Source organism: Aristolochia californica, unplaced genomic scaffold (genome assembly GCF_029961685.1).
Source record: "Aristolochia californica isolate CCGP_79_NKW_82.1479 unplaced genomic scaffold, dmAriCali1.0.hap1 SCAF_4, whole genome shotgun sequence".
NCBI classification, from domain to species: Eukaryota; Viridiplantae; Streptophyta; class Magnoliopsida; order Piperales; family Aristolochiaceae; genus Aristolochia; species Aristolochia californica.
In genome coordinates this window covers 35069926-35142014 of record NW_027182103.1, presented here as the reverse complement: position 1 = coordinate 35142014, position 72089 = coordinate 35069926, and the positions used below count along the sequence as shown (strand labels likewise).

The 72089-nt window shown below is 38.8% G+C and overlaps 2 protein-coding genes and 2 pseudogenes across 2 annotated transcripts; 2 read left to right on the top strand and 2 right to left on the bottom strand.

Moving 5' to 3' along the window:
* Positions 1-16522: 16522 nt before the first annotated feature.
* LOC137963282 (uncharacterized) lies at positions 16523-19272 on the bottom strand. Its single transcript, XM_068810428.1, has 4 exons — positions 18828-19272; positions 18191-18672; positions 17411-17497; positions 16523-16570 (listed from the first exon to the last, which is right to left on the bottom strand). The coding sequence occupies exons 1-4, from the start codon at positions 19270-19272 to the stop codon at positions 16523-16525; spliced, it is 1062 nt and encodes a 353-aa protein (XP_068666529.1).
* A 4895-nt stretch (positions 19273-24167) lies between these two features.
* On the top strand, positions 24168-27830 carry LOC137963281 (pectin acetylesterase 12-like; annotated as a pseudogene).
* Positions 27831-40472: 12642 nt separating this feature from the next.
* Positions 40473-40892, top strand: LOC137963280 (uncharacterized). The gene has a single exon (XM_068810427.1). It carries the CDS (start codon positions 40473-40475, stop codon positions 40890-40892), a length of 420 nt encoding a protein of 139 aa, XP_068666528.1.
* A 7309-nt stretch (positions 40893-48201) lies between these two features.
* LOC137963279 (aspartate carbamoyltransferase, chloroplastic-like) lies at positions 48202-49969 on the bottom strand (annotated as a pseudogene).
* Between the last annotated feature and the right edge of the window lie 22120 nt (positions 49970-72089).

Genomic DNA, 72089 nt, shown 5'->3' with positions numbered 1-72089 from the left:
GATATTGCAGACGGGCTCAAGGCCCAAAGATCAAGGAGAAGGCCCATAGGCCCACATACTTTGATGGTAGGATGGTAAATAAAGGGTCATCTCATAGAGATGGCATTGATGTAATTAAGTTAAAGTTCTTGGGTTAAAACCCTAAACCCTAAACCCTAAGTTCAAGGGTATTATTGTAATATATTAGTTTTATTAATCTATAAATAGAGCTTCAAGGGGAGGGTTATAATCAATTCCATAACCCTTCTTCCTCCTATTTTCTCCCAATGCATTTCTTTCCCTTTTTCTCCATGAGTTAAATTCATGGAATCCTAAAAATCAACAATTAGCAAGTACCTTGATGACGAAAATGTGTTCCATGAAATTTATAGGCACCAAAGGTGTGCGTGAGCACATCGTGCAGATGTGAGACATTACTGCTAGACTGAAATTGTTGGAGATTGAGATGTCCAAGTCATTTATGGTTTACTTCATGCTTTACTTGCTCTCGTCTGAATACGGACCGTTCAAGATCTCTTACAACACACATAGGGAGAAATGATCAATTAATAAACTTCTGACCATGTGTGTACGAAAGGAAGGGAGGCTGAATCAAGAGGGGATTGAAAGTGCAAATTTGACGACTCGTGGCAAGAAACCATTTAAGAAAAAGAAGAGAAAATCCACTCTTAATTAAGTTAATAATGGAGATATCAAATGTTTCTTTTGTAAGAAGAAAGGACATAAAACGAAGACTTGTCCCAAATTCAAACATTGGCTTGAAAAGAAAGGTAATCTCATCTCTTTAGTATATTTTGAATCTAATATGGTTAATATTACTTATAACACTTGGTAGATTGATTCTAGTAATATAATCCATGTTGCTAACACCATGCATGGCTTCTTAAACCAACAAAAACCGACGAAAAGTTAAATTTCCAATTATTCAGGAAACAAGATAGGTTCATATGTGGGGGCAGTTGAGACTTATAGACTTGTCCTTAATTCTGGTTTTGTTTTAGACTTTGAAAATACCTTTTATATTCCATCCTTTGCAAGAAACCTTATTTGAGTTTCTAGACTTTTATCTTGTTGTTTCAGTTTCAATTTCCTTACTAATTTCCTTCATTTGTATAGAGACAATATTCTTGTTGGAAAAAAGTACTTTGGATGATGGTTATTTAAACTTCTTTTAAATTCTACCCTTACTTGTAGTCTTGTAATTTTGTATGGTACAAATGTTGGCATTAAACATGGTGTTATAATTGAGAAACCCTATATGTTGTGGCATAGGAGATTATGTAATATTTCCATTGTTAGAATTAAGAGATTAGTAAATGAAGGAGTCATTGAGGCTCTTGACTTTAGTGATTTTGGTACTTGTGTGGATTGTATTAAAAGAAAGCCCATCAAAACTCCGAAGTTAAGCACGCTTGGGCGAGAGTTGTACTAGGATGGGTGACCTCTTGGGAAGTCCTCGTGTTGCACCCCTTTTTGCCCGTTGTTCCTCTGCCACCAGCTAATTTCTCCCTAGTAATGTTGCGATTAGGGGCGGCAAAACATATTTGCATGTATAGTTTGTTTTCTTTTTTAACGGTTCAAAATATTCGGGAAGAAGAGAAGAGGGGGAAAAAGTATGATTTTGTTTTATTTTCCTTTATTAATGCAGTTATGTTGAGTTTCGACACGGACAGTAAATGTTTTATTCTTTAATCGAACGACATAGAGCTCCTTTTTAATATTTTATATCTCGATTTTTGCTTAAGATTTTAATTTTTTTTTTTTTTTTTTGGCGGGAATGTGGAATAGACCTACAGAACACGGGTGGAGAGGGAATCCAGGGAAGGGATTGGTAGGATGGAGAGGGTAACACAAACGGGTGCGATCAATAAAATTGGGCACTTTGATAAATGTGGGAGAAAGAAAAAATTATGAGTAAGATAGGCAAGCTAAAATATCCTGCAATGTTAGTTAATGTAATAAAAATCAGTTTACCTATTCTCTTTCTCGATTGACCTCACCCATCAGCTCAGAAAATAGCTTTCAAACATGAAGAAGATTGAATTTTGAGCATAAATGATGCTAATGCTGATAGATTTCAGATCACCTTTATGCTCACTCTAGGAAAACAACACACAAAGTGATTGACTTCAATTCTAATAGTTTTTTGCAAGATGACCAAATGAGCTGCTCTAAAGATAAAATATAATTATCTAAATCTACTTATAACGGGGGGGGGGGGGGGGGGGGGGGGGGGGGGGGGGGGGGGGTGGGGTGTTTGTCAGCTTGTAGTTGGAGTTGAACTTCAGCCGCATTATTCAGTTCATCTCCTGACGTTAGTCGGTGGAATACCAGAGTTCAAGTCTTCTAGATGACTAAGATGATTCCAAAAATCATCTCTATGGTTTAAGTCATGGAATCTGGTTTCTGCCCGTTTTTTCCAATCATGATCAACCAAACGCCGGGGTTAGAACCCTCGTCGATTTTCCCCCTTTCTCCCACACCCACTCTCTCAGTCTCTTCATTTTTTATTTTTTCGCCCTCTCTCCCGCGCCCTCTATCTCATCTCCCTACGGCCCCCCATCTCTCTACTCCCTCTCTCTTCTCTTCCATCTCTCTCCAGTCTCCGTCTCTCTGCGGCTTCGCAATCCCCTATCCATTATATGTGACGGGGCATCCTTTAGCGGTGAAGGTGTAAACCTAGTACTTTGGGATATTTGTTTCTATTTATTTTCTTGTTTCCTGTGAAAAGAACCATAATCATCCTTGCTCTAGACCAATTCCTACATATATTTATTTCCTCTTTTCTATTTAGGCTGTTGGGCTTGTCTTTCGTGGGCAGCGAATTTGGTTGGCTGCCATGGAAGCTCTGATGTCAAAGGGGATGCGCTATGCTAAGGAGGTTTGGTCTTTCATCTAATGATTTTATCACTTCTTTTCTATAAGGACTTTAACTCAAAATCTTGGGGTTTTTGGTGATTTTATCTTGTTGGTGCATTCTAGGCTCTTCTTTCTCGTTGTTTTGCTGGAGGTTTATCATCCATAATGCATTGTGATGACTTCAAAGAACTCTTTCCAAAATCAATAAAAGTCAAGTGTCTTGTTGTTGCCGGGATGTTCATTGATGCATATGACTTGATTTTTTTTGCTCTTTTTTCTTGTATTATTGTCATCATGAGTGAAATCAAAGGGTCATGGATCATGCTTTGTTCTAAAGGTTTTTATCTTGATCAAATACTAGGCAAGCATGAAATTATGCCAAGGCTATTGATTCTGTTCTTGCTTCTTGCTAACTGCAAATATTGCAGGATCATCTTAAATGAGCACAACAAATGAGAATTGATATGCATAGACTCTTTCTTGCCATCCTTTTGTACATCGCATAAGGATCCAACTTCTGTAAATTCATCCTTCTTTTTTATTCTCTCTTTTACTCTAAAAAAAACATATAAACTAGAGATTGATGTATGTGGTTCCAACTTTGTTGCAGTGTTTCTTCCCTGAAAATTTTGTGGCTAATATTAAGACCCCACTTTTTCTTTTGAATGCTGCATATGATGTTTGGCAGGTAAACTTTTGTAGATTCTGAATGATCCTTTACTGAATATGTCTGCTTATGTTTTAAATTGTTTCTTATTCATTTTTTTTTATGTTTTTTTCGGGTACATGCTAGTTTGTGTCCACCATCAGTTGATCCGCATGGTGAATGGCATGCTTGCAAGTTAAATTATGAAAGGTGCACACGAAGTTTGCTAATGGCGAGGTGACCTGCTATTCGGGTCGACCGCCCAAGTGACTTACCTTTTTCCCGCCAAAAATATTTTCAAAATGTATTATATGTGCCAGTTTAGATGTCCCTCGCCCCCTCAAATAGTGTGAAACAATGGTAATTGTTCATTGAAAATTTTTACAACAATGAACTCTTATACAAACTACAATGGTAATTGTTCATTGAAAATTTTCAAAAGATTCTCATTTTAGCCTAAGTGAACTCCGTTCTCCACTCAATGTAGGGGTATTGTTCAAGGGCACTACATTTGGGTTTCATTTTTTGTAGCGACTACTTTGCTTCAAAGTGAGATAGCAGTAAATTGATAGCCATCCCCTACAGCTTGAATGCATGCATGCCAATCACCTGCATACAAGCCTTGCCCTTGGGGCTCACCCACGCACCTCACCTACATCCACACCCATGCTTGGGGCAAGGGTTGCGTCGGGATTAATTAAATAACCCATTTAATGTAATACATAACTATTTTGATCATAGATAATACCAATTAATTAATGACATTATGTATTTACTAATCAATTAATTACTAATTAAGTAAGAAATAATTAAATACCCGACGATTTGTGCTAATTAATCGGCCAAGTGACCTATTTAATGTAATAACAAATCAATTATTTAATAGAACAAGTAGTAATAACTTACTTATTTGATTAATTAAACACATGTTAGTGATATAGTTAACTAATTAATTGATTCAATTAATTTATTCAGTAGGATTAATGGAGTCGATGCGAAGAACCAGAATGACATACTAATCGATGGTAGCTAATACTAGTTAATTAATTGGTAATTAATGCATTTATTAATTAAATAATTACTTGATTATTTGTGTTAATTAAAAAACTAATTGATTTATTTAATGTAATATCTAATCAATTATTTAATCAAATAGGTAGTAATTAGTTAATCATCTAATTAAGTGAACATATTCTTATTATTTAACTAACTAATTAAATTTTTTTTATTTTCCTTATTTTCCCTTTTGTATTTTAAATTTTATTATTTTTGTAGTTTTCCTTTAATCTTTTCTTCTTTAGTTTTTTACATTTGCCCATGTCAACAAAGCTTGTCCAAATGGCGCCACATCAGCATGTCCATTAAGGAAAGAGGAAAGAGAATGGGGAAATGAGGAATTTTAGGTTTTAAAGGATGGGCTGACATGGTGCTATATGGACAAGCTTTACTAACGTGGGAAGTTGATCGATCCTATGAGGATTCCAAAGGCCGAAATCTGATAATTTGGGAAATAAGTTTAAAAAGTCATTATTCAGATAAATCAAAATTTTAAATCCAATATTGGAGTACAATTCCTTGAAATATAAAAAATATAATAATAATTTTCCACAAAATCCTTCTTATTACACAAGTTGCTAATTGGGTTTAATTAGAATGGACAACAACAAAATCCTTTAATAAGTTTTGCGAGAAAATTTTACTTTTGTGCAATGGTACCCCACCTATAAAGTAATATTTAATTAATCTATCTAATAATTACAAAAAAATTTAAAGCAACAACAATTCAAAGTAATATTTAATGAATTTCTTCATTTGAATGTTGAAGATTAAAATATAATTTTAGTTATTAAGATTTATATTTCAATTGCATAGTTCTAAACTTTTTTCAAGCGTTCCTTTTACTTTTCTCCATAGCACAACGAGGTGCTTCTATAGATAACAAAATTCAAAATATTGGCGCTAGTACTACATCATGACTGAAAAACTATCAATTGTTAAATCTTCAGTGAGCGAAATATCAAGGAAGGAAAGTAGAACTCCATGTTTAGCAAGTATTACGTAAAAGGAAACTCTAGGGAAACCAGGATTCCAAATCAGACTAGAACAAGTAGCCTCTTCGGTTTATATATAAGTGAGGTAGGACTTGCTCTCTTCTGCCTTGTGGCATTGCCGGATCATACCATCTTCCTTCAGTCCACGTCTTCCACTCTTTTTGTTAGATCTTGCTTTGTTTTTGCATCTTGGGGATCGACCTACTACTCTAATATTGTTTTAATGGAGGTCAGCTTGCCTGAAGACATCTCACTTGAAATTCTTTCACATCTACCCAAGAAATCAAGGCTCAAGTGTGAAGCTATTTTAAGGAAATGGCAGAATTTGATTAAGAAAGTTAGCTTCTTTCACTGGCAAATCTATTGACTTCGGTTTTGTCTATCTCAAATACTACAACTATGGCTTCATATGCGAATGTATGTTCAACCACTTAGACAACAAAGGAGCACTCACGCTCCAAGACTCCCTTGTCTTCCCTTCGCATCACAACATCAAGAATATGGGTTCATGCAATGGCGTCATCTTCTAGTTCAAGAAAATCCACACCAATCTCAAGCTCAGTGACTATCTCTACAATCCCATTACTAAGCATCTCATGACTCTTCCTCCACTCCCTCCTTTCAGAATAGCCCATGACCCCTTTGATAGTTGTTTCCCTTTTTTGGGTTTAACCCATTATTAGGTAGTTTCCCTTAGATGTAAGGATACTGGGCAATTACAACTTCTTCCTGTTTTGATGGGAAAAAAGGGATTAAGGATTGTACGTTAAATGGGATTTGGTCTAGAAATAAGCCTGAGTTTTCTCCATCAACGACACTTTGGATAAACTCGATGTTTCTTTGCAAATTCCTAGAATTTTATCTAGCATGACTGGAGGTATGCATCTTGCGCTTTTCTTTTTAAGAATTTTATATTGCTTTAAAATTTTGGTTAAATCAGACTAGAATCTCTCATCTTGATTACAATTCCATTATTTTTTTTTGTAAAATATTATCTATGTTTTTATTTTGCAGTAAAAAAAATTATGTGTCATTTTCGAGGTTAGAAGGACATAGACTTACGATGAGGCATTGTGAGCCCCGTGCATCTTCGATCACCATTGGTGGCATGTGCGAGTATCATGACGTTGTGTGTCTGGTGGATCTCAAAAACGCTGGTGCTCCCCAACTAATAGTGTCCAAGAGAGGCAACAATGTTTCCAAACAATGTCCCCGACAACACAGGATGACTGCATTGGAAGCCAGAGTAGGTTGCGCTCAGGGCGCAGGAGGTGCTAGGACTTAGTGGGAACCGATGCGCCCATGGGAAGAAAATGCCCACAGCCAGCCGTCAGTCGTCATTCGGGTTTGCAGAGGGGAGTCAAACGACGGGGCTCGCTATGTGCGCTGACGTTAAACCATCGACGTGTTGTGAGCATTTTCTTCCCGACTCCATGGTTGACCCATTCTCACTTCTAGTCGCCTGGAGACCGGTGATGCGCACAACTGATTCTCAGTCGAGAGACGTTGCTTCGGTGGGTGGCATTGAGCACCAGACAGTGCATCGTGTAGGAATACTTTAAATAGAATTTCAAAACCATTTATGAAATTCATAAACCAAAATTGTACCCCCTGACATGGTGTCAACTTCCGACGAATAGAGCATCTTCGGCTAACAGAATGTCTCATCAATCATAGAGGCTCATCGATGGCAATATTCAGGCATACCTCTGCTAGACCAGACCCCCTTTTATAGGCACCTCTCCATCAAAGGAGACCACCAAATGATGGAAAACCAAAAGGTCGTAATCGGCGATCACCATCAATGGAAAATCGTCCAATGGATGGGTCACTTAAGTGATGGATCATGAACCGTCTTACAGTCTCCCACTTGACCCATACATCTACTAAATATGTATCATTGATACATCTTCATGAATTCCATAGATATAATATCCTTTACTCAAAAAAAGAAGATTAAATTACATGAATCGTGGTGGTAAGTCCTTTAGAGCAAGTATTACCTTCCACGTATTACAATGCAACTATCTCCTTTGAATAAGAACCTTATGTGGCACATTTCTTTATGAATGAACTTGCATAATGCTCATTCGGGATCATCTTATATTGTCATTCTCTAAACTTTATGTATACAACCAAATAATAGAAGAGACAAATGAAGTTAATGGGGTTTTTCATTGACAAAATTGCAATACAAACAGAATGGGAATCTCAATTACATAAATTACTTAATAGAACTGAGTCCCATATGTTCAACATGTCCCTTATAAATAGCAGGTGGTAGACCTTTTGTGAACGGATCAGGGATCATTAATTTGGTACTGATGTGTCCCACAATCACCTTGTTTGCTTTGACATGTTCTCGAATAGCTAAAAACTTTATGTCAATATGTTTACTACGACTTCCGCTCTTATTGTTCTTGGCCAAAAACACTACTGCGGAATTCTAGCAATAAATCCTAAATGGCTTAGAAATGGTGTTAACAATTTTAAGCCCTGAAATAAAACTCCTCAACCATATAGCCTTGATGACGCTTCAAAACATGCTACAAACTCTGCTTCAGTGGTAGAAGTAGCAATCAAAGATTGTTTTGCACTTCTCCAAGAAATGGCCCCTCCAGGTAATAAGAAGACGTATCTCGATGTTGACTTTCTCGAATCAAGGTAGCTAGTAAAATCAGAGTCAGAATATCCACTCACTTCCAGATGATCAGATCGTCTGTAAATAAGCTTGTAGTGTTTTAATCCCCTGAAGGTATCGCGAGACTTTCTTTGCTACTTTCCAATAGTCCAAATCGGGATTACTTTGATATATGCCCAACATTCCCTTTGCATATGCTATGTCAGGTCGTGTGCAAACCTGAGCATACATTAAACTCCCAACTGGTGAAGCATAGGGAATATTTTTCATTTTTTCCCTCTCTAAATTATTTCGTGGACCTTGTTCCAAACTTAATTTGTCACATTTCACAATAAGTACAACACCAGATAAGCAATTATTCATACGATATCTCTCTAGAATTATGTTGATATAGGCTTCTTGAGACAATCCTAATGTCCCTTGGGATCTGTCTCTGTCAATCTTTATGCCTATGACATAAGCAGCTTCGCCCATATCCTTCATATAAAATTTCAACAAGAAATCGATTGACCTCATGAAGTAATCCTAAATCACTTGAAGTAAGTAAAATATCACCTACATATAGGACTAAGAAAATTATTTTGCTCCCACTGACCTTTTGGTATATACATTGATCCATGATATTCTTCGTAAATCCAAATGTAGAAATAACATCATGAAATTTTAAATACCACTAACGGAGGCTTGTTTTAGTCCATATATAGATTTCTTAAGTCTACAAAGCAAGTGATCATTCCCCTCTAAAATGAAACCTTCAGGTTGTTTCATGTAAACCTCTTCTTCAAGGTCTCCATTTAGGAAAACCGTTTTCACATCCATTTGATGTAACTCCATATCAAAATGAGCTACTAATGCCAAAATTATCTGAAATAAATCCTTCTTTGAAACAGGAGAGAAGGTTTCGTGATAATTAATTCCTTCTTGTTGAGTAAATCCTTTGGCTACTAATCTTGCCTTATATCGTTCAATATTGCCTAAAAAGTTTTTTTTATTTTTGAAAACCCATTTACAGCCAATGGCCTCCCCCCCTTTAGGCAATTCAACAAGATCTCAGACTTGATTATTAGCCATTGAATCCAACTCTTCCTTCATGGCATCATTCCATAATGTGGATTTTTTTCCACTCATGGCTTGTGAAAACGTAATAGGATCATCTTCAGAACAAATGTCCATGTTAGGTTCTTGAAACTACACCTCATAATCTGAAGAGATTGCAGGTTTCGTAACTTGTGAAGATCTTCTTAATGGCACTTCAACAATTTCAGGTTGAGAATGTTGAGTAACCTGATCTATAGAAGTATCCTCATGATGAGATGGTTCTTCAACTAATGGTTGTACTTGAATAATCGAATCCTTATGATTTTTATGTACAACAACCAATCTATCCGAAGTTGTAGAAGCAGGTGGAGTATTTGTATGCTCCTCAAAAACTAAGTTTCGAGGTTGGCTACTACCACTAATCTCATCATTCTCAAGGAACCTTACATTCTTAGATTCGACAATTCTTGTCGAACGAGATGGACAATAAAATATGTATCCCTTAGACTTTTTCGTATAGCCAATGAAATGTCCACTGACTATTCTAAAGTTTAACTTTGTCTCATGTGGATTGCAAAGTCGAACTTCGACTAGACAGTCCCAAACATGTACTTGCCTTAAACTAGGTTTCTAACCTTTCCATAACTCGAATGACGTTTTATGAACCACCTTGGTTGGAACCCTATTGAGTACATAGACTGCAGTTTTGAGAGCTTCACTGCACAAAGACAATGGGAGACCAGAGTTACCAATCATATTCCTCACTATGATCATTAATGTTCGGTTTCTTCTTTCAGCCACACCATTTTGAGACGGTGAGCCTGGCATTGTGTATTGTGGCACAATACCTTGTTCCTCAAGAAACCTTGCAAAAGGACCAGGCAATTGTCCTCTTATAGTGTACTTTCCATAATATTCACCACCTCTATCTGATCTCACATTTTTTATTTGCTTACTTAATTGTTTCTCTACTTTTGCTTTATAGACCTTAAAAGCATCTAGTGCTTCACTTCTATCATCAAGCAGATAGAGATACATATATTGTGTATGGTCATCAATAAAGGTAATGAAATACTACTCACCATTGAAACATGCATCATAAGGACCTGAAATATCAATGTGTATGATTTCTAAAACATCAGAAGTCCTCTTGGCACCTTTCATATACTTGTTGGTTTGTTTTCCTTTAATGCAATCCAGACATGTACTAAAATCAATAAAATCAAGAGCCTCAAGTATTCCATCATCAACTAATCTTTTAATTCTATCAAAGGAGATATGACCTAATCTCCAATGCCACAACATGAAGGATTTCTCATTTATAACACTTCTCTTAATTACAACATTAATATCATGCACAGTAGTAAGACTGCAATCAAATGTAGGGTTTAAAAGAAGTTTGAACAATCCTTCTTCCAAAATGCCATTTCCAATAAGAAAATGGTCTTTATACAATTGAAGGGAATTTCCATGGAAATTAAAACTGAATCCAAAGGGTAAAAGTTTGGAAACCAAGATAAGGTTTCTAGAAAAAGATGGAACATAAAATGCCCTTTCAAGGTCTAAGACAAAACCAGTATGTAGGACAGTTTGAAAGTTCCAACTGCCTCTACATGTGAACCCATCTTGTTTCCTGAATAGATGGAGCATTCACTTGGCGTCGGTTTTCGTTGGTTCAAGAAACCCTGCATGGTGTTGGCAACATGGATTGTAGTACCAGAATCAATCCACCAAGTATTATAAGAAGCATGAGTCATATCAGATTCAAAACACACTAAGGAACACATTTGGGTTATCGGGGTGCTTGCTAATGCCTTATCGGAATTCTCAAACTGTTCCTGGATAGCTTGAAGATATCCTTGGCTTTGGCACATTCAGGAATAGATTCACGAATACTCTTCCCAATATGAGACTTAATCAACATCAAACTCAATTGATTGGATTACTTCCAATGTTCAAATGATGTTTTCTTAATTTGGGTACTAGACTCCGTGGGTTTTGGTGGTTCATCCACTCTAAGTGCCAAGTCAAGATCCATGCACCCTAATAACAGCAGAATTTTCTCCTTTCACTCAATATAATTTTCTCCATTGAGGGGAACACTAGAAGAATCAAAGGTTGGGATAGATAAAGTTTGAAGAGCTGCAAAAAGTAGCTAACAAGCTTACCAAACATTTAATAAAGCCAAAATTTTAATATTTACCTATATAAATAATCCAAACAAATAAATCAGCGTGTCATTATAATCTTTCCTGTGGGCTTAGATTATAACACATATGCGATTTATGTCTCTTTATGATGGGATCTAGAAATTTGTTTGTAAAGGAATATTCAAGGCCAGTGGGCAACTAGAATTTTTTTTAAATATTTATTTCCCATCCTAATTAATCACATAAATATAACATTTACCCTGTGGGATTAAATTATTATATGTTGGTGATTAGTCACAATTTTTTTATGTCATTAACTTTATGTGACTAAACTTAATGTCACTTGACATTTGCATAATTAAGAATGTTGTGGCAATTACTCTATTATTCAAATGTATACCTAAATATGACATAAAAAATAATTGACTAAATTGAATATCAATCAATAATCCGTCTGATTCAACCCAAACGACTAGATAAAATCGGAGTCAACTCGTCCAACTGGTTGCATCTAGACCGATCATGCGCAATCGGTACGAGTCGACTTAGCCGAGTCAACTCGTTATTTAAATGAAATTGTTTTACCTATGTTTCAATTTTTTTTATTTACGTACGTTAGTGGTCGTCTTCACACGCAGAGATGATGCTAAGCGTCCACGAAAGCCCTCTTCCAGACGTCGCCTCCCATCAGACTTCGGCCGCCGTCATCCGACGGCGACGCTGGCAGAAGTACAACGCCAAGCGAGACGCCGGTTGGCTCCACAACACTGGCGCTCGCAGAGTACGCAAAGAGCTCCTCTCCACGGAAATGATTCCATATCAGAGTGAGAGCTCTGATACCACATGTAGAATGCTTTAAATAGAATTTCGAAACCATATATGAAATTCATAAACCAAAATCATCCCTCCTGACATGGTGTCAACTTCCAACGAACAGAGCTTCTCCGCTATCTTCTCCAGTGAACAGAATGTCTCGTCTATCACGGAGGCTCGTCGATGGAAACGTTCATGCATACCTCTACAAGACCATACCCCCTTTTATAGGCTCCTCTCCATCAAAGGAGACCACCAAACGACGGGAAATTGTAAGGTCATAACCGGTGACTACCGTCAGTGGAAAATAGTATGACGGATGTGTCACTTAAGTGACGGATCGTGAATTGTCTAGGTGATGATTTGTGAACCATCTTACACATTGAACCGCAGTCGAGAGGAGCAGTCACATAGCACTAAGAGAGAGAGAGACGTCATAATGTAAGCCAGTACACACCGATGTGTAGCGCTCGTCGGATGCACATTGCCGATGATGGCACCTGAGGTAGGAGACAGCGGTGCGGGGATGGTGAGTAGAGTCCTGATCGGATGAGACGATTGGACAAGACGCCTGGTAGTGAGCAGCCGAGAGTGGCGCGACCGAACAGAGCGGAGACCGGTGTAGTGTGCGCTGGCGTTTCGAGCTCTCGTTGGAGGGCAGCCAAAGCCAGGAGCACGACTTCATGCTCTCTGGCTATCCCGCACCACTGTACGAGCAAGAGCACCAAACGTGCTCACAGCCCATCCAACCCCAGTGTTATCATTGGATACACTTAATTCATATATAAATAACAGGAAAAATGGAATATTTTAGTTTTCATTCTTTTTCATTTTAGTGCATATGCATTAAATAATTGGATATGCATATATGAATGTTTAATATGTATTAATTTTTATATGTGAAAATTTTATTTAGGTTTTATGCACACTTAATCTTCTATGCATATTATGATTGACCTAAATATAAGAAATTAATAATTGGCATAAATTTTAATCAATTATTTTGATGTCATATTTTTGTTTACATTTGAATAATTAAGTAATAACCACAACATTCTTAATTATGAAAAATGTCTAGTGACATTAAGTTTAGTCACATAAAGTTAATGACATCAAATTTTGTGATTAACCATGAAAAGTTAATAATTTAACCTCACGTGGTAATTTTTATATTTAAGTGATTAATTAGAATTGGATAGGAAAATTTGAAACAAATTTTTAGTCGCCCACAGGCCTAGAAAATTTCTTTAGAGATAAATTTATGAAGCCATCATAAAGCGATATAAATCATTTGTGTTATAATCTAAGCCTAATCACATGTTGATTAATTTGTTTGAATTTATTTACATGGGTAAATATTCAGTTTTTGGATCCATTGCATGTTTTAGTAAACATTGTTGTTTATTTTGCAGTTCTTCAAATTTTATTTGTTCCAAATTTTTATTTCTCCAATATTATTCCTCTGAATGGTAATAATTATGATGATTGGAAGGAGAAAATCGTCCTTGCATGGAGTGCAGTGTCATGTGGTGGAGCCTAATTAATGCCTTACGCTAAGTTGGTTGTGGATCGACCTTCGCGGTATGGTCGACATGGGGGTTGGAAGGGGGGTGGAGACCCCATTCGATCCACGATATATTGACTGTTGTTTCATTAAGAGCAGTTTAAGAATTTCATTCTTGTAATGCGGTTTCCCTAGTTTTCTCTTTAAATTGGGGATTTTCCGCTAAAAGGGCGATTTCTCTTTGTAAGTTATTTCATCTTCATAGTGGATTATTGCAATGGCGGAAGACAGGACGTAGTCTCACCTTGAGGCGAACCTGTATAAACCTTGTTGTGAATTTTCATGCTTGTTTTTGTCCTTCTTCCACATTTCTTATTATTGCTTTCATTAGTTTGAAATTAGGGCGTACAATTCCTAACATATGGTACCTTGATTTGGCATTTCGAGTGGATGAACCTCCTTGGCCCATGGAATCAAGTACCCAAGTTGAAAAAATATCATTTGATCTCTGGGAGCGATTAGATCGCTATCGCTTAAGTTTTATGTTTTTCAAGTCTCACATTGGAAAAAGTATCCATGGATCCATCCTTGATTTTGCCAAAGCAAAAGAATATCTTAAAACTATCAAGATCAATTTGAGACTTCAGATAAAACATTGGTGTTGGAAGACAGGGCCCAAGCCCACACGTCCAATGAAGACTCACATATCCAAGTGTACTAGAAGATGGGCCCAAGCCCATAAGATCATAGAAAATCCAAGCATCTATGATATATTGAAGACGGGTTCAAGGCCCATAGATCAAGGAGAAGGCCCATAGGCCCTGATGACAAGATGGTAAATAATGGGTCATCTCATAGAGATGGCATTGATATAATTAAGTTAAAGTTTTAGGTTTAAATCCCTAAACCCTAAACCCTAAGTTCAGGGGTATTATTATAATATAATAGTTTTATTAATATATAAATAGAGCTTTAGGGGGAGGGTTGTAATCAATTCCATAACCCTTCTTCCTCCTATTTTCTCCCAATGGGTTTTTTTCCCTTTTTCTCCATGAGCTAAATTCATAGAGTCCTGAAAATCAACATGGTATCATAGCTTTGATTTTTAAGACTCAGTATGGTTTTTTCAAGATTCAGAAATAGAGTATTTTTCTTTTCTCATAATGTTATTTTTAGTTAGTGAAATTCGTGGTTTATTTTAATGGTATGTTTTTTCTTTCTTCAGTTTATTTGTCTGCTAGAATAGGGAATTTTACCAAAATACCGGTTTGAAATAACTTATTTATGAAAATAACGAAGACCTCAAATTATTTACAAAACTACCGAACTTTGACCGGTCTACTGTATATGTGGACAGTCAAAGGCGACACGTAAGCTTTGACTGCTTACGCGTCGCCCCGTCATCAAATCAGTACTATAGATGAACATAGAGGTTGGCATGTCGTTATTATTGACACGTCATCTGCCACGTCATTACATGATAAAATTTTGAATAAATTTAAAAAAATAAAAATTCAAATACATTTTTTATAACCTTATATCTAAAATAAAAAATTATTAAAATTTTAATAAACAATTAAAAAATAACTCTTACTTATTTAACACCATTTAATATCAATTAAAATATTTATTAATTAAAAAAATTATCGTTATACTTTTTATTACTTTATATTTTTAAAAATAAAATAAAATAAGTAAAATATTAGATTTAAAATATTTATAAAGAAAAAATAATCTTACTCTTAAGTCTTACCCACATATTATCGATTTAAAATATTTTAAATTTAAAAAATATACAAAAAGGTATTTTAGAGTTTATAAATACAATTTATTTGTATACTTTTTATCACCTTATTTAAAAATAATAATATATACAAATTTAAATATTTATAAATATAAAAAATTACCTCTTACCCATTTATTATGGATTTAAAATATTTATAAACTAAAAAATATACAAAAAAATTATTTTAGAGTTTAAAAATACAATTTATTTGTATACTTTTATCACTTATTTAAAAAATAATAATATTTAGAAATTTAAAATATTTATAAATAGAAAAGATCTAGCTCTTACCCATTTATTATGGATTTAAAATATTTATAAATTTAAAAAATCTTACTCTTAAGTTTTACCCATATATTATCGATTTAAAATATTTATAAACTAAAAAAATATAAAAAAATATTTTAGAGTTTAAAAATAAAATTTATTTCTATAATTTTATCACCTTAATATTTTTTTTAAATTTAAAATATTTATAAATAGAAAAATCTAACTCTTATTACTTTGGATTTAAAATATTTAAAAATAAAAAACATACAAAAAATATATTTTAGAGTTTAAAAATAAAATTAATTTGTATACTTGTTATGACCTTATTTTATTAATAATAAATTATTAAAAAGTACATTAGTTAATTTAAAATCTTACAACACCTTTTATTATTAATTTAAAATATATATTAACTAAAAAAATATGAATATTTAAAAATATGATTGAAACATTGAAGCAAAAAATGTTAAATTGTGGTCAAGTTACAAGAGAAAGTAAATATTATACAATGACATCAAAGAGATCGTTAATGGGAGCCATGGCGTCCCGACATATTTGACATAGCTTCAAAAGATTGAAATTACATTTCTTGAACCAAGTTATAATAGCACACCCAATTTTTCTAACAACCTTCATAGAGGACGAACCAAATAGGCTCAAGCTGTAAAGCAAACCCAACATAAAATTTATTTAGCAAGATAAAATTATGCATTCAACAAGTTTAAAAGTTATCTCAAGTCTCAACAGCCAAAGGTACTCCTACCTCATTCATCATCATAATGCTCCTTTTCCTCATCATCAGAGTCATCCTTCTGCCAAGTAGTTTCATCAATAAGAGAAAAATTAAAATCTCCCTATAACTCTCATCTGATATCATTGCATGACTCCGTTCATAATCTACAAAGCCATTCTAGTCTGTCTCCGAGTCTATCCACCCATTACCAATCTGCACACAGTTTTCAATCTTTTTTTCTTAATTTGAAAGCTCTAAATATGATCAATGGAAAGTCGTATATTAATAAATAATTTTAAAAAATATCAAAGAATATTAAAATTCTCTTTCCACTCTTTTGTCTGATTATAACAAAGGGCCTTGCTTGAAATTTCTTCATTTAGATAAACGTATCGGTCTTTGTCGGAACAACGCTTCCTTCTCTGTTCTGAAAAAGGAAAAGCACATTGAGGCATGAAAGTGAGGGACGATGAAACTAGCGCGACTTCCATTACAAAAAAAGTTAAAGAGTTAGAGAGAGTACTCACCTTTTACAGTGTTATCGCAATGAAACTCATCGGCTCTAGTTCTGATGTTTAACCATTTTCTTAAGAGTTTTCGTCCATGATGACTGAAAAGGATCAAATTCAAGGGAACATACTTATATTTCCTACCAAACAAACAAAGTTGTGGAGTTTCTGAAATTCATTAAACTGAAAACACAAAGACAATTAATTACCTTCTGGTATCCACTTTGATTTGTTCTCATTTTTAACACTCAAAAAACACTAGCCAACATTTCCTGAAACAAGGCAAACCTTTCAAGCATTAAGACCACATTTCTTTACAAGCATTTCAAGAAGCAGTTTGACCTGATTTGAAATGACATTGGATGTAACTGTTTAGAAGTGAATTATCTCAAAAGTTGACAAGTTCTTACCTGCTGGACAAGTTCTACAAACAAATCCAGAGGACCCATCCAAGATTTTGATTGATTATTTCTAGATGGAGAGATCAAATCTTGAACCTACATGAAACGAGGAAAAATAAACCTTAATGCATTCAACTAAGTACTCTATATATTGAAATGAAACAAAAAAATACAAAGGAAACGATAGAATTATTACCAATCTTTACACGAATGGTGAATCATCAAGAAACTCAACCACTGACGTGCCCTCATCTTCAAACAAGGGTTACTAAATGGGCACTAACCACAACTTCCACTAAGAATGGCTATAAAATATAAAATTTTAACATGATTGATTAATACATATAAAATACCAAAATATAAACGGTAGTTATCAATAGTAATACTTAAATTTTATGAGTAATGAAAATGGAGTGTTTATCGGGGGGGGGGGGGGGGGGGGGGGGGGGTTCGACATTTTCTAGAATTATGCCCCGATTGTTTACATGTACCACAAAAATAGGTACCACGTTCTCCTTTATCCATTTCTGTATGTATACAAACTGAAAGTGGACGACCTGGTTGCTTCCTGGCAATTGGTGGAACAACTCGAACACCCGTATTAGGCCAATAGAGATTATCTTTATGAGGATAGAATCCAATTGCATATGTTCCTCTATATGTCTCTGTTGTATACCAACAACCACACAATTGATTGAAATCATAATTGATTTTTGCACACATTGCAATGGCATGGGTACAAGGAATTTGTTCCATTTGAAAATGGCTGCATGTACATGTCATATTCACCAAATCAACCTGATACAACCTTTCATCATCCATAGAAATTTCGTACATTTTATTCGCATACTTATGTACACGACATGCTCTTGCTTTATCCCTCTTATTTTTTAGAGAAACATCAACAGAGGGAGTACAAAACGATGTCATCTTTCTTGCAAATTCATGTCTTTCCACAAAATATTTATTCAATCTATGAAAAGTTACTGCCACCAATGCTTGAATTGGAAGCCTTCTAGCACCTCTTAGAACATTATTAAAGCTCTCAGACATATTGGTGGTCAACACACTAAAGCGAACATTGCCATCGTGTGCCAATGACCAAAACTCAGGTCTCAATTGTCCTTCTATCAATAATTGTTTCGCTCTCACACTTTGTTGCTCAATCAACTCCATCATACGATCAAATTCAATAATATTTGTCTTCCTTGCTGCATACCATATGAGAGCATTCAATGTATCATTTCTGAACGTCTTCTTGAAATTGGCAACTAAATGATGCACACAAAAAAGATGAAACATTCTGAAGGTAGAAATTTTCTCTGGACCGCCCTTAATAAACCCTTTTGATGATTTGAAATCAGAGTAAATGGTTTTTTTAATTTAATAACAAAATGATCTACACAAGCTAAAAACCATTCCCAACAGTCTTGATTTTCTGATTCAACAATAGCAAAAGCTAGAGGAAAAAGACCATTGTTCCCATCAAGAGGAGTAGCAATCAACAGACAATGAGGATACTTCCCATATAAATGTGTTCCATCAACACTAATAAGGGGTCTACAGTATTGGAATCCAGCATTGGATGGCCCAAATGCCCAAAAAACACACTTAAACATCCTTTCATGGCCAAATTCTTCACAACACAGTATAAATTCATTAGCTGGATTCACCTCTTTTATTGCATCTAAAAAACCGTGGCAAAGTGGCAAAAGATTATATGATTCATCCCAATCACCATAAGTTGCTTTTATAGCCTTGTATTTTGCTCTCCATGCTTTGGCATACCTAACAGAGATATGATACTTATCTTTCATGATCTGCTGTATATCATTAGGACTCAAAGTAAAATTCGTCCTCACTGTTGGCATAATGACTTTACAAATGAAAGATGATGTACACACTGGATTATCTTCACGAATACTACTATTAACACAAGTGTGATCTCCACCATACTTTCTTATCTTAAATTGATGAATCCTTTGATCACATGATGCAAAAACACTCCAAGGACATCCATCTTCACCACATTGAATTTTATAATCACAACTGCTAGACCTTAATGTCTTATACTTAACATGTCTTTCAATCGAGTATTTTTCAAAAAATCTACCATTTGGGACTTATCGTCAAATATTTGACCCACGCTGATATTATTTGATGTTGAGTCTAAAACATTTATTATTCTAGAATCATCTTTGATACATCTAGTATTAACCTTTCATGTATCTTCATATATATCTGGGTACCCAATTGAATCTGTTGTTTCAACTCTATTTCTATGAACCCCGGCTTCAAATATCTCATCCCCATCCCCTTCACTATCTTCTAAACCAATATCATAATCACTAAAACTATCACTATCATCATCATTAACCACCCTGAATAAACACAACAATAAACATAAAAATCCAAGTAGGGATAACATAAATATCACACATTTAACAACGAAATGGTAAAAAACTTACAAGGGACAAAACGTTCCACACTCAGATAGTGATGCAATAGACGAGGGATTCAAAAACCCCACTTCACGCCCTTGTGTATTAAACCTATATAGATAATAGTTTATACTTAAAAACAAGTCATGTAAACTTAACGATTCATATCATAAATATACGAACATAAATACTTACTCCTGTGTACGTGGTAATTCTTGTTCTTGGGGACGAGATGTTTCACCAATAAAGTTTCGATTCCTCGTACCTTCCCTTCCATGGGCCCTTTGTCTTAGGACCTTTTCTAAGAAAATCTCAACCATAGATCGATTACTTGAAGCCATCTCAAATAATTCAGTCAAATCATTATCATTTTCCACCTTTGAGATAACAAAAACCCCATCAGAAAATGGAATTTTGCCCTTAATAAACATTTCATGACTATCACCATCCCACCCCGTGAATCTGTACATCATTACTACGAATTAGCTAAACTTAGTTGAAACTGCAATCTTTTTCATTTGTGATTCACCTCCATCATAACTATCAAAATATCCAGACGTCTCCTTTAATTTTCCATTGTATCGACAGAAGAACCCAACAACTGACGCCATATTATCTATAAAAACTACATACATTAGTAAGAGTTTATTTATGCAAAAAATTATCTAAGTTTTAATTTTTATGATTAGACCTAACAATGCAAAAATACACCTAAGTCCAAATTCACCGAACACCCCTGGTAGAGCCCCATGTGACTTCGCAGTCACTACGAACCGTACCTCGTCAGGGTCGGACTTCATTGGCTAATGGACGCCCATGCAGGCAACTCAGCTTAGTTTGAACTGGACCCAACCTACTCTTAATCATATTCTCTACCCATCCCTAGGGATACCCATCCCTAGGGAAACTCAATAAAACATAGACAAAAAAAATACCATGTGGTGGTTATGTATAACACCCGAATCTCCTCACCACATGGAAAAATCATTCCATAACACTTCAAAATTATTCAACAATATTCTACAACATTTAAAAATTAATCGAACTAATTCGATAACAGATGAGTAGTCCTAACAATGTAAAAACACACCTAAGTCCAAATTCACCAAACACCCCTGGTAGAGCCCCATATGACTTCGCAGTCACTACGAACCGTACCTCGTCAGTGATGGGGGTCGGGCTTCGTTGGCTAATGGACGCCCATGCAGGCAACTCAGCCTAGTTTGAACTAGACCCAACCTACTCTTAATCAGATTCTCTACCCATCCCTAGGGACACATGGAAACTCAATAAAACATAGACAACCCACTTTCCATTACCCAACCTACTATTAATCAGAATTTGTACTCATCCTAGTAACTAGGGCAAACATAATAAAACAAAAAAAAAAAAAAAACCCATGTGGTGGATATTTATAACACCCAAAGCTCCTCACCACATGGAATGATTATTCCATGACACTTCAAATTTATTTAACAACAACTAACAACTAAAAATCCTGCAAATCTTATCTCAATAGAGTAAAGCGCAACTTCATAAATCAAAAAATTAAATGAAATTAACTTAAATTAAACTAGCAACTTCAGAAAATACAAAAAATTATACAGAAAATTCATAAACTAAAATTAAACTTTACAATAATTTTAATTTATCTGCAATTGACAGAAATTTCATTAATATAAAATCAGAAATTAAACAGTAAATCACAAAAAAATAAATACAGTAATTAAACACCTAAATTCAAATCAAAATTATAATTAAACACAATAATTAGATTCTATTAACAAATGCCCTAAAAAATCACCCTGCTAAATCGGCTTCTGAAATTCAAATTGGGGTTTGGAGGGTGAGTAGGACTTCGGTTTTGAGAGAAGGGGCAACGAGAGAGTGAAATAATAGGGTATTAAGAGAGGGGGTGCAGAGAGGAAATTATAGGGTTTAGTTTTGAGAGAGGGGGCGACAAAGAGATGAAATGATAGTTTTCGATTTTGAGAGAGGGGGCGACGAAGAGATGAAATGATAAGTTTTCGGTTTTAAGAAAGAGGCGGCGAGAGGATGAATAGAGGGGAACGAAGAAGAAGAATGAGAGTTTGGGTTGAGGTGAAGAGAGAGAGGTTGAGAGGGGGGTGTCGAGGGCGAGGCCGAGGCAGAGCAGCGGAAGCAGGGGAGTGGCCGAGGTCGAGCGGCGGCAGCAGGGGAGCGAGCGGCAACAGTGGAGGTGGTAGCATGGGAGAGAGCGGCAGGAGAGCAGCCGAGACAAGAGGCGAGGAGACAGATCGTGGGAGAGATTAGAATGAAAAACAAGTGAGGGCTGACGTGGTGGGTGCTTACGTGGCCCTTGATGACATGGCAAAAAGAAAGTAATATAAAATGATATGGTATGTTACGTTGTCAATAATGATGATGTGTCATTCTATATGTTTTCGTTCTGATGATGGGGTGACACGTAAGCAGTCAAAGCTTACATGTCGCCTTTGACTGTCCACATATACAGTGGACCGGTCAAAGTTCGGTAGTTTTGTAAATAATTCGAGATCTTCGTTATTTTCATAAATAAGTTGTTTCAAACCTGTATCTTGGTAAAATTCCCGCTAGAATATGATGAGATGGAGTTCTATTTTTTCTCTCATTAATATGCCGCTGGTATTGTTTGCTTCCCACCTCGATAAACTGCCTTACCCTTGGTATATAATCTGTTGTCTTCACTCTTGAACAAATCCATGGTGTCTTCCCGAGTAGTGTTTCTGTTGCTACTGGCTGTCGTCTTCGCTTTACTTCACCGCTCGTTTCGCTTAACTTCTCTGGCAGTGTCTGCGTCGCCCGCCACGACCACTCTTTTGGAAGCTTGCGCCGGAATTATTTCCGTTCTGGAGGAAATAATTCCATTGTGGAATTATTGTCGTTAAGTCAAGCTCTGTTTTGCCAAAGGTCACGTCGTCGTTACCGGAGACGATGACACCATGAACGGGAGAAGAAGCACCAGTCCAGCTTACCGTCCTCTATCGAAGGCTTCCCGTCACTGCTGATGCTGCTGCTGCCAATTTTTTTTGGAGGTCGAAGACGACGACAACTAGCGAAAAAAACTCCTCTCCCCGAGCTGCTTACTCCGTCCAGAATACTGTTTCTGGCGAGTTGTCTTCGTCACCAATTCCATCACAGCGTCGGCGTCCAGGAAGAAGATGTACTGGGAAAAATATTAACTTTTTATTGCTGGGAGACCATGACGGATGAACTTCATCCCTGTCAAAAATGTCAAAATTATTTGTGGTTGGGAGTCCATGACGGAGAAACTTCATCCCCATAGAAAATATCAAATTTAGTTGTGGTTGGGAGTCCGTGACGGAGGAACTTCATCCCCGTAAAAAATAACATTTTTTGTGGTTGGGAGTCCATGACAGAGAAACTTCATTCCCGTAAAAAAATATCAAAATTTGTTGTGGTTTGGAGTCCATGACGGAGGAACTTCATCCCTGTCAAAAATATCAAATTTTTTGTGGTTGTAAGTCCATGACTAAGGAACTTCATCCCCGTAAAAAATATTATATTTTTGTCGTTCGAAGTCCTTAACAGAGGAACTTATTATTATATTTATGGTACTTCCCCCTATTAATATCACATATTACTCTACCACTTGAGAGTCGTTGTCCTGTGGAGGGACACCGTGGTGGAGATGCACACTTCAGAGCAATGTCTTAGCGGCTAGGAGTGATTTACCCTCACTGATATTATACCAGATGGGGCTCATGAACGAGAGCACCAGCGTGAGGGGGAGTGTTGGAAGATGGAGGCATATTATACAAAAAATGATTTTATATATCATTTGCAGCAAGCTAGAAGTTCATGCTGTTCTCTCACCCCCAACTTGAGGGGGAGTGTTGGAAGACTGGGCCCAAGCCCACATGACCAAGGAAGATTCACATATCCAAGTGTATTAGAAGATGGGCCCAAGCCCATAAGATCAAGGAAGACTCATGCATCTAAGAGATATTGAAGATAGGCTCAAGGCCCACAAATCAAGGAGAAGGCCCATAGGCCCACATAAATTGATGGTAGGATGGTAAATAAAGGGTCATCTCATAGAGATGGCATTGATGTAATTAAGTTAAAGTTCTTGGGTTAAAACCCTAAACCCTAATTTCAAAGGTATTATTGTAATATAGTAGTTTTATTAATCTATAAATAGAGTTTCAAGGGAAGGGTTATAATCAATTCCATAACCCTTCTTCCTTTTATTTTCTCCCAATGGGTTTCTTTCCTTTTTTCTCTATGAGCTAAATTCATGGAATCCTAAAAATCAACAATTAGCAAGCACCCTGATGACGAAAATGTGTTCCAAGAAATTTATAGGCACCAAAGGTGTGCGTGAGCACATCGTGCAGATGTGGGACATTACCGCTAGACTGAAATTGTTGGAGATTGAGATGTCCGAGTCATTTCTGGTTTACTTTATCCTTTACTTGCTCTAGTATGAATACGGACCGTTCAAGATATCTTACAACACACATAGGGAGAAATGATCAATTAATGAACTTCTGACCATGTGTGTACAAGAGGAAGGGAGGTTGAATCAAGAAGGGATTGAAAGTTCAAATTTGACGACTCATGGCAAGAAACCATTTAAGAACGAGAAGAGAAAAGCCCCTCTTAATTAAGTTAATAAGGGAGATATCAAATGTTTCTTTTGTAAGAAGAAAGGACATAAAAGGAAGACTTGTCCCAAATCCAAGCATTGGCTTGGAAAGAAAGGTAATCTCATCTCTTTAGTGTGTTTTGAATATAATATGGTTAATATTTCTTATAACACTTGGTGGATTGATTCTAGTACTACAATCCATGTTGCTAACACCATGCATAGCTTCTTAAACCAACAAAAACCGACGAAAAGTTAATGTTCCAACTATTCAGGAAACAAGATGGGTTCATATGTGGGGGCAGTTGAGACCTATAGACTTGTCCTTAATTCTGGTTTTGTTTTAGACTTTGAAAATAACTTTTATGTTCCATCCTTTTCAAGAAACCTTATTTAAGTTTCTAGACTTTTATTTTGTGGTTTCAGTATCTTTTTCCTTACTAATTTCCTTCATTTGTAGAAAGACAATATTCTTGTTGGAAAAATTATTTTGGATGATGGTTATTTAAACTTCTTTTAAATTCTACCCTTAATTGTAGCCTTCTAATTGTGCATGGTACAAATGTTGGCATTAAACATGGTGTTATAAATGAGAAACCCTCTATGTTGTGGCATAGGAGATTAGGTAATATTTCCATTGTTAGAATTAAGAGATTAGTAAATGAAGGAGTCATTGAGGCTCTGGACTTTAGTGATTTTTGTACTTGTGTGGATTGTATTAAAAGAAAGCCCATCAAAACTCCGAAGTTAAGCACGCTTGGGCGAGAGTAGTACTAGGATGGGTGACCTCTTGGGAAGTCCTCATGTTGCACCCCTTTTTGCCCGTTGTTCCTCTGCCACCAACTAATTTCTCCCTAGTAATGTTGCGATTAGGGGCAGCAAAACATATTTGCATATATAGTTTGTTTTCTTTTTTAATAGTTCAAAATATTCGGGAAGAAGAGAAGAGGGGGAGAAAGTACGATTTTGTTTTATTTTCCTTTAATAATGCAGTTTGGTTCAATTTCGACACGGACGGTAAATGTTTTATTCTTTAATCGAATGACATATGGCTCCTTTTTAATATTTTACATCTCGATTTTTTATTAAGATTTTAATTTTTTATTTTATTTTTTGGAGGGAATGTGGAATAGACCAACAAAACCCGGGTGGAGAGGGAATCCAAGGAAGTGATTGGTAGGATGGAGAGGTGCGATCAATAAAATTGGGCACTTTGATAAATGTGGTAGAAAGAAAAAATTCTGAGTACGATAGGCAAGTAAAAACATTCTGCAATTTCAGTTAATGTAATAAAAATCAGTTTAGCTATTCTCTTTCTCGATTGAACTAACCCATCAGCTCAGAAAATAGCTTTCAGACACGAAGAAGATTGAATTTTGAGTATAGATGATGCTAATGCTAACATATTTCAAATCACCTTTATGCTCACTCTAGGAAAACAACACACAAAGTGATTGACTTCAATTCTAATAGTTTTTACAAGATGACCAAATGAGCTCCTCTAAAGATAAAATATAATTATCGAAATCTACATATGAGAGAGGGGGGGGGGGGGGGGGGGGGGGGGTCAAGTAGTCATTGGAGATGAACTTCAGCCGCATTATTCAGTTCATCTCCTTACGTCAGTGGAATACCATAGTTCAAGTCATCTAGATGACTAAGATGAATCCAAAAATCATTTCTATGGTTTAAGTTATGGAAACTGGTTTCCGCCTGTTTTTGCCAATCATGATCAACCAAACGCCGAGGGTTCGAACCCTCGTCGATTTTTTCCCCTCTCTCCCACACCCACTCTCTGGGTCTCTGCATTTTTTATTTTTTCGCCCTCTCTCCCGCACCCTTTCTCTCATCTCCCTACGGCCCTTGATCTCTCTTCTCCCTCTCTCTTCTCCACCATCTCTCTCCAGTCTCCGTCTCTTTGCGGCCTCACTATCCCTTATCCATTATATGTGATGGGGCATCCTTTAGCGGTGAAGGTGTAAACTAGGTACTTTGGGATATTTGTTTCTATTTATTTTCTTGTTTCCGGTAAAAACAACCATAATCACTCTTGCACTAGACCAATTCCTACATATATTTATTTCCTCTTTTCTATTTAGGCTGCTGGGCTTGTCTTTTGTGGGCACGAATTTGGTTGGCTGCCATGGAAGCTCTGATGTCAAAGGGGATGCGCTATGCTAAGGAGGTTTGGTCTTTCATGTAATGATTTTATCACTTCTTTTGTGTAAGGACTTTAACTCAAAATCTTGTGGTTTTTGGTGATTTTATCTGGTTGGTGCATTCTAGGCTCTTCTTTCTGGGTTTTTTGCTCGAGGTTTATCATCCATAATGCATTGTGATGAGTTCAAAGAACTCTTTCCAAGATCAACAAAAGTCAAGTGTCTTGCTGATGCTGGGATGTTCCTTGATGCGTATGGCTTGCTATTTTCTGCTCTTTTTCTTGTATTATTGTCATCATGAGTGGAATCAAGGGTCATGGATCTTGCTTTGTTCTAAAGGTTTTTATCTCGATCAAATAATAGGCAAGCATGAAATTATGTCAAGGCTATTGATTCTGTGCTTGCTTCTTGCTAACTGCAAATACTTCAGGATCATCATAAATGAGCACAATAATTGAGAATTGATATGCATAGACTCTTTCTTGCCATCCTTTTGTACATCGCATAAGGATCCAACTTCTGTAAATGCATCCTTCCTTTTTATTCTCTATTTTACTCTCACATACAAATATATAAACTGGAGAATGATGTATGTGGTTCCAACTTTGTTGCAGTGTTTCTTCCCTGAATATTTTGTGGCTAATATTAAGACCCCACTTTTTCTTTTGAATGCTGCATATGAAGTTTGGCAGGTAAAATTTTGTAGATTCTGAATGATCCTTAACTGATTATGTCTGCTTATGTTTTGAATTGTTTCTTATTCATTTTTTTTTGTTTTTTTTTCTAGTACAAGCTAGTTTGTGTCCACCATCAGCTGATCCGCATGGTGAATTGCATACTTGCAAGTTAAAATTATGAAAGGTGCACACCAGGACAAATCAGATTCTTCCAGAGTACTTCTCTTTCACTGTTATTCACCTTTGTACTTTAGTGTCATTTATGTCAATAATTGGCCTCGAAATACCTTTGAAGCTTTGGTGTTATCTTCTTCAACAGATTTTAGGAATAAAATGCTTTCAGCTATTAAAGGGTTCTCAATGTCCAAGCAAAATGGGTTGTTCATAAATTCATGTTTCGCCCATTGCCAATCAGAGAGGCAGGACACATGGTTTGCCAACAATTCACCTGTCATCAAGAACAAAGTATTAGGATTGTCTCTCCCTCCCTCTGGCAAACTTAGAGCTGAGCCGAACGCCTAAAATCGCTCGGGTAGGAGGTTTCGCCAAAGTGTCTGTACTGTCACACGGTCCGTACAGGCGCAACCCCACCGCGCGCCAGGACCCTTCCTGGGGGCGCCCGCGCGCCTGGCGCCTGCGTCTGGTGGCGAGCGCGCGTCTGGCGCCTTGCCCCCCGCGCGCGTGTGCCTGGCGCCTGGGCGCCTCTGAAGGGCGAATACCGGTAGGGTCTAACCATAATCGCCTCTGATCCGGCTTCGAAACAAATCTCATGGTCATAGGACCTCAATGGGAAAAGCCCAACTGGCTCCCAAAAGGCATTGGTGAACTCCTCTAGTATCTTGTTCATGTGGCGGCTTGAAGGTTGATGATTGTGTAATAGGTGGACAAGGGGCCCGCCGGAAGCATGACTGCCCCTTAACAGTACTGGTTGGCCTTCAGACACAAAGCTCATTGTTAACACCGAGAAGTCCCACAAAATGGGGCCTAAAGTTTGCAACCACTTTACCCCGAGCACCATATCAAATTCGGCAAGAGGGATGACAAAAAATGTAGTTGTAAAGGGAGTGTTACCAATGGAAAAGTGTACGTCCTAGTTGACCCCATTGCTCGGAACTTTCTCACCTTTGGCAACTGAAACTATAGCAATGGGGTGACATTGGATCCCAAGTCGAAGGTGTTTCACCACAGTCATGCTGAGGATGTTATGTGTGCTGCCCGAGTCCACTAATCCCACCAGTTCCTAGTCAGTAACCTTGGCTCTGACTTGCATGGTGTTGGCCAACTTCTTTCTGATAATGGAATGTAAGGAAATTTCTGGTTAGGCCTCCTCTGGAGTATCTACTGGTGGTTCCTCTTCCTCGGCCCATGCTTCCAATTCTAACCAAAACAATCATTTACATAGGTGGCCCGCTCGGTAAGGTTCGTCACAATTATAGCAGAGGTTCTTCGTTCGTCTATCAACCATTTTCATCCCTGTTGATTTTCTATTATATGGGGGTGGGGGGTTGTTGCTTTTAGGGGATGCTACCACAGGATGTCCAGGCATAGATTTGGGTGGTGGCACTAGAGGCCCTGTCACCGGAGGCAAATAAGTCATCCCCTCTTACCACCCGGGGGCACTCGTAATCCTTCCTGTCTAGCCCCTCCTCTTATTTTGAATCTGCTATTTTCTTTCCATTGCCTGAGCTAAATTCATCGCTCGCTCCAAATCAGTAAGTGCATGGAGTTCCACCTCCAATTTCAACGAATCGATAGGCCCTACTGTGAATAGATTTATATGTTAGTCTCTTCAAACTAGGTGGCTGGCTCGAGCTAATTTTTCATGAAATTGAGTCAGGTATGCTTCCATCGAACCGATCTATCGTAAAAAGACCAAGTCCCCCAAAGGGTTGCTATAAGATGGCAATCCGAACCGTATCATGCATAGCTCTTTAAATTCTTCCCAATAGATGACCAGGCGGCCCAATTCCACTTGATGGAACCAGAGTTGAGCTTCATCCAGCAAGTGGAAGGCAGCTAAACTCACCTCGTCCATGTCAGATGTGCCTTGGTCGGTAAAAAAAAATTTGCATCTGTGTAGCCAAATTAATGGGTCGACTGACCCGGTGTAGGTGGGAAAATCAATTTTTGTGTACCTGGGTACTGACCCTCCACCATGTGCCGGAAGACCATTGCGTCCAGAATGTTATTCTCCCCCTCTACTGTAAGGGTGTTCTTCCATCCTTCGTATAGTGTCTAGTGGTCGGTTTAATCCCACCACAATCTCAGAAACTCTGCTTGTGATTTGTTCCATCATCTCTGCTATTCGAGCTTCATTTTCTGTCCGCAATTCTCTGATAAGGTTTTTTAGCCCTTCATTGTGGGACGGGTCCCCCATGTTACCCTGCTCTGATACCAAGATGTTAGGGTCCCGAGTCATGGATCGCGTAACACGGTGAGGGACGGATCCAATGCTGTGAAGGAGTGGGCCCATACATCTGGACTGATCTGGACAGCAGTAGTGACTGTGAGGAGTGGGTCCACAGATCTGGACTGGTCTGGCCCACAGATCTGGAGTGATCTGAACAATAGTGACTGTGAGGGAGTGGGCCCACAGATCTGGGTAGGTTGGGACAGCAGCTTACTGTTGTTGCCTAATGAAAAGAGAATTTCATTTATCGTCGATAGGGAAGATGCATCTCGCAGGAGGTTAGCCAGATCGGATTGCTACCTCCCTGCCGTCACAGGGGGACTGGAAATCCACTGTGGTCGTGCTCGGTGGCTGGACTGCACAGGGCCACCGGTGGCTCAACGTCTCAACAGAGCTTTGCTGGTCTGGCGGAAATCCGACAGCACCTCCTTGCTGTCGTCGTGCTCAGGGGCCTCCTCTACACACGAACTACACTTCTACCCTGATGTAGGAAGCTACCTACCGGCTTCTCTCCGACCACCTCAGCAGTAGCTCCCCGAGGTGTTGCTTCGTCTTCCCCGTGCCTGGTTTCTGCCATGAAACACCACGAACAGCAGCAGCTAGAGAAGCTTCGGCTGCTGTTCAGTGCTTCGATCTGTAGAAAACGGTATGATTTAACAACAATAGGGGAGGATTAGGGGGCATAACTAGAGCTCAAGGGGAACTCCAACCCTGAGCTCTAGAAGGAGACATCAGATCTTGTTTGGAGATAAAATGAGTTTTGACATTTCATTTCCATCTCTGCCTTACAAATATTTCACGCCAACATGAGTTTAGGGTGAAAATTACAAAAATGCCCCTGAGACATATTTAAACAGAAATAGCATAAAAACATAAATGTAATTAAAAGATTCGGTACTGTTAAGTACCTAGCCAATACTACCCAAAAGACCAGCCTGTTAGGAGCGAAAGACATATGTACTTAACTCAGGACCATAATATCACACCCCACCTTCGCGAGCCGACAACCACAGCGGCTCACTCTAGCGACGACCTACTCTAGCGACGGCCCACTCTAGCAACACTGGCCGGACCCAGGTTAAGTTCCTATGGCCTAAATGTAATTTTAATCTGGCCTCTAGGTCGCCCTCTCTGCTTAGGTTGCCCCCTCCGCTAGGTCGCCCCCTCCGGGATTCGAACTCACGACCTGGGAGCCCGCTCTGATACCAAATATTAAGCACCTAGCAAATACTACCCAAAAGACTAGCCTGCTAGGAGCGAAAGACATAGGTACTTAACCCAGGACCATAACAAGTACCCAGTGGCTCACCCACGGTGCCGGTGCCGCTGAGTTATATGGCGCTATTGAGTTCATAACACATTGTACCCTCACTTTTCTGTGCATAAACTGCTGCTCTAGGATCTCTCTACATATCGTCTTCAACTCCACAAGCAGTCGTGGCAGTACTAGTTACAGCCCTAACTAATGTTGTGTATATAAATCCAATTTCTGGCACACCAGTAACTCCTAGACTTGGATCCATATCAGGTTCAATTGGTATTGACAATAGTCGACGTGAAATCATTGGCACGTGGTGTCCACTTTCGGTATTGTGAATCCCATAATAGAGACTAGCAACATGAGCCGTATAAGCATATTCAGTCAAGTAAGGCATCAATAGGCGTGCACAAATTTCAGTGATAACCTCTACTACTTAAAAGTAGCTTGAATGTAGGTAGTTAAAAGCTAACTTGATGTAAGCCTGCAATAGTTTCCCTTGATGTAATGCACCCAAATTGGGGCAAGCTGTCAGGAAACACACTATAGTAAATTGTGCAAGAATTGATTGGATGTTCATCACTGGTTTGTGGGCAGCAGTAAAAAAGTCAAGATCAAACAACTCTGAATTTTGCAAGTGCTCATCAAACCCAAAAATTGCAATTCTATGGAAAACAGAAATAATTCTAGTACTTACCCTAACCACTCTCTCTATGGCGTTTATCTGCTTATGCATAACGCAAAACCAGAAATTATCAACTATGGCCGTCTTGATAACAGCCTTGAACTTACCATGTTGCCACTCCACTTCCGTAAGTGAAGTCAATGCAGTGTCACCACATGCCCTTGTTCAACTGGAGCACCCAAAGTTTGTAGTATCACTATTTGAATTGTCAGTGGAGGGGGATGAAAGCATTACAGTAGTTGCTGCCAAGTTCATCCCAGGATGAGTCTCTGTAATGCTCAAACTCCTCTGTGCCAAATCCTTTGTTCCAGGTATAATTCCCTTGTTATGGCTGTCAACCACAGCAACCATTGTGTCACAAAATGGAGGACTGAAATGTGTTGTCTCTGCCAGCTCCTTCCAGTCCTTACTTCCTTGAGGTACATATCCAGCCACTACATTAAATTGATCCGGTGATAAACCCAATGCATGTTCCCCCAAGTTGCAGTAACCCTCAAGCAAGGTCTTCCATGCTTGTAGAGTTTCCGGTTCATGTTAGAAAATACTTGGTTGGCCTCTCCTGCCCAACCTAACTTCTCCATCTCCCTAAACAGCTTCAACCAATGGCCTGGTTGTATTCCGTGTAAATTTTCGGCAATTATCACATTCCATTTTGCAACATAACCTCTTATTATAGAATTCCAATACTCCACCTCTTTTGTAGGAATTTCATCCAGTATAGGATTAGCCCACTACAAGATATTGGTTATCTGAAATGTGGGCAGATTGACCTTCAATACTGCAGGAACAGAGTGGTGACCTTCAATACTACTGGAACAGTGTGCAGTGCTGAAAATTTTTTTTGACTATAGCCATCCCACACGTTGCATATACATCCAACAACATTGCCCCCTTATCCTGGTTGGCAGCATCTAATGTTCCACTGACAGCACCCAGATTTTCCACCAATGAAATAAAGTCGGTCTTTCTAGAATTAACAGCACCTGCTTCATTCTGCTCAGCTTCTTCAAAATTCTTACTGTCAGTTTTCATCTTTTGTTGTTGTGCATCATTTTACAGTGCAACAACATTAGCAATTTTAGAATTCTTCATCATCTCTGTCTTCATGTGTTATGCTGAAATACTTTTGAGAGTAATATCCCTTTCAACAATCTCTTTGGAATAATTAACTTGTGTGTACACCTTCCACTAGGCACAAGCTGAGAGGACTGAAATAACAGCCCCATCAAGCTTATCACTTTCCACTGGGCACAAGCCTCATTGCCCCTTATGAGCATCCTCTGTACTCATACTAATCCAAGAACCCATCTTTATTTTAGGCATTTCATCAAACATAATAGTTAAAACTTCTTTGATCCCATTTTCAACATCATTTAGATGCCTCCATTGCATTCCAGAAATTCCAATAGAATTTCCAGTAAAGGCATGCTGTCCAAACTCAGATAGACCTAGGTATAGAGAAAAAATAGGAAGGTTCTCCATCATTAAAACCCAGTCTCTTGAAAAACTTGTATTGTCAACAAAAATTTGAAATAGAGAGCCTCACCGGAGTCCTGATGCAAAGATCCACACATAGCTAATAATTGAAGCAGATTTTACCTTTGAGAAAACATTCGCCGCCAAAAACCCAAATGCAATCTGCATTTTTTGGAATTCTCTATTCCTTAGTACTCCTCCTGCGGTCGACGCCATTTCCATTTCTCCAATTTTCGATTCACTCTGTAGTCTGCCGGAATAAGAGAAAACTCGGCGGCTGTCCAAAAAGTTGGGGAAGGAACTTCGCTATTGCTTCACATAAGTCGTGATATGAGGTACCCCTAGAGCTAATAGGGCTTTCGAACTTTAATCTCTAATTATTTTGGAAAACAGAGTCGAAGTCCTAGTCCTGAATGACGGAGACCTCACAGAGGATTCTTGGAACCATGGTGGTCTCATCCAAGCTCTTCTTGCCGATGACCGTGACGGCGGATGTTGTGCCGTCAACGACGGGCTTGCCGTTATAACCTTTGGCAAAGGATCCTTAGCCGATTAGCCTTCCAAGTGTGTATTTTCCAAACAAATTGGTTGTGCTGGCGTTGAGGACACGAGGGGTCTCCATGGCTCACGGAATCAATCAACCCCGAGGAGAGTCCCGAGTCCCGACTCCCGATGCTCTTCCCCTCTGCTCTGGCTCTCGAGCTTGCTTTGGATTCCTATAGTCTGGGCTTTAGTTTACATTGCCGTGAGAAGAGGAGGTACTCGACGAAAATGTATGAACCCAATTCAGGCTGCACCAGAGAAATTTGAGGTCGGGTGACGAACAACAGCAATTGTTCATCTTTCGAAACGACGACATTCCTCTCTAAATTTTTTTTACGACGCTTCTCGATTTCCAGAAATCTATCTTCTATTTTAATGGAAGACTGGAGTAGATGCTCTCGCACGCATTATTTCACTTATTGCATCTACGATCAAATAATCGCTCACTGTGTTCTTCCTCTGATACCAAGTTGATATGGTCCCGGATCTCACACAGTCATTCAGAGGGGAGAAGGAGGAGGATGAGATAACCATGCTCGAAGGGGAACTTGAAACCCTAGGTTCTTTAAGGAGAACGCACATCCTTAAGTTCATTTAGGAGAACACACACCCTAGAGCTCGTTGCGAAAAATCCTGAATCCCTTGTTTACTCTAAATTAAGACTTGCCCTTTCTCATTTCTTTCACCCCTTAAGTAGGATTGACGTTAACAAAGTTCAAGATAAAATTACAATAATGCCCCTATGGCATTTTAACTCTTCAACTGAAATAAAAATGAAGTAAAAGTAAATTAAAGAAAAAAATTAACTTAATACTAATTGACTCAGCCACTGCGCTTCTGCATGACTCGGTTTGCTATGGAGGTCATAACACATGCCATATTCTATATATGCTTCTTTGAAACTTGGACCTTTGAATAAAACTGGTGTTGTGATTCAATTGGCTAATAGATCTAATGCCTATCCTAAGGGTGTAGTTGAGGGTGTTCTTGTGCAAGTTAATGATTTAATTTTCCCTACTGATTTTTATGCGCTTGATATGGAAAATGGTGACCAAACTGCTCCTATTTTGTTAGGAAGATCATTCTTAAAGACATCTTGAAATTTGATGTTCATAGTGGCACACTTACCATGAAATTTGATGGTGAAATTGTTAAGTTTAACATTTATGATACCATGAAATATCCTGATGATGATAATCCTATTTATTCTATTGATGTGATTGATTCTTTCGCACAAGAAGTTTTTGAACTTGATGGAAAAGATGAATTGGAAGTTGCCATTAGTAAGCATCTTGAGAAAGAGAATGAGGAGTAAGCCTTGAGTTCTGATTTGCAAGAAACTATTGCAGTGTTGAATGATATTCCACAGTTACAGTAGTTAGGTAACGTTCTTTATATTGCGTTACTAGTTTCTAATGAGAGGCTTTTACCCTCTGTTTTGCTGGCTCCCACTCAAGATTTGAAGCCTCTCCCGAATCACCTCAAGTACATGTTCCTTGGAGATGGAGGAACATTACCAATGTTCATCTCCAGTAAACTTAGTGCACCACAAGAAGAAAAGCTTGTGTAAGTGTCAGAGTTAGGTGGTTCCATCCACCACTGATGGGTTAGGTACTTGGCTTTCCACACTTAACAGACCCGTCTTTTTGGTTGTATTGGCTAGGCATTTGACATGGTATCAAAGTTGGGCACCACGTTCAACGTTCAAATCCCGAAAAAAGTTGTAGGGAACGGGAACAATGGGTGTCAGAGCTAGGTGGTTCCGTCCACCGGAGTGGTTCCATCCACCACTGATGGATTAGGTACTTGGCTTTTCTCACTTACATGACCGGTCTGTTAAGTGCGGAAAGCCAAGTACCTAACCCATTAGTGGTGGACGGAACCACCCAGGTGGAAGGAACCACCTAACTCTGACACCCACCGTTCCTGTTCCCTACTGCTTCCACCGGGATTCAAACGCGGAATGTGGTGCCCAGCTCTGATACCATGTCAAATTCCTAGCCAATATAACCTAAAAGACCGGTCTGTTAAGTGCGAAAAGCCAAGTATCTAACCCATCAGTGGTGAACGAAACCACCCAAAGCCACCTAGCTCTGACAGTATGTCCTTAAGGAGCATAAGATGGCTATTGGTTTGGAAATTGAAAATATCAAAGGAATTAGCCTGTCTACATGCATGCACCGTATCTTACTTAAAGAGGGAGCAAAGCCTTCCCATCAACCGCAAAGAAGATTGAACCCACCCATGATTAATGTAGTGAAGAAGGAGATTCTCAAACTTCTTGAAGTTGGAGTGATTTATCCTATTTCAAATAGCACATGGGTCAACGCAATTCAAGTGGTTCCTAAAAAGACTAGAATAACTGTTGTAAAAAATCAAAATGATGAGTTAGTTCCTACTCTGTTCAGAATGGGTGGTGGGTTTGTATAGATTATAGATAATTAAATGTTGTACCCCGCAAGGATGTTATGGACTCATTTGGGGTTTATTTTCAATTTCTATTCATTAGGGGTTTATTTGTAATTTGTTGAACTTATGGCCTTTGGCATGTTTTCCCTAACTCCCTATATAGGGACGTGAGATGAATGAAGAAAGTAAGTATTGAGAAAATTAAAGTTAAACAGGTCGGATTCTCCCTCAGAGGTCTAGGTCGGATTCTCCCTTTGAGGTCCAAGGTCGAGCCTCCTTCAAGGCTCAATAACTTCCTCCCCACGTTGGAAGGAATCGTTCGGTGGTTGAACCGAAATGGGGCTCAACAGCTTGGTATTAGAGTGGACCAACCATGGCGATTCATTTTCTTGGGAGGATTTGTGTCGAGATTTGGTGGAACAACGTCCAGTTATGGAGAAATAACATCAGGCCATGGAGGAAATCAAGACGGACATGTACGCCGTGAAGGACATATTACAACGAATCAAACGGCTATTGGATGAGGAAATGGGTCGTGGTCAGACGCCACTGGGCAGTTCCACTCTTCTGGCTGAGCACCACCATTCCCGCCCGGCCCCAACCCCACCACTTTTGAGCCATCAAACCCCGCCCCCACCTAGGGGCTCCTCTGCACCCAGCACAACCTTCGTCGGCCAAAATGCCCATTCGGGAGCTCTTGGTCACGGAAAAGCTCCCCCAAATTTTGACATCAGACGGCAGCGACCCCAAATCATGCACACCAGAGGGGTTTTTCACCACCCCTATCTCACGGGAAGCCATAACTCTTCCTGCACAACAGACGCTTCCAGTCCGAAGGATCGCCGACTTGGAAAAGCTTTATGAACTCCCGAAATCAAAAGGCGGGGACCCAAATTTTGGGAAATCGGAAGATATTTCTCTCCAAATCCCGTCGATACAGGCTAATTTGGGTTTGACCTCCCAAATCCCCTTCTCACGGCCAGCAGCACCTCTTCCCGCACAGCAGACGGAAGTATTCCCATCTGCCTCAGTCACGGCAAATCAATTCGACCCTCCCTCCTCTGTCTCCGACAATCTACCAGCACCGGCGGCAACAGAAGTCCACCGGAAAATGAGGAAGTGTCGTCGGAAACTTGTCCGGTGGGATGTGACTTCCAACCATCACCTCCCACTCGCAATTCCCCTCTCGGCAGCACCGAGGGAACCCAACTTCCAAATTGGGTGGGCGTGACTCTAAAAAAAAAATTCGAGGGAAATTGGGTCCCGGCCAACAGCTATCAGTTTCAATCTCCTTCTCGGCAATCCAGTGGGGCATCCTCGTCCACGCAATCTTGAGGCATTGTCAAAATGGCAGCTTTGAGTCGGCTTCTCTGGTTTTTGATAGAATGGTCAAGGCAGGTTCTCAGCCCAACTCTGTTACTTATTCGTGTTTCCTTCATGGTCTTTGCAATGCTGCTCGTCTTAAGGATTACTTTGAATTTCCTATTGGCTTGTTTAACAAGATATTACAAGATAGTGTGGTTCCTCACCCAGTCACTTATAATGCTCGACGGCCATGGTATGAATTACTATTTATACCTCTTTGGTTTGAGCTTATGTGTTCAATCAAGGTTTCTCTCGATTCTGTGATGAGTTTATATACAACATTTATAGACTGAGATGATGAGATGTATTATACAGACACCAACACCCCTTCCCATGCTACAAATATAGCAATATGTGAGGATTTGGGACCAATAGAGTACATTTTGCCTATTACTAATATTTGTTCTGCAATTTATAGAAAGTCAGGTAGCTTGCATTTTCTCTGTAAGCACGGTTTGGATGGAACTCACCCTAGAGCTGATGTCAGTGTTGACTTACTGACTAAATTTTGCAGTTCTACTACTGGTATATGTACTTCTCTTGGAATTCATAGTGAGAGTGAGCTTGCAATGACATGTGGATCTATTGCAACAAGGTTAGACTACGATAGATTTGGATTGGATGTGGAATTTGTTCCAAATACAATAGAACAACTTCCTGAGGCACACTCTTGTTGTCAGTATTCTATGAGGACTTATTTAGGGTCCCACAGTGATGACTTGCTCAGAAAATCTAAGAAGCAGCACCATGAGGATTTGTTTAATGAACCGAGAGTTCCTCCTCCTTGTCCACCTTTGAGCAGTAGGCTTCCACCAAAGCTGGTTGGTGATGTTATTCAGGCATGGGAATTACTATTTCATTTTTATGACGTATTAGAGCTAGAAGAGCCTATATCCTTTGAGGAACTTAAACAAGAACTCCTTGACCCATGGTTTGATGATCCAACCTATCATGAAAAAGTTGAAAAAGAAATACAGCAAGTAAAAAACCTTTTGGCTAGGTGCTTAACAAAGAACCACTTCCCTTTCCCTTTTATTGATCAAATAGTTGAAAGGTTAGCTGGCCATTCTTAATATTTTTTTTCTTGATGGTTATTCAGGTTATTTTCATATTGCAATTGCTGCAGAGGATCAATAAAAAATGATTTTTACATGCCCATTCGGGACTTTTGCATATCGTCGCATGCCCTTTGGCCTTTGCAATGCTCCAGCCACTTTCCAAAGATGTATGGTTAGCATATTTTCAGATTATATTGAGCATATCATAGAAGTCTTTATGGATGATTTCACAGTTTATGGAGACTCCCTTGATACTTGTTTGCATAACCTGACACTTGTTCTTCAAAGATGCATAGAAACTAACCTTGTGTTAAATTCTAAAAAATGTCATTGTATGGTTGAACAAGGCATAGTTTTGGGTCATGTTGTTTCATCTAGGGGAATTGAGGTAGACAAAGCTAAAATTGATATTATTCAATCTTTTCCTTATCCCACTAGTGTACGGGAAGTTCGTTCTTTTCTTGGACATGCAGGTTTCAACAATAGATTCATCAAGGACTTCTCCAAAATAGCATTACCCCAGTGCAAGTTGTTACAAAAGGATGTGGCTTTTGAGTTCGATCAGGTGTGAGAAAAGGCGTTTGACAAGCTGATGGAACTGTTGACTTCTGCCCCAGTTATCCAACCCCCTGACTAGAACGTTCCTTTTGAGATAATGTGCGACACAAGTGATTATGCAGTAGGCACCATTTTGGGTCAAAGAATTGGAAAAGCATCCCATGCCATTTATTATGCTTGTAGGACTTTGAATGATGCCCAGAGAAATTATTCTACCACTGAAAATGAACCTTTTACTATTGTTTTTGCTTTAGAAAAGTTTCGATTGTATTTGCTAGGTACTCAAGTCATTGTTTACTCTGATCATGCTGCTCTTCATTGTTTGAGGACGAAGAAAGAGGCAAAACCAAGACTAATAAGATGGATACTTCTCTTGAGTGAATTTTATTTGGAGATCAAAGACAAAAGAGGGACATAAAATCGTGTTGCAAATCATTTGAGTCTTTTAGTTCATGTGCAGGATGAACTTCAAATTGTAGGAAACATTCCCAGATGAGCAATTGCTCTCTGTGAGTGTGACATTACCTTGGTATGCAAATATTGCAAATTATTTGGTTACTAATATGTTACCTTTTGGTTTGTCTAGGGCTCAAAGAGATAAGGTCAAGAGTGATGCCAAATACTATGTGTGGGATGACCCATACTTAGGGAAGCATTGTGCAGATCAAGTGATAAGAAGGTGCGTTCCTGAAAATGAAATTATTTCTATTTTCACCTTTTGTCATTCTTATGCTTGTGGAGGTCACTTTGGAGCTAAGAGGATGGCGAGAAAAGTACTCAAAAGTGGTTTCTATTGGCCGTCTTTATTCCAAGATTCATATTCTTTTTGTAAGTCATGCGAACATTGTCAAAAGACAGGTAATATATCCCCAAGGAATGAGATGCCACAAACCCCCATAATAATTTGTGAAATTTTTTATGTTTGGGGCATCAATTTCATGGATTGTTCCCTGTATCTTTTGATTATGTTTAAAATTTACTTGTTGTTGATTATGTTTTGAAATGGGTGGAAGCTAAGGCTAACAGGACTGATGATTCTAAAGTTGTTACAAAATTTATCAAGTCTAACATATTCTCCAAGTTTGGAATTTCAAGAGCTCTAATAAGTGATCGAGGCACTCACTTTTGCAACCGAATTGTGGAAACTTTGCTGAGAAAGTACCATGTGACCCACAAGGTGTCAACTGCCTATCATCCGCAAACTAGTGGACGAGAAGAAGTGTCAAATCGAGAGATCAAGTCCATCATTGAAAAGATGGTCCATCCAAGCAGAAAAGATTGGAGTTTGCACTTGGATGATTCCTTGTGGGCATATAGGACTGTGTATAAGACACCCATTGGTATGTCACCTTATTGATTGGTGTTTGGAAAACTATGCCACCTTCTAGTTGAGTTAGAACACATGGCTTCTTGGATTATCAAGAGTGTCAACATGAAGAAAGATGAAAGTGGAGAACACAGGAAGTTGCAACTACAAGAGTTAGAGGAAATTCACAATGATGCCTATGAGAGTGTGAAGATTTACAAGGAAAAGATGAAGGCTTTTCATGACAAGATGATCTCTAGCAAGGACTTTAAAGTTGGTCAAAAAGTCATTCTATACTATTCACGGTTTTGTTTGTTTCCGGGTAAGTTACGTTCTCGTTGGATTGGACCATTTGTTGTTACTAATGTTTTTCCTCTTGGTGCAATTGAAATTCAAAGTTTATCAACTTTCAAAGTGTTCAAGGTGAATGGCCATAGACTTAAACTTTTAAATGAAAGTTTCCAAGTGGAGAATGCGTCAACATTGGACCTTAAGAATCCAATTTATGCTAGTTGAAGAAGGAAGCATTGAGTCAAACCAATGACAATAAACAAAGGCGCTGCTTGGGAGGCAAACCAAGGGGAGTTCGTTCCTTCTTCTTTTGATTTTCGTATTTATATTTTGGTTATTTTTGCCTTCTCCTTACATTTCACTTTACATTGGGGACAATGTAAGTTCTGAGTGTGGGGGAGGGGATTTAGGTTGTGTTTTTAATGATTTTTGGTTGTGTATATCATGAGCAAGATTAAATTAGGCTCTTGAAAGATTCATAACATTATTGAATAAGTAATCTTCCAACTGAGAATTAATTAGTCTAGTTATTTTTTTTGAGGATGGTAGTGACTAAATTTGGTAACAAAAGCCGGCGAGATTTTGATCTTTAGGGTTTAGAGTTTACCGTTTAGGGTTTAGGGTTTAAGGTTTAGGGATATTCTTCCATGGATTTGTTTCCCTAGAACTTGCCTTGATTCTCTAGACTGATACATGCATACATAAACATGATTAAGGCCCTCTTTTTTATAAGCTACATAAGCCAAATAGCCTACCTTTTAATTAATTTTTTTTCTTTTGTTGAACCCCATTGAGCTTTAATGTTTTTTCTTTTTTTTTTTTGTGAACCCATGTTACAAGCCTTAAACCTGAAAAAAAAAACCTTTACTCAACCCGTAGAGCTAGTGGAGCATTGTTCATCATTATTATTTGTATGGGTGTGCAAGAAATAAGTGTGGGGGTGTATGGATTTGTGGTATGGCTATGACTGGTGAAATAGAACATGTTTTCATCCTCAATTCATGCCATTGTTAGTGTATTTTTTAAGAAAAAAAGAGAAGAGAAAAAGAAAAACAGAAAGGAAGTAATGGAGGGAATGGCTTTTAAAGTTACAAACTATCTGTGTTCATAATTCCTCCTAAAATTCCAAGAAAGGGGACTGTTTATACAAGATAGATACAAATTGAAGAAGCTGCTGAGTGGAGTGATTGGATTTACATGTCTTATGTATTTGAGCTTGAGTTGATTCATTTTTTCTCCACTAGTTTCAATGGCTTTTGAGCTACATTCCCAAATATTTCCCACCTTGATCCTAAACCCCGTTACAACCCCTGAAAACTCCTTATGATTCATGTTATGCATGTGATATGAGTGGTGGAGAATGAGAAGACATGCAAGCCTATGGTAGATCATTTCCATTGGATGAATTTGAGCGAAACACATACCCTTCAAAAACATGAGAGTCGAGTGTTTATTTCTATGAGGGTCTACTTAATTAGTTTACTCCATCTTTGATTGAAAATAATTACTAAGTAATTGTAAGCTCTTTTAGAATGTTTGTTCATGATATGTTATGAGTTTTGAAGAGCTTGGTTGTTCTTTGTTGATGGCATTACAACCTTGGTGTTTTTGGGAAAGTGAATTTGAGTTTTTCCCGAGGACAAGCAAAAGCTAAGTGTGGGGGAAATTGATGAGAATGCAAAATATCATATTTTTCTCCATTAATTCTTAGAATTTTGTAATTATTTTGTGCCTAAATATACTCATTATTCTTATATTTTTATTTATGATGCAAATGGATGCATTAAGTGCAAAACGAAGTTAATTGGGCGATTGTAGATAGTTTCAATATTGTTTAATAATCTGGGCATAACTATCTCATCCGAGCTCTGATTGAGACGATTCAAGATGATATGGAACGCCATGAAAAATATACAAAACTTATATGTTATGAATGATGAGAGATACTGAATGTATCCAGGCCTAAATCTGGCGCTAAATCACGGTATGTGCACTGTGATATCCTGGAACGTGAAAAAAGGGATGGGGGGGGGGGGGGGGGGGGGGTTCCTTTCTCTAGCATTTCTTCCTCTTTTCTCTAGTTTTTCCTTCAATTTCTTTCATGGCCTTGCGTGGCTAAACTTTCAAACTTGGTCAAATGAAACCGAAGCCATCGGAATCAATTAAATTGTGAGATTTTATTTGATGTATGTTTTGAGTATCAGATGTTCTTCTGTAATTTTTTTCATGATGGTCTCGTTTAATCACTAGGAGGCCTACTAGTTTATTGTTGGGTTAGATGTCAAATCCATAATTTTTTGATCCCTCTAACTTATGAAGTAATTCAAATTTGATGATTTACTGCATCAGGAATTATTAGATCTTAAGAAGAATGCTAGACTAAATTAAATGCAGCCGCTTGTGCTTGTGTTGTTTAGTTTTATCGCTCTCTTTCATTCTTAAGGTTGCTGCTAAATTAAACCTTTAGCGCTTGTCTTGGGTTGTTTAGTAGTTAGGGTTAATTGGATTGCTTGTTTTCTAATTAACTACGACTAAGGAGAGATAGGAAGATAGTTCCAATGATGAATACTCAAGTGCGAATTGATATATGCTTGCATTGATGATCAGTTGTGAAATTGATATATGATTGCATCAATGATCAGTTGTGAAATTCCAATGGTCGATGTTGACTTAGACCAAGGTTTGTTCTTTTGATTGATTTCGATCCTTTAATTTGAATTGTTTCTTATTTGTTTTTCTTAAAAGTGTTTTCATTATACTCAACAACCCCCCCCCCCCCCGGCAATCCTTGTTTATGGAGCATAAAATTAGACTAATCACTCTTCGAGGAAACTATCCTTACTCGCACTGCTACATACATTTTTAGGAGTATAAGTTTTATTTTTGGTTGCCTACGACTGCACTTCACTCTTACTACTTGTATTTCATTATGCCAACTTAAGTCAACCAATGCCTAGTAAAGCACAAACAAGAAGAGGATATGAAGAAGATCCAATCAAACTAAAAGTCCAATTAAGATGGCACAATTGCTATAATTCAATATTGAAGAACTGGTGTGGACTGAATTAGAACTTATATAATCCAATAATCAAGCTTGAGAAGCAATAAAAGCATTGGTATGCAGTCCAAAAAAAACAAAAAGGACCTTAAGAGTCCAAAAAAATAGAACTCGTATTCAAAATGAAACCCCAATCTGGGAGGCTCATGTTTGCTAACAATATCCATTATTCAAATTTTAAAAATAATCCACTTAATCAAATTTTAACAGCCTTCTTTCAAATACCAGCCACTTTTAAATAAAGACAAGTTCTTATCCACTACATTACCCACTAAATTAGGCTCCAAATATACCAAAAATCATATCTTAAGTGGAGTAGATCAATTACTCACTCAATACCAATTCAAAGCCTCTTTTTGGTCTTAAGAAACTCAAGAACTCTTGTCTGGTTATTAACCCAAGCATGGCTTAACTTTTCCTTATGATCGGTGCATTATTTTCACTTAAAAAGACAACTTTCCCTTACTCATTTCCAAAACTCCTTTAGGCAATGAAATTTCTCATAAGTCTTAAAGGGTTGGAGAAGGAATTAGAAATTCCAAAAAATCATAAATCATCAAAAACCAACTGCTCTTGGAGCTGGCAAAGTCCCTCAAACATTTTCTATATGTTTGGAAAATTCTGATACCATAAATCATAAACCACTTGATTTAATCCAAAAAATATCAAGTAAACTATTGGTCTTGAATAATGAGAGATCAAGCTAAGTCTCATGCAAGTCTCATATTATTCTTCCATCATATAACTATCAACTTCATAATCAATAGGTCTTCATAACCTTGTTGGCAACCAATCTTGATCAAACTTGCAATATTTGAGTGCAAGAAGATCAAGGTCATAATATCCTTTAAACACCAAGTATTAGCTTTCACAACTTCTTGTGTGAAAGCCATTTGTTTCTTGATGTAATATAGAGATTAAGGGCTCAGTACATAGTATGAATGTAAGGAAAAATATAACCAGAAATCACTTATCTTTCCATGGTTGAATCTCTTCCTTCAAGAGGACCTTTCATGAAACCTTCAAAGGTTCTTTAGCATCACTTCAATGTGGGAGTCCTAAATCCTCAGCTCTGATACCATGTAGAATTTAGGACACCTTCATAATGATCTCAAGCCAAGGAGGGAGAGCAGAAGAAGAAGAAGGAGAAGAAGAAGAGAAGAAAAGAGAACTGAGAGAGTTTAGAGATTGACTTCCAAGAGAAGGGAAAGGAGTATTTGGACGAATTTGAGAAGAGAGGAGAGAAATTAATTTTCTACCTCTTAGCCAAGACCTCTATTTATAGTTTTTACAATGCCCTTAGGGCTACAACATTACAAGAGAAGAGACATACATAGACAAGTAATTACATATTCATGCCATATTTACGAGAAGTCTTCTTTTTTAACAATAGGTCACCTCTTGGATGTGTGAGCTTTCTTCCTTGGACGTGTGGGCTTGAACCCATCTTCTAACACATATGATATAATTATGTAATAACTTAAGTTCCTTTCTTTGCTTATGCATTAGGGTTTTAACCCTCACAAAACTATAAATAAGAGGTAAGGGGGAGATCTCCATACATGGTCATAATTTTTTATGCACCTAGCCAATACTACCCAAAAGACTGGCCTATTAGGAGCGGAAGACATAGGTACTTAACCCAGGACCAAAGTTGCCCAGGGCAGGACCAGGTGAGCCCATAATAGTACTCCCCTATTGGGGTGAGCCGACGTCCACAACGGCCCACTCTAGCTGCTGCTAAGTCGCCCCTTCCGCTATGCGGGATTGTGTCCACCGGGATTCAAACTCGTAACGTAGGTCTGGCTCTGTTACCAAATGTTATTCACCTAGCCAATACTACCCAAAAGACCGGCCTATTAGGAGCCGAAGACATAGGTACTTAACCCAGGACCAAAGTCACCCAAGACGGGACCAGGTGAGACCATAACATAATTCCCCTTGAGAAACCCTAGCTTCTTCTACACTTGTCCCCTCTCTTCTCTCCTCTTTGCTCTCTTCTTTCTCCTCTCTCTCTTCTTTTCTCTTTTCCTCCTTAAACCTAGACCTTATAGGGATGGAACCCTAGAATCTAACATGGTATCTGAGTAGGGATTCTATGGTTCTTAGAGCAAAGATTCTCTAAGGTGTTGAAGTATGCAAAGTGGATAAAATTCCAGCCATTAGAGGAGGTAAAGTTGTTGTTTTGTTTCAAGTTTCAGGTAGGTCCTACATCAGATAAGTGTGTTAAATGTTAGGAATTAGATGTCCTAATTCCAAACTAACAAGAGGAATAATAATAAACATGAAAGAAGGAAAAGCAAGCATAGAAATAAAACAACAAGATTTATATAGGTTCTCCTCAAGGTGAGACTATGTCCTGTCTTCCACTGTTGCAGTAATCCACTATGAAGATGAAATAGTTTACAAGAGAGATCGCACACACATATAGGTGTTGTTTTTCTCTAACCTCTCTTGGCCAGAATTGATAATCCTCAGATGATCAATGATCCTCATAAATGTGATAAAACCCTAACAACGACGCCCCCATATAAAAAGAAAATTAGGGCAACCAGATTACAAGTATGAAATCCCCAAACTGCCTTTAATGACAAAGCATTCAATATATCATGGACCCGCTCATGCCCCCCCCCCCCTTCCCACTCCCACAACCACCTTACCGCGAAGGTCGATCCGTGCCAGAGGATAAGGTGTTAATTAGGCTCCACAACTAACAATCTCCCACTTGGATAGTAATTCCATTATCAATATGTCCTCTGTAGTGGCAACAACTTCTCAATCCTCATAGAGAAGTCCAAATGAAGTTGCACACAACTTCATTTTCTCAATCGTAGTAGTCTTTTTCAAGATATCAGCCGAATTATTTTCTCAATCGTAGTAGTCTTTTTCAAGATATCAACCGAATTCAGGCTTCCTTGAATCTTCTCAAGTGCTAAGACTCCATCCTCTAGAGCCGATCTGATGAAGTGATAACACACTTGTATGTGCTTTGTTCTGTCATGATAAACATGATTCTTTTCTAAATGAATAACACTCTGACTGTCACAATACAACATATTCTTCCCATGCTTGAGACCTAATTCTTCCCAGAAAGACTGCAGTCATACCATCTCTTTCTTGGCTTCGGTCACAACGACATATTCTACCTAGTAGTGGAAAGAGCAACTATCTTCTGTAACTTAGAGACTCAGCTAACTGCTGTACCACCCAATGTGTATACACATCCAATGGTACTCTTCATGCTGTCAATGTCTCCAACTATGTCAACATCTACATAACCCTGTAATCCCAAGTATGACTTTCTGAAATATAAGGCAGAGTCTACAGTACCTCTCACATACTTGAGAATTCACTTCACTGCTTCCCAATGTAGTTTAACTCATGTATCTTCTCACAACTCCCTCTACATGAGCTATGTCTAGTCTAGTGCACACCATGACATACATGAGACTGCCAATAACATAAGCATAAGGCACATTGACCATGTTGGCTCATTCATGTTCTATAGAAGGTGAGAGCTCCTTAGATAGCCTAAAGAGACTAGCCAAAGGAGTACTCATTGGTTTTGCATCCTTCATCTTGAATCTGCTCAGCACCTTCTTCACATATTCTTCTTGTGATGGTTTCATGACATTAGTATCTCTAGTAATCCTCATCCCAAGGATTTGTTTTGTAGCACCCAAATCCTTCATAGAAAACTTCTTGGACAACTCCCTTTTCAACTTATCTATTTCCTATTTGCAAGCACCTGCTAGCAACATGTCATCAACATATAGCAGTAGAATGTAGGAGTTGTTGAACTTATGGAAAATGGTCCCCGATCTGACACATGGATTCGTAGGGAGGAAGAAGGGAAAGACAAAAATAAAGCCAAATGGAAGCTTGAAAACCCTATGTTCTTTGAGGAGAATGCACACCCCTAAGCTCATTGAGGAGAACTCAAAACCCTTGTTTACTCTAAATCAATGTTTGTTTTTCTCATTACTCTTACCCCTTAAATAAGGTTCACCCATACAAGGTTTAAGATAAAATATTACAAAAATACCGCTATAAATGAAATATTCCAAAAATGCCCTTATGGCCTATTAATTCTTTAACTGAGATAAAATAAAGTAAATTAAAGAAAAAAATTAAAATAATAATGTTATTACATGCATAACATTACACCCCCTGGGAGAAAGAGCTTGTCCACAAGTTAGAAGGTAGGGTCTGTATGCCGACGTCTCCACCTGTTCCCAAGTAGCATCCATGGTAGTTGTGTCCACCCTCTGGACGCCCAAAACAGGAGCATTCCACCCGAGTAGTAAAAGTTTTTTTTTGTAGAAAAAATAAACTTGAACAATAGATATCTTTCTTTTGCTACTTCAACTTCATATTCCAATCACATAATCACACTCCAAAATTGATAAATTAAAAAAATGAACGTGTTCATGTTGGTGACCGAAATTTCAAGTTGAAGATCACTAGACCTTCACCTTAGCAACCAAGAAGTAAAAGCTTCAAAAGAGCCATTTGAATGTACATGCCATTTTTTGCTTGCCTGAAATATGCAGCTCTTGGATCCTCATCTACATCCACAGTTATCTCGTCAAGCCTTGGAAGGGGATTACAGCATGTTTCTGCAATACAATCAACATTTAACGGTCCACAATGTACTTCCCACAAGCTTCTTTGTAAAGATCAATCCTCTAACAAAATCTCTCATGTTGAATACGTGTTTGATAGACTATATTGCATTTAGCCGCCACTTCCATCAGATCTGTGATTTTTTCCCACTATATCCCCTTAGATGTCAGGTATTCCTTTATATCATCCTTCATCTTCATTACATCCAGAGCCACAAAGTAGAATTTCACATCTTGGTACTTCCCGAGCAGATAAGCTAATGAGCGAACAGTCCTGCCATTTGCTAGATCTCCCACTAAGATAACACTAATGCCATATAATTTTCCTATCTCTCTTCCGATCTTATACACATCCAACAAAGCCCGTGTAGGGTGATGGCCTGGAATTCCTGCTATTGATGCAGCTCTTCTAGCAGCACCGCTTTCAAAGTACCTCATGACAATTATATCAGAGTATCCTTCGATAGTTCTTATGGTATCTTCAAGTGTTTCTCCTTTTGCTGAAGAAGAAAATTTCCGTGCATTTTCTATCGTCAAAACTTCTCCATGGCCGACTCAAAGGACAATCTGGTCCTAATTGAAGGCTCATAAAAGAGAGTGGCCATGAGATAAGCCCTCAAAATTTGACAGTTAGAAGAATTTTTTTCTATCTTTTCCATTTCCCACACCACCCCAAATATTGCATTGAGAATATCTCTATCAAATTGTTGAGCCTCAATTACATCATCTAGTTGAAATTTTTCTCCCACAAAATAAGTTGTAATTCTAGATCCTAAGGAAAATCATTGAATTCCTTGACCAAGTGACATTCTTTCAGTTCATTCTTCCAACCAGTCCATACATGGCAAGCCTCGTTGGTGTGATGGAAATGGACTTCTATACAGAAAGTTTGCATAACCACATGAAGTGGCTGGATGACACTTTGTTTTGGTGCCTCTTGCATAACCCATAATCATGAAATTCCATGACACTAAATCTCTAACAAGCTTGTTGTCAAAAATCTGATTTGCTAAATCTACTCTTCCCAAAAACATCAAACTCCTTAACATAGGATTCCAGTACTCCACCTTTATTTCAACCATTTCATCAAGCACATTAATCGCCTCGAGAATAATTCCACGATAAAAAAATGCAAGTGCAACTTCCATGGCACCTATGACAGAAAACCCACCAAGCACTAGTATGACTCTTCTCCTCATTACAAAGTAAACATCAGAAGCTGCATAGTGACAACCTTTCTTGCAAACAAAACTAATAGCATCATTATACAACCAACCAAGTTTCTCAGAATCTAAATGTTCAATCCGATGAAGCAACTCGAAGAGACCCACTTCACCACCTTCATTAAACATGGCATCCATCAATTTAATATAAATAAAATCATGCAGTGGCACCATAGCTTCTCTGCAGAGAACTCCAATGATGAAGTTAGAACCACTAGCACCAGACAATCCCAGTGGAGTCTTTTTGTACTCATCAAATATCTCCTCTGGATTAGTGCCACCCTGGCTAACTACTGGAGCCCTTTTCTGCACTGTAATAGTAGCAGCCAATGGACAATTCGTCCTACTGTCCAACCCAGCCATAGAAAAATAATGCATCCACAAGACCATTCCCATTTCACCCAAAAAAAAACATTATCTCCATTTCTTACCACGTTAGCTCCCTTCTCATATTCAGAACTCCCACCGAATAGAAAATTTTCTACGAAGAGGACCTGAGCATCATACATGGGACCCAAAAATTTCAGCACAATGTTGTCAATTTGACCAAGAACAAACTCACTGCTATTGGTCCCATAAATAGAAAAATCATTCACAGAATTATCTCAACCCTGCCTTGAATACCCAAGAAAATTTCATCACCAATATTCACACCTAGTTGAGGAATTTTGACAAACAGTGGTCGAGCAACATACAAATCATCCAAAAAATTAAACACAAGGTTGCCGAATTGATAAGGGACATGCACACTGCTACTGTTCTCGGCAATAGAAAAATAAAACAGCACCCATAAAATTATTTCTATCAATCCCGGCATCCCCAAAAAAATCCATCTCGGAAAGCCGGAATTCCATCAATTTTGCACTATTTCTCTGCTTCACAGAACAGAGAACCTCCGTCCCCAATTTTCAAGCAGTGTTGCTACTGGTCAGCCCCTTGGAGCCACATCAATGCCATGAAAGATTCGTTTTGACCTAGAAACTTACCCCAAAAGGCGGTGAAATTTGTTTTCCGCTAGGCGAGATTGAGCGGAATTTTGTCCGACGGAATCTCCTCTTACAGCCCATTGGGGATTCGCCACTTGGAGATTTTCTGAGACAGAGGGCTCTCAAAAATATTTCCCGATCGAAACAGTCGCCGGAAAATTTTCCTTCTCTTGTTCGGGACTAAGTGTTGCTTGCCATGACAAGGTTGGTTTGATTTCAGAATTTCCAGGTACCATTGCCTTGCTCGAGATTTTTACGCATGACGTCCCTGCTCGGAGATTTCTATTGTCCCCAATTTTGGAATTCACGTCGCACCCAAATCTTCCAGTGCCAACATGATTTTGGACAATTTCAGATTTGTGTCCCCAATTTCGGATGTCCCCGCCGCTAGAGAGACAGAGGGCTCTCGGGTTTCTTGTGTCTCCTACCCGTCCGAGACAGCTTGTCGGGCAAATGTGGCAGTGAGTTTCTCTATTGCAGAAATGTGTTGAGGTCGTATGACCTTTTCTGCGGCAACATATTTCTCTATTGCCGAAAATTTAATGGAAGATGCACGCCATCTTTCGTCAAATGCTCTACACCATGCGCGTATTTCTTCCAATTGATCACGCATGGCAAACCATTTTTCTTGGGACGTAGAATCGCTCCTTGTGTTCCTACTCTGATGCCAGTTGTTATGGTTCTGGATCTGACACATGGATTCGTAGGGAGGAAGAAGAGAAAGACGAAAATCAAGCAAAAAGGAAACTTGAAAACCCTAGGTTCTTTGAGGAGAACGCACACCCCTGAGCTCGTTGAGGAGAACTCAAAATCCTTGTTTACTCTAAATCAATGTTTACCTTTCTCATTACTCTTACCCCTTAAATAGGGTTCACCCTGACAAAGTTTCAGATAAAATTTTACAAAAATAGCCCTATAAATTAAATATTCCAAAATGCTCCTGTGGCCTATTAATTCTTTAACTTAAATAAAATAAAGTAAATTAAAAAAAATAATTAAAATAATAATTTTATTGCGTGCATAACAACTTCATTGACTTCATTAACTTTTTATAATTAAAGTACATGAACCTCTATTTATAATAGAGGAAGGTAGTAAAGTCCAATTACAATAAAACTACCTTTATCCCAATTACACTCAAATTCTAACACTTAAGCATAAGCCTTAGTATAATTAAATAACTCAATATAATAGAAGACAACATAACTCAAACTAGAACTCTTCTATGTGGACGTGACCATAAGATAAGGATGCCAACTCGTGATACTCTTTGTGAGTCGTTCTTGATCTTCCAACCAGCTTGTGGTTATCTTTGTGTCCTTCTTGATCTTCCAACTTATGTGATAAGGATATCAGCTCGTGGTAATCATGGTAGGTCCTACTTCTTATGTGCTTGGGCCCTTCTTGTGGGTCTTCCTTGGTCATGAGGTTCATCTTATAATACTCTTAGATATGTGGGTCTTCCTTAGTCGTGTGGCCCATCTTAAAATACTCTTAAATATGTGGGCTCTTCCAATAGGAGTCATCAAGCTTCTTCACATAACAACAATGATCCACCTAGCACCGCAAGAAACAATTAATACTCATAAAGGTGTCAAACTTCTTATACCATTGTCTTGGAACTTGTTTTACCATACAAGCTCTTTTGAAGTTTGCACATCATTTTCTCCTTTCCTTGAGCTTTGAAACCCTGTGGTTGCATCATGTAAATTTCTTCCTCCAAATCACCACGAAGAAAGGTTGTCGTCCAAGCATTATTCTAAAAGTAGTCAATTTCACTATTGGAGAGAAAATCACAGAGTAGTCAATGCCTTCTTTTTATTGAAAGCCCTTTTACCACCAGTCTTGCCTTATACTGCTTTGTTGATCTTTAATTCGTTACAATCATTTATTCTACAAGGCCTTCTTCTCTTTTGGTAACTCGGTCAACTACCATGTCTGATAGGATAACAATGAATCCATCTCATCCCGTGTTATGGTCCCGGGTCATGGATCGAGTAACACGGCGTGGGATTTGTGAATCCAACACTGGTACTGAGTTGCTGGACTCGGTAAGGAGGGTTAAAGATCCCTTCTTTGGGGTAATCTTCCACCAGTGATCAGTCTCCCTTTTTATGAACTCATTCTAGTGCTAAAGTTATAGCTAGAATGGAATTAATTCAGGTGGAGAGATAATGGAGGAATACCTGTTCTTGCTCACGTAAATCAGGGTTCAACCCTGATTTGATGCAGCTCGTTCTAGGACTTGAAGGCCTAGCATAGGGAGCAGCCTTGGCTCACGTTGGTGGCTGTCCTTGCTCTATTTCCATGATGATTTCCCAGCAAGAAGAGTTGTTCTAATCCTTCACGTAAAAGAACCAGAAATCTTCCTTTTTTGCTCCTCGTCAAGAGGGAATTGAACCCTACTTGTTGTTGATGATGATGAGGAGGAAAGACCCTCTCTTTGGTCTCGGAAAAGGGGCAGGGAGCTCCTCTTCTTAGTATGGATGATGAGGGATGAATTTGGGTGAAGATGGATGGCAATGGAGGGTGAAGGATAAGTTGGATTTTTGGAGTAAACCCTAAACTCGAGATCAAGAGGTGATCTCAACCTATTTAGACTAGGTTATTCTAAAATTTCAAAGCTTACTATTTCATTCATTCCTTTCCCTTAAATAGATCACGTCATGGAGTTTTAGGGTTAGGGTTACAATAATTCCCATAATGCCCCTACATATAAAGTAATTAGAAATAACTCCTACTTAAAAAAAATATAAGAAATAAATCCTACTCAAAGTAATATAAGAAATAAATTCTATTGAGTGGGTTGTTGTTTCCTCCTTCGTTGTGTGACTCGGTGTGCTATTGAGTCCACAACATCTGCCTCCCCATGGAGAAAGAGCTTGTCCTCAAGATCAAAAGTTGGGTAGACTTGTTTGAAGATGTCCACACGTTTCCATGTTGCAGTGTTGGGGTCAGTGTCCGTCCACTGAACGAGAATCTCCCAATGGTCATCGGTCAGTTGCGCGCATAACACCGCTGTTGGGTTAAGAATAACCTCGTCATTATAAACCGGTGGTAGGAATGGAGTGGATGTAGGTTGTGCTCCGGAATGCTGCTTCAAAAGAGAGACATGAAACACATCATGAATTTTGGCTGTGTCCGGTAATTTGAGCTGATAGGCGACTGGTCCCACGCATCGAAGAATGGGAAATGACCCAAAAAATCTGGGAGAGAGCTTATGACGTGGGGGTCCCGCAAGAGACTACTGACGATAGGGCTGGAGCCGTAGCCACACATACTCCCCAACCTCAAAAGAGACCTCATGCTGGCCTTTGTCGTAGACATCCTTCATCCGAGCTTGGGAGCATCGTAGCCATTCTATGATATTCTGCAGCAGTAGATCCCAGTCTATGAATGCCTGATCAATCGCATCCACACGTGTGGACCCTGGGTTGTACGAGAGAAGGCGAGGTGGATCCTGGCCATATATAACCCAGAAAGGAGTGGATTGCAAGGCAAAGTAGAATGAAGTGTAGTAACAGTATTTGGCTCACGGAAGCCATTGAACCCATTGCGCGGATGATCCCCCACCAAGCACCGTAGATACATCTCAATGGTGCAGTTCACCACCTCTGTCTGCCTGTCTGTCTGTGGATGATAGGCGGAGGTGAACTTCACTCAAGAGAAACAGTTCCCTCCAAAAGGTGCTCATGAAAACTGCATCTCTATCACTCACAATGGATTCTGGAATGCCATGTAAGTGGACTATCTGCTCCAAGAAAGTCTAAGCAACCCGTGTTGCTGTATACGGATGAGCCAGTGGTATAAAATGTCTGTACTGGAGAATCTATCAACCACCACGAAAAGTACGGATTTGCCAGAGGACAGGGGTAGGCCTTCCACAAAATCCATCGAAATGTTGGCCCAAACCTGCTTAGGAAGGGCCAGAGGCTGGAGAAGACCGGCTGGACTCAAGTGCTCGGCTCTGTTGCACTGGCATACCTGACAGTCGCCCACACACGTCACAATAGAGGGTTTCATGGCTTGCCAGTAAAAAATAGCTCAAATTCTATGCAAGGTCTTATGTATCCCCTCGTGTGTACTGTCATGGTAGGCCGAGAGAATAGCTGGAATCAACTTGGACTCAGGTGGAAGGAAAATCCGCTGCTTGTAATAAATAAGTGAATCCTGGATGGACCACTTCTAATTCATTATCCCTTCCAAAATCTTCTGATGCAGTTCCTGCAGTGCAAGGTCAGTGGCTTGTGCGTCTCTCACCAAGTCCAGAATGAGAAATCTCAGTTGGCTGATCGAATAGACCGACTGCTGATCCTCAAAACACCATGACAAGGCGTCTGCCACCTTATTTAATCTCCCCGCACGATATTCCACCGATAAGTCAAACCCCAACAACTTACTGATCCAGTGCTGCTGTGGCGACGTTGTCAAATGTTGTTCTAGTAGGAATTTAAGGCTGTAGTGATCCGTGCGTATGAGAAAAGCCCAGCCCCAAAGATAAGGCCTCCAATGTTGGACCGCTTTGGCGAACCCAATCAATTCGCGCTCATAGGCTGCCAGCTTGTGATGACGGACTGCCAACTGTGTGCTAAAATACGCAATAGGATGGCCCAACTGCTGTAAAATGGCCCCGATGCCCATGCCCGAAGCATTGCACTCTACCACGAATAATTCGTCAAAGTTGGGAAGTTGTAATACTGGCACGGATGAGAGAGCAGCTTTGAGTGCCACAAACGACTTGGTGGCCTCCTCTTTCCAAATAAAGGAATTTTTCTTGAGTAAACTGGTCAATGGTGCTGCCACTGGCCCATAGTTCTGAATAAATTTGCGGTAGTAGCCTGCAAGACCCAAAAAAAATCGTAGTGCAGAACACGACTGTAGCTGCGGCCACTCGTGAATACCTCGGATCTTCTCGGGATCCACCGTAACCCCCTCATGTGAGATAATGTGTCCCAGATACCCCACATGTGAAGCCGCAAAAGAACACTTGGAATGTTTCAAATAGAGCCGATGTGCTCGTAACAAGTTGAAAACAATCGTCAAGTGTGCCAAGTGCTCCTCAATCGACTTGCTATATATCAAAATATTATCAAAAAATACAAGAATAAATTTTCGAAGATAGGGGCTAAATACCTCGTTCATCAAAGCTTGAAAAGTGGAGTGTGCATTGGATAACCCGAACGGCATGACGACGAACTGAAAGTGGCCATGGTGCGTGCGGAACGCCGTCTTCTCGATATGAGAGGGGTGCATCCGGACCTGATGGTATCCCAAACGGAGGTCGAGTGTAGTGAATAACCACGACCCATGTAACTCATCCAGGAGCTCATCCACTACCGGAATCAAAAACTTGTCCTTTACTGTCTGCACGTTCAACTCCCAATAATCCACGCCAAACCTCCAGGTCCCATCATGTTTCTTCACAAGTAAGACGGGTGAAGAGAACGGGGAGCGACTGGGATGAATAAGACCCTGTTTCAACATCTCCTGGCACTGACACTCTATCTCGTCCTTCTGAAGGTGTGGGTAACGGCATGGTTGCACGACCACTACCTTGGATCCTTGTTTCAGACAGATCCTGTGGTCACAGTGCCTCAAGGGAGGCAAACCCGAAGGCTTCTGGAAGAGGTCAAAGAAATCCTCAACCAGACCATCACTAGTACTGTCAGGCTGATCTTATGTCTGCAAAGTATGTATGTGGTGGGCCCTATCCACCTGACAGCCCTGTAAGAGCACCCGACTTTCGGCCAAATCAAAGCTCATGGTTAAAGCCAAAAAGTCCCACAGAATGGGCCCCAATGTTTGTAATCATTTAATGCCTAATACCATATCAAATCCCGCCAAGGGAATAACAAAAAATTCAACATTAAATGAAGTAGGTCCAATGGAAAAAGTTACCGCCTTACTAATCCCTTAGCTAAGGACCTTCTCGCCATTGGCCACTAAGACGGTGGCTGTCAGATGAGTGTGTATCTAGAGCTGGAGATGTTGTGCGGGTGTCAAACTCTAAAAATTGTGTGTACTCCCCGAGTCGACTAGTCCCACCAGTTCTCGGTCGATGACATGAGCTCAGACTTGCATTTTAGTAGGCAATTTCTGCCCAGTAATAGCATGCAAGGATATCTCCAGTGGTTCCTCCTCGATAATATCCTCGGGCTCCTCTAGATCCTCTGAATCCTCCACCTCAAGCCAAAACAATCATTTACATTGGTGTCCTACCCGATACTGCTCATCACAGTTATAACATAAATTTTTGGACCGCCTTTCTACCATCTCCGCACACGTCAATTTTTTTATAAAGCTCGGTAGGGTTACCAAGGCGGGGATCGGCTACCCAAGTCGTAGTCGGAGTGTGTCTGGATGGTACTACTGGAGATGCTCCCCGAGATGAATTATAGCGGCGCCCTTGCCACTTGGAGGAAGTGTTCTTCTCACCTGACCAACTCGGCTTCAGTTGCTGCAACTGTTGTCGTTATTCCATTGCTCGGGCTATATTCATTTCATGAGCTAAATCCGTAGGCATAAGGAGTTCTACCTCTAGCTATAAATACTCATTAAGACTGCTGTGAATAGGGAGACCTGCTGGTCAACCAATACCCTCTCACCAGCACGAGCCAACTTTTTCTGGAACAGTTTTTGATATTGTACCACCAAACCAGTTTGTCTCAATAGGACTAACTCTCCCGGGGGTTGTTGTTGGCGGGAGGGCCAAATCTAACTGTGCATAGATTTTAAAATTCTCCCCAAGTCATTCTTGGTCTCTCTTTCTCTACTTGAGTAACCCATAACATGGCTTCATCTGTCATATGGAAAGAGGCTAGTTGCACCTTATCCCATTCAGTAATCCCTTGGTTCAAAAAAAAAAATTACACATCTATGAAACCAAATTAAGGGATCAAGTGAACCATTGAAAGAGGGAAACTCTAACTTGGTGTACCTTGGAACTGTGCCTCCATGCTGAGGTCCTTGGACAGCAGTGCACCCAGGCCACTGCTCCCCTCTTCTATGATATGGTTGAGTAGCCTCTCTCACCTCTGGACTTTGATGTCTCTGTGTCCTCAACTCCTGTAGCATGTTGATGACTCGGCTCATCTCTTCTTCCAAACCACAAACCTTCCCCAACACTGGTTGTGCTGTTTCAAGGCTATCTTCTATCTTTTGTATCCTGATTTGGATTTCTCATTGTTGATATTATCCCCCATGTTACCCTGCTCTGATACCAAGTTGTTACGGTCCCGGTCATGGATCGAGTAACACAACGTGGGATTTGTGAATCCAGCATTGGTACTGAGTTACTGGACTCGGTAAGGAGGGTTAAAGATCCCTTCTTTGGGGTAATCTTCCACCAGTGATCAGTCTCCCTTTTTATGAACTCATTCTAGTGCTAAAGTTATAGCTAGAATGGAATTAATTCAAGTGGAGAGATAATGGAGGAATACCTGTTCTTGCTCACGTAAATCAGGGTTCAACCCTGATTTGATGCAGCTCGTTCTAGGACTTGAAGGCCTAGCTTAGGGGGCAGCCTTGGCTCACGTTGATGGTTGTCCTTGCTCTGTTTCCATGATGATTTCCCAACTAGAAGAGTTGTTCTAATCCTTCACATGAAAGAACCAGAAATCTTCCTTTTTGGCTGTTCGTCAAGAGGGAATTGAACCCTAGTTGTTGTTGACACTGATGAGGAGGGAAGACCCTCTCTTTGGGCTCGTAAAAGGTGCAGGGAGCTCCTCTTCTTAGTATGGATGATGAGGGATGAATTTGGGTGAAGATGGATAGCAATGGAGGTTGAAGGATAGGTTGGATTTTTGGAGTAAACCCTAAACTCGAGATCAAGAGGTGATCTCAACTTGTTTTGACTAGGTTATTCTAAAATCTCAAAGCTTACCTATTTCATTCATTTCTTTCCCTTAAATAGATCACGTCATGGAGTTTTAGGGTTAGGGCTACAATAATTCCCCATAATGACCCTACATATAAAGTAATTAGAAATAACTCCTACTTAAAACAATTTAAGAAATAAATCCTACTCAAAGTAATATAAGAAATAAATCCTATTGAGTGAGTTTTTGTTGCCTCCTTCGTTGTGTGACTCGTTGTGCTATTGAGTCCACAACATCCCTCTTACAATCTCATGCTCCTAGCACGCTCGTTCGAGGTTCTGTTTATCCTCTCAGCTACATCATTCTGTTGAGGTTTTTCAAAAATGGTCTTCTTCATCTTGATTCCATTATCAGTACAGTACCGCTTGAACTCATCATCTATGTATTCTCCACCATTATCTTGCTGCAAGCACTTCACCTTCAAATCTATCTAATTCTCGACCATTGCTCTCCATCTCTTGAATGTATCAAAGACATTAGTTTTTGTTTTCAGGAAATAAACCCATATCTTTCTACTTGCATCATCAATAATTGTCACATAGTAATTAGAACCACCAAGGGAGGTAACAGCTGAAGGCCCCCACACATCAATGTGAACCAACTCCAATTTTGTTGTCTTTTTCTCCTTTCCAGCCTTAGAAAAACTAACCCTTTTCTTCTTGCCAAAATTAAAGCCTTCACACAAACTGTTGTTTACAAATTTCAACCTTGTTATCTTCCCTTTGGACTGAAGCACTTTCATTCCCTTCTCATTCATGTGACCGAGCCTATAGTGCCACAAATCAGAATCATTAACAACATCAATAACTACAACCATGTCTCTGCATCTGGAAGTGATGTACAGAGTTCCATTTTTAACTCCTCGTGCAACAACTATGGCTACCTTAGTGACTTTCCAGGCAGCACCATTAAAAGTCACATTATGACCTTCATCATCAAGTTGCCCTACTGAGATCAGACTACGCATCAGTTTTGGCACATGTCTCACCCTGTGAATTTTTCACACTAACCCATTTGACATCCTCAAACTAACATTACCAATATAGATAATATCCAAAGGTTCTCCATTAGCAAGATACACCTTCCCATGATCTCCAACAACATAATTCTCCATGATCTCACGACACGTGGTGGTGTGAATCTAACACCCTAGAGTCAATAGGGCTATCAACCAACAAGAGTAAAGCATCTTGTACTTTGTCAATCACCGCATTTGTAGCATCACATTTTGTTTCATCCTTCTTCGTTGCTCTGCAATTCTTCTTTATGTGACCAGATGTTATGGACTCAATAGCATCACGTGTTACCAGCAGGCGTAGGAATTAATTAATGTGGTTTTCAATTTTCATGTAATTGATTTGGTTTGATTTTGGTTTGGTTTGGTTTACAATTTATTTGGCTTGAACCAGTGACCCAAGGGTCTAAAGTGTATTTGGCGTTCTCAACCCTATTTAAGGAGACGGCTAGGTTAATGAAAGGCAGCGATTGAGTTAGTAAATTAGCCTCGAGTAATTTAGATAATAGGTCAAGAGCTCCTTCAAGCTCTCTCCTATTTTCCCTAATTCCCCTTTCTGAATTTCTTTCTTCATCACTCCATCAATCTACCTCTATGTCAAGCAAGGCAATGGAAGGAAGAGAAGAGATGAGGGTGACAAGATCCATGGCTCGTGAGGATCCTAACACCAGACTTACCACAATTCCTGCACTCCACATTCCTTCCAAATTTGGACTTGCTTTTTCCATTCCTTGACTTCACTCTACCGTTGCCCTTGTTGGAATTCCTCTCGAAGTTCTTGCCCCTAGTATCGACATTTAGGGCAAAATTAGGTGTCAATGATTCTCCAGAGTCCTTTCTATGAACTTCCTCTATGAGAATGGTATCCTGAACATCATTAAAGATCAACTTTCCGTTGCCAATAGAGTTGCTAACCACAACCCTCATAGGCTCCCAACAATTTGGCAGATATGCCTAAAGAATTAAAGCATGAACCTCATCATAAAATTTAATTTGAGTGGATGTCAATTAATTAACGATCAAGCTAAATTCATTCAAATGTGTTGCCACTGATTGAAGAGTTTTTTCATGAGATGTACCTTATTATTTGTGAAAGGTTTCTCATACATATCTGACAAAACCTTCATCATCCCCACTGTAGTTTTCTCCAATGCCACATTGTGACTGACGTTCTTCGATAGTGTTAGCTGAACTACCCTCAATACCTATTGATAAAGAAGATTTCTTTCATCATCTTTCATACCTTTTGGTTTCATATCCAGAAGTGGTGCGTGTAGTTTTTTATTGTATAGATAATCTTCGATATGCATCCTCCAGAACGCAAAATCTATACTATCAAACTTGTTGATTCCAAGTGTCGATCCTTCTCCGTGTGCCATTGCTCTCAATCATGAACATACCACTTGTTAGAAATTAGATACCCTAATTCCAAACTAACGAGAGCAATAATAATAAACGCAGAAGAAAGAAAAGCAAGCACAGAAATAAAACAACAAGATTTATATAGGTTTCCCCCAAGGTGAGACTACGTCCTGTCTTTTGCCACTTCAATAATCTACTATGAAGATGAAATAGTTTACAAGAAAGATAGCACACACTTACAGGTGTTGTTTTTCTCAAACCTCTTTCAACCACAATTGATGTTCCTCGGATGGTCAATGATCCTCGTCAAGGTGATAAAACCCTAAAAATGGCACCCCCATAAATAAAGAGAAAATTAGGGCAACCAGATTACAAGTGTGAAATCTCCAAACTATCCTTAATGACATAGTATTCAATATATCATGGACCCGCCCGGGGGCTCCCTGCACCCCTTCCAACCCCCTCGGCAACCGTACCACGAAGGTCGATCCACGCCAGAGGGTAAAGCGTTAATTAGGCTCCACAACTTAACATTAAATCCCTTGTTCCTTGCCTAAAATAATTCATTTTCATGTTTGAATCAATCCTAGCTCGTTTTTAGGATCAATTCTACAATATATGCAAAATCGACTCTAATTTGGCCAAAACCATGGTTGGATTCGATTTTTTTGAAAACTCTTATTGCTGCCTTGTTTTGAATGATTTTACATGCCATAAATTCAGTTTGATAAAATCTAAAAATCCTCAAATTCTACAATCAATCTCTACTTGTTGCTAAAGTTATTTTTTCTCTAGTTTCATGAAACCCTAAGCTGGGGTTTAAAGTTTTTAGAAAGTTTCCTTGTTCATGGTATGTTTGGAATTATCTTCAAAATCAGTAAAATTTTCTGAATTACTCAGCCTAGTTATCAATGTTCTATGGCTGTTTAGAGTGCTGGTTTAAAAGTATAAGATTTTTTGAAGTCAAGCCATGCTTGTGCCCTTCAATTTCTAAGCCTTTCATGCTAATGTTTTTTTTGTGATAGTTCATGAATTCAATCTACAAGTTGTGTGCATGTGTAGTTGATTGACAAAGGACTAACACTTTACCCTAGTCCAAAGTGTGTTTGTGTGTGTTCTTTAAATGGAAGTCCTTGTGGTTTTGTTTTCAATGCCAGAAATTTCTAGTAATTCATCTTCTTTCTCGAGTTATGCTGATTTTAGCAAACATGATCCCTTGAGAATTACTAAAATTCCTCCCAAGGGTTTGAGCAACTATGTGTTTTGGTCTCAATTTTTTAAATGGTTTCTGATAACAAGGGACCTTGTTTAATACTCAAACCAACCACCTTTCCATGCAGATGATGTTTCCTATCATAAGTGGTTGGAGGAAGATACATTGATTATAAGTTGGTTGATTAATAAAGATACATTGATTATAAGTTGGTTGATTAATAGCATGGACAAAGTGGTTGACAAATATTTTATTTATTTGAGCCAAGGATATCTGGGTTACATGTTTAAAAAGTTTGTGACATATTTCAGGAGATGTGTAGGACAAAACATGAAGGAAATATTCATGAATATTTTTCCAAGTTCTGAGACCTACTTTGAGAATGGATAGTTGTTCAACCATATTCAACTGAGATTTCTACTCAAGCAAAACAAAGGGAAGAATTTGTTTCTACCATATGCCTTCCTAATTTGCAACCTTACTTGGATGTTTCAAAAAATAAGGTACTTAGCTCCTCAGTTACACCCTCATTTTATGATGTGTGTGCAACAATGCCTAGGATACCAATGAAGGTATGTCTCCCTCTAGTTGATCAAGTTGAGAATTCAGAAATGTTCTCCCAAGGGAGAGGGAGTAACAATTATGGTAGAGGAAAAAGAAGAGGTGGCAGGTCATATGGTGAAGGTAGAGGAAAAGGAGGTAGTGAATCTAGCACTAATTCCTCTACCATTGGCCAGCAAAGAAATTTTATTTTTTGGGGTATGAATAATCACCTAGTTGAAAGGTAGTGGAATTTACATGGAAAACCGGATTATTTCAAGGCCTATCAGGCCTCTACCACATCAGCCCACAATGAAGTACTCAGAGAACCCTCAAAAGTGAAGACATTGTCAGAAGAAGATTCGCTTTATGTTATGGACTCCATAGCATCTAGAGTCATCGAGTCAGCCGGCGATCTCCTCTGGCTTCCAGATTGGATGACGACGTTGGGAATGATTTAGGATGCTTAGAACGACCTATGCTATGAGGCGTTGAGCTTTCGAATGAGCTCCACCCTTAGGTCTCGTTAGAGAGAGTACCTGATCTCATTTACGCTAGTGTAGATTAATGCTTGCCCTTCATTCTGAATTTCGTCACCCTTATAACAAAGGGTTAGGGATGTCGCTCACAAATTGAAGCCATGAATAGGCCCACAACTTAAACATAAATTACATTTAACCCAACCAGTAACTTAACCTGAAACTGACAACCATTAACTCCTATGTCTAGCAGTGACTCTAGATGCTATGGAGTCCAAAACACTTTATTTCAGAAGTTCAAGAATATGATGGTAGCATGTGAGAATGCTACTACAACCACTGTTGCTACTACATGTGCGTTGTCCCTGAACTCAAATTCTAGTGGTAACTCTTCATCTTGGATCATTGATTCAGGTGCCTCTAAACACCTTACCGGTCACATAAATTAGTTGTCAAATATGTCACCATGTATGAACTGATTTGTATCCATTGTAAATGGTTCCCAAACAAAAAATAAAGGCACTAGTATACCCACTTCGTCTCCTTCTCTCCCACTCACTAATGTTTTAGTTGTATCTCAATTTCCACTTAGTCTTATGTCTATTAGTCAATTAATAGAATGACTCCCATTTCAATGTGTTTTTCAGGACATCAAGACCAAACAAGTGATTGGTGGAGGTTGTGAGAGAGGAGGTTTTTATTTTATGGATCCACCAAGCTTGACAACTGTAGTAGTTACTGTTGGGAATTAGACGCCCTAATTCCAAACTAATGAGAACAATAATAATAAACGTGGAATAAGAAAAAGCAAGTATAGAAAAATAACAACAAGATTTATACAGTTTCACCTCAAGGTAAGACTATGTCATGCCTTCCGCACCGCAGAAGTAATCCACTATGAAGATGAAAATAGTTTACAAGAGAAATCGCACACACTTACAGGTAGTTTTTCTCTAACCTCTCTCGGGCTGCAATTCAAGATTCCCCTTGACGATGATAAGACCATAATGGTGACACCCCAAATATAAAGAGAAAACTAGGGCAATCATGAAACAATAGTGAAATCCTCAAACTTTCCTTATTGAAACAACAATCAATATATTGTGGACCTTTCGGGGGCTCACCGCCCCCTTTCAGAACTTACTACGAAGGTCGACCCGCGTAACGACTCAGTGTAGGACGTTGATTAAGCACCACAACTTAAAAATTACAAACACAGAGACAAACAAATGGAACAATTGGATGGGCATCTTTCTTTACCAAATTTAAATTTACTAGTTCCTTCCCTTAATTCTCTTTCTACACTGTCATGTCAATTTTTTTATCTTGGAAAACACCACCGGACTACATTTTAGCTAGCAAACTATGTATTTCGTGATTTTATTGACGACCATACAAGAGTTACATGGTTATACTCTATGAAAGATAGGTTAGAAGTATTCTCTATATTTTTATGTTTTGTGTTATGGTTTAGATGCATTTTCATACAAAGCTTCGAACATTTCGATCTGATAACATGAAGAATATCTCCTCTCACTTTCAATCCCTTTGTCTTCCAATCTTCATGTGTTTACACCCCACAACATAATGGTGTGTCATAAATAAAAACTAGGCATTTAGTTGAACTTAGTAGGACAATCTTGCTTTCTATGAATGTCCCACAATTTTATTGGATATATGCAGTTCTTAAGGATCATTTTTAATTGACTGGATGCCCTCTCATGTCCTACATGGTCAAACACCTTTATCTAAATTATTTACTAACATATCGCCCTCTCCACTAACCGCTTGTGTGTTTGAGTGCACGTACTTCATTCATAATATGGACCCTCACAAGAATAAAATTTCTCTCAATGCCATTAAGTGTATTTTCTTGGGGTACTCAAAAACTCAGAAAGGGTATGTGTGTTACTCTCCAGTTCTAAAGAAAACATTCTTTTCCATTGAAGTCACATTCTTTGAGGACCAGCCATACTTCTTAGCTAGTTCTTGTCCTGGTTTTACACCCTTCTTCATGTATGCCCAAGCCAAGTGTGCCCTTTGATAACCAAATTCCACAAGATGAGCAACCACTTGAGGACACTCTCTCACCTCTTGTCAACTAGTCACCTATGTAATCTCCTGATGCTCCTAAGGTAATTTGTCATCAATCCTCTTAGGTTATATGTGAACCACCATATGACACCCAACCTATTGCCCTTCATAAAGAACCACAAACCACTACTACCCATTCACCTTCCTTTTCACGCCCAATCTCCAATTATGTCTCCACCCATCAGCTATCTTCCAGTTGTGTTTCATTTTGTCTATTGTCTCAACTTCTCATGTTCCTAGCACTTATGAAGAGGCCTCCAAAGATGCAAAATGGAAAGCTGCCATAGAGGAATAGATTCAAACCATGTATAAGAATTTCATCTAGGGTTTTACGTCTCTTCCAGCTTCCAAGAAAGCTATAGGATGCAAGTGGGTGTTCACACTAAAGTATAATCCTAATGGGACCATGACACGGTATAAAACAAAGTTAGTTTCTATTATGGTCCCTAGCCATGGATTGAGTAACTCGGCATAGGATTGGTGAATCCAGCACTGTAATAGAGCTCCTGCACTCAGTAAAGATGAAAAGAGTTTTTTATTTACAGCTTAGTTGTTGTTCACGGTAAGGGTTGAGAAACCCTTGCTGCTCTCAGCCAGGAAGGGTTGGACCCTGGTTGCTAACTACTGAGAGGGGTTAGGACCCTCTTGGTTAAGTGTTGTATCTCATGACTGTGAGATTAGGTGTCCCTAACCCTACTCCTCGCTAGATTAGAGGCTGAAGCACCTCTCTTAGAGGTTGCTCTCGGTATAGGGCTGGAAAGCCCCTGCTCTTGCGAAGATAGTTGTGGAATACCTCATTCATTAACTCCTGGAATGTGGAGGGTACGTTGGATAACCCAAATGGCAAGACCACAAATTCAAAATAGTCGTGATGAGTGCGGAAGGCAGTTTTCTCGATGTCGTCTGGATACATACAAACCTGATGATATTCGAAGCGCAAGTCCAATTTTGTGAATATATATGACCCATGTAATTCATCAAGGAGTTCCTCTACCACAGGAATAGGGAACTTCTTTCATAGTTTGTGCATTCAAATCCTAATAATTGACACAAAATCGCCATGTTCCATCATGTTTCTTAACAAGGAGGACTGGTGACAAAAATGGTAATGGCTGCTGCGAATAAGGCCTTGTTGTAGCATGGTTCTGCACTGCCTTTCAATTCTTCTTTCTGGAGGTGTGGGTTACCAATAAGGTCAAACTACCACCACTTATGAGCCTTGTTTTAAACATATCCTATGGTCACAGTGCCTCAAAGGAGGCAGCCCGGAGGGCTCTTGGAACAAGTCCGAGAATTCACCCAGAAGATGTTCTATATTGTTGTTCGGATTGTCCTATGTGTGAAGCATATGAATGTGATGTGGCTTGTCCACGTGACTGCCCTGTAATAGTACTTGTTGTCCGCCTGTTTCAAAACTCATAGATAAAGCAGTAAAATTCCATAAAATAGGGCCTAAGGTTTGCAACCATTTAATACCCAATACCATATCGAACCCAACTAGAGGGATGACAAAAAATTCTGAATGAAAGAAAGTCGTACCGATTGAGAATTTTACTTTTTTACTGATGTAGTAGCTAGGAACTTTTTCTCCATTGGCAACCAAAAAAGTTTTTGTTGATTGTGAAAGTATCTGTATTTGAAGGTGTTGAGTGGTTGTTAAACTGAGAAAATTATGAGTACTTCCCGAATCCATAAGGCTAACAAGGTCCTGATCCATCACCCGAGTCCGAACTTGCATAGTTTTGGCGGAATTCTGGCATGTAATGGCATGCAGAGAAATTTTTGGTGCATCTTCCTCAATAGGATCATCAATATATTGTGATTTTGTGATTTCATCGACCTCTAACCAGAACAACCTTTTACACGGATGGCCTGCCCTATATGGTTCATCACAATTGTATCATAAGTTCTTTGCCCTATGGTCAGCGATCTCCAAACTAGTTAATTTTCGAATATACTAAGCGGGTGGATTTTTGGGATGTGTATCTACTGCAAGAGTAGTAATGGGATTATTTCTTACCTGTTTCCCTGCTAGAAAAGTTATTTGAGGGTTAGTGTTGCGCCTCCCTTGCCAACTATTGGAAGTGTTCCGGTCCCCTTGCCAAGTTGTCCTCTTGTTTTGAACTTTCTATCGAGTTTCCAGTGCACGAGCTAGATTCATTGCCCGAGCTAAGTCAACAGGTGTGTGGAGCTCCACCTCTAACCTTAATGATTCATTAAGGCATGTCGTAAATAAATTGACCTGTTGGTCTACACGAACCATCAAACTGGCTTGGGCCAATTTTTTTTGGAATTGTTTTTGATATAGTTCCACTGGGTTAGTTTGTCTTAATGGCACCAAATCCCCCAAGGGGTTACTGTGGGCTGGAGGACCAAACCGTATATTGCATAAATCCTTAAACTCTTCCAAATCCAGCACCAATCTATCCAACTCCACTTGATGAAACCAGAGTTGTGCTTCATCGAGCATGATGAAAGCGGCCAGTCCCACCTTATCAATTTTTGATGTTCTTTGATGGGTAAAAAAATTTCACCCTATGTAACCAAATCAAGGGATCGTCAGACCCATTAAAAATAGGGAAATAAAATTTGTATACCTTGGTACGGTGCCTCCTCCTTGGTTGAAATTTCATGTCTGGGTAGGAAAGGTAGTGCGCCCTACAAACTGGTCTCCCCCTCTTTTGTGTGGGTTGTCCTCTCCTCTTTGTTCCTGGGTTGAGTTCCTTCCAGCTGTCATATTTCCCATCATCCCAAAAATTCCATCGATCTGGAGATTCATATTCAGGAGTTGCACCAACTGCTCCATGATTAGAGCAATTTTTTTGTCAATCACTGCCTGCGCTGCTGCCCTTTGATCACCACTTCTTTTAACTCACTAATGTTGTTCTTTATCGTGTTACCCTGCTCTGATACCACATTGTTATGTTCCCTAGCCATGGATCGATTAACTCGGTGTAGGATTGGTGAATCCAGCATTGTAATAGAGTTGTTGCTTTTGGTAAAGATGAAAAGAGTCTCTTTTCTTTACAGCTTAGTTGTTGTTCTCGGTAAGGGTTGAGAAACCCTTTCTTCTTCTGGCCAAGAAGGGTTGGACCCTGGTTGCTCACTGCTGAGAGGGGTTAGGACCCTCTTGGCTAAGTGATGCTACTCACAACTATGAGATTAGGTTTCCCTAACTCTACTCCTCGCTAGATTAGAGGCTGAAGCACCTCTCTTAGAGGTTGCTCTCGGTATAGGGCTGGAAAGCCCCTACCCTTGCTCGGAATGAGGGAGAGAAATCCCCTCTTGCTGTTGTGGACATAGGAGACGCTATAGCCTCTAATGGATCTAAGAAAATGGGAACAAACCTTCCCCCCTTTCACCTCGGTATGATCAATACCAAACAGAATTCAAGAGGGAAAGAATAAACTCAATGTCAAGAGAGAACCTATTCCTGGAGCTCATCAAAGAGACCTTCCAAACCCTAGAGCTCATCAAGGAGAACTCCAAACCCTATTTAACCCAATTCAATGCTTGCCTTTCTTCTATACCCTCTAAATAGGGTTTGACGTCATTAGAGTTTAGGGCTTAAAACTGACAATTCTGCCCTTGAGACATGTACCCTTACATACTTAATGAAAAACTATAGTTAAAAGTAGTATAAAATATGAAAGTAAAAGTAATTAATTTCAGTGAGTCATTGGCGCCTCCTTTAGGTGACTCGGTGAGCTATTGAGTCCTCAATAGTTGCTAATGGTTATACGCAATCTTATGACATTGATTATGATGAGACATTCTCTCTAGTGGCCAAGACAAATTCAGTTCAAGTTTTTATCTCTCTTGCGGCAAATTTTTAATGTGCCTTATATTAGTTGGATGTACAAAATACCTTTTTACATGGTGACCTATTAGAAGAGGTATATATGATTCAACCACTTGATTATGTGGTTGAGGGGGAAAAGGTATGTGGATTAAAAAAGGTTATCTACAAGCTTGAACAATCTCCATGGGTCTGGTTTGATAAGTTCACCATTTTTGTTACTCAGCTTGGGTTGCAGAGGTGCAAAAATGTTCACTCAATATTCATCAAAAACACCAATTGAGGGAAGTTTCTCATGGATGTGTATGTTTATGACATTGTTATTATCGACAATGACTCTAGTAGTATCCAACAAGTCAAAGGAGATGTAAACATAAGACTTAGGACTTCTCAAATACTCGTTGGGTATTGAAGTCCTTCAATCCACTCACATCATAGTTTTTTCAGAAAGAAAATATGTTATTGATTTGTTACAAGAAATAGGAATGCTCAAGTGTAAGCCTAGTGAGACACTGATGGAGCCAAATGTCCTGTGTGAAAGTGGCAATGATGTTGAATTTGGATGGTTCCAGCAGTTAGATGGAAAAATTATCTATCTCACAACTACAAGACCATATATATCCTATTAAATAAATGTTATCAGTCAATTCATTTATCCACCTTAGCAATATCATTGGATAGCATTGAAAAGGATTCTTCGGTAATTAAAGAAAAATCTAGGACGAGAATTATTACTTAAATTTTATGGACTTACTGATATTGAGGTTTTTTCATATGCAGACTGGGCTGACTCTCCAGATGATCGGAAATCCTATTTTTGTTGATTCTTATTATTTTTATCAAAACATATTTTTTATGCTAGTGAAGAGTCGTTACTAACATTAGCTAGGAACACATATGTATCTACCTTCTCCTGCTATCATTGTTGTTGCCACTCAATTCCTATAGTTGATTTATGCAAAATGTGTGGCATCCATCTCCCACTTCATCTTATTTTTTTAGTCACTATTTTACGATTTGTGTAGATGAGTTAACTTAGGACAGTGTTTCAGAGACTACAGAGTAGCACCCCAAATAGTGCTTGCTAATGTGGTATGTTCCATGCCAGCCTATCAGCCACATCAGCATTTGGTATGTCAAAAATTATGTTATCTGATTCTAAACTATTCAATTTTCTAAAACAAAATCCAAGCAGTATGTTGACCCAGGTGGCTTCTCAAGAGGAAGGTGAATTGAGAATTTGCCTTTAAAAATTTAGTGATTGTAAATAGCATTAAAACCAAGCAAAGCAATTAAACCACAAGAGTAGATAGAAATTTCTTGTTATTGATGTTCCCCTATTGGTAGTCACCATCCAAGAACCCTTGGTTGGGAAAATACCACTAATCGCCCTACTAGTAAAAATCACACAAAAGGGATTCTAGCTCTTTTTTAAGCCACGTGTATGCTAAAATACATGTTGAATTTTTGGAACAGAGAAAACTTCATTGACTTGTTGTAATTTGATTATATGAACTCTATTTATAATAGAGGAAATAAGTAGAATCCAATTACAATTAAACTACCCTTATCCCAGTTACATCCAATGTTAAACACTCAAAGATAAGTCCTAGAAACATTGAACAATTGAACATAAATAGAAGACTAACATAACTAAAACACCTTTCATTGAGACTTTTCTATGAGATCTCCTGCTGTGAGACTCATGTAAGACTCCACCATATTAATTCTAGTTCTATGAGACTTCTTACTATGAGAATCATCTAAGACTCTTCCATATCTGCTCTTCAACACACACCCTCAAGCTGGATTTTATAACTTCAGCTTGCAATGAAAAGGATTCTTGGTCCTCAATTTTCTTTTGCTGAAAAAATTCTGCGTAGATGCAATAACTCCATCTTTTGTGCTCCCCTTTTTTTGAATATTTTGGTCACATAAAAATTAACACAACATATGGTCTTTCTTGTTCTTCTTCTTCTACCTCTTCCCCTCAAACTAGGGATAAAAAAGACATAGAGACCCAGCTTGGACAAAACACAATATGGGACAGGAAAATCACTCATAGCAGTATGACAAAGCTTCATAGACCAATCAAAATGGTCATAATCTAAAACACACTCCGCTCAATTTTAAAGGTGGGAAAATGGCCTAAATTTAGTGCACAACAAAGAGACTACTCACTTTTTAAGGGTAGCTCAAACACGAATCACCTCTTGGGTGAAGAACAAAAGATTTGACTCAAGTTGGTTATTGGGCGCACTCCTATACTTTTTAGGTAGTGGTTCTAGGCATTGCTCTGAAGTGATAAAAACTGAAGATGATAAACTTAAGAAATACTAGGAAAACTTTAGCCAGAAGGAGGTGACTATGCAACACTCATACTTCCAAAGTGACCTTTAAAAAATAGGGGAGACTATAATGATAAGACTAAATAAATTTGTCCAAGTATAACTTTTTTGGCGTGACTACGATTTTTCAGAGTTAAGTATGTGGAAAATACACAAACAAGTAACAAAAATACAAAACTTGAAAACAACATTGAAGCAAGAGATTACATACCTTGAATGAGCACATCATGGAGTGATTATGTCTGACCGAAAATATCTTATTAGAAGATAAATTTGGCAAAAAAAACTTGGGTTTTTGAGAAAAGGAAACACAATTCAGTTCAATGCATTGAGAGATAATTGGAGAGAAAATAGGAAAAAAAGAGAGAGTTTGGCAGAAGTGACCTTTAGCTATTCTGATATTGACACCTCTTCGATTTGTAACCTAGCCGAACCGTGTGCTCTTTCTTCTTTGTCTAGCATGACCATTGACCCTTGCGAAATTGATGTCTCCCTCTAGAAAACTTAGATTGAGAATTGGTTTGATAAGGTAGAAAATAGACGTACAGATATTTATTTTGACATATAAATCTCCAAATAAAATCTCATTTTTAATGGCTTAAACGGCTCAGATATTGAAGTTTTTTGTTGTTGCTCGAACCTCTCTTATTGTATAACCTTTTCTGCTTTAAATATCTATTTCTTTTTGTAGAAAACTTGAATTTCCAAAATTCTTTTTTTATGAAAATTAGACTCGAAGATATTTCCATCGATATATAATTTTCAATATGAAAAGCTCATTATAGAGGTACGGATGCTAAGAA

Coding starts and splice junctions, on each gene's coding strand:
- LOC137963282 (XM_068810428.1), bottom strand. CDS start 19,272: ATGCCAACAGTGAGGACGAATTTTACTTTGAGTCCTAATGATATACAG. Junction 17,498..18,190: donor GGTTGTATCAGGTTGATTTG/GTGAATATGACA, acceptor CGTTTCATGTAG/GTTCAAGATTTGATCTCTCC. Junction 16,571..17,410: donor TTGTAGAACTTGTCCAGCAG/GTAAGAACTTGT, acceptor ACTACTTGGCAG/AAGGATGACTCTGATGATGA.
- LOC137963280 (XM_068810427.1), top strand. CDS start 40,473: ATGGCTTCTTGGATTATCAAGAGTGTCAACATGAAGAAAGATGAAAGT.